We start from the raw sequence: 72,089 nt of genomic DNA, 5'->3' as shown, positions 1-72,089 counted from the left end.
TGTACCAGGTTGGGGCAAGGTTAACATTTGGCAATATTAACATTTGCCTATGTAGTATTATGTTGTGAAAGGACTCCCACTGCTAGAAAATGTAACTTGCCAATCAATATTTAATGCCAAGTCCATTCTTTTTATCGCCCCAGAAGAAACCAGAGGCTGAAAACAGGAAGGAAACACATTTTCTCCAAACCTCATTTAATAAGGTGTAATGACTTTTTAAAACGAGGATAATGTGCTTTAAGAAAAGGTAGAAGAAAACCAGGTGTACAGCCAAGTTGGAAAAACTGGAAACTGCAGCCTAAAGTAACTACAGGATGCCAGATTTTTCTAAACAGTTCAGTGAGATTTGCTTCACACCCAAAGCCTTTAAAAATGGGAGCGGTATATATCCAATCCCACTATCAATTTTGCCTGTTTATCTTTTCCTCTGGGAAGAACAAAACACTGAATATTTGTTAATCATAAAGTCATTTACTATGTGTTTCCCTGAACCTGGACTTCTTCTGGGACCCTGGGAATATCACACTGAATTTTCCCATTGTTTAGCACAAAGAAAGCCCATTCTTACTTAGACTGTACCATAATTATGCATAATGCATAATTATTATGCCCTTAAAGACTGTGTATTGCATGCATTTATATATAGTTCAGGTTTGGGAGGATAATTTATGATGTGTTCTTTTAAGATTGGCGTCTTTTTGTTTCAAAAAAATCCCAGCATTAACTGCATTTTGCCTCATATTGCAAACAGCAAAATATTGTCATTCAACTTGGCCCACTGCAGCAGAGGAAAAATATTATTTTTAAAAGGTATTTTAGTTTATCATTCCCAAAGGTTATAAAGCAAAACATTTGTTTTCAGGATTATTATACATTTTGTTTTTGACTCTGTTTCAATAATACCGTTAATGGATTCATGAAGAGGGAGGAAGTGACTACAGTCTTACTGTGTTGGGATCTCCAACACAATTGTCAATTGACCCTGACTAAACTCCCACAATAGACCCAGTCTTGCTTGGGTTAAGCTACATCCACTCAGTCCATCAATTGTAGAAAGATTTAAATCAAGTCACTTGACCAATTTAGTTTACTAGTCTTCCAAGAAAAAGAGCTGGGGAGAAAGAATGCCTGCTCAAGCAAACTCCTTCATCACAGAACTCACTGTCAAGATCTGGCACTACAGAACATATCTCCCCCAAACATTGGCTCAATGCAGTAACTAAACTATGCTTATTGTTTCTGTGTAGCCAGTAATATAATGAACCTTTGTCATATAGTCCTGGTTCAGTGTTCATGGGATACAAAACCCTTCCTGGAAAAAGTGGTGGGGATTTTCTCCAAATGGCAACTTTTAATCCCGTTAATATGGTTGTACTCTGCCAGAACGACCCAGGAGATGGGTTTGTGGCTAACTGAGTTTAGCCACTGTGGGTACAGGGTCATAAAGATGTAGTTGAGTTTCATGGAGGAACCTGCAACTCCTGAGAATTGTCCCAGGGTTTGTCTGAAACTGGCTGTGGCATAAAAACAATTCTTTTCCATAGTCAACAGAATAGAATAGAATTCTTTATTGGCCAAGGGTGGAAGGAATTTGTCTTGGTGCAAATACTCTTAGTATACATAAAAGAAAAGATACATTTGTCAAGAATCATAAGGTACAATACTTAATGATAGTCGTAGGGTACAATAAGCAATCAAATCATACTAGGAAACAGTCAATATAAATCGTAAGGATACAAGTGACAAAGTTACAGTCATACAGTCACAAGTGGGAGGGGAGGGATGATAAAGAGTGATGAGAAGATTAATAGTAATAGTAGTGCAGACTTCGTAAATAGTTGGACAGTGTTGTAAGAATTAGTTGTTTAGCAGAGTGATGGCATACGGGAAAAAACTGTCCTCGTGTCTAGTTGTTCTGCTGTGCAGTACTCTATAGCGTCGTTTTGAGGGAAGGAGTTGAAACAGTTTATGTCCGGGATGTGAGGGGTCTGTAAATATTTTCACAGCCCTCTTGACTCGTGCAGTATACAGGTCCTCAATGGAAGGCGGGTTGGTAGCAATTGTTTTTTTCTGCAGTCCTAATTATCCTCTGAAGTCTGTGTCTGCCCTGTTGGGTTGCAGAACCAAACCAAACAGTTATAGAGGTGCAGATGATAGACTCAATAATTCCTCTGTATTATCACAGCTGTCAAATCACAGCTCCCAGAGGATCTTGCTCAACAACCCATCAATGCTCAGGTTGGTTTTAACTGAGATAATGCTAGTTTGTATAAGGCCTATCCTTCTAGATAATAATTAAAGAATGTTCCTCCACTGTTAAAACTCAAGTGGATGAGGGATAATTTCCATTGGCTTTGGCTTTTAACTACATTCAGAAAGGAAAGGAATGGATGTGTTTAAATTCTATATGAGTGAGGTAGAATGGAAATCCTAGGAGTTGTAGACCCAATACACCCGAGGAATCTGTTTTATACAGATCCTTTGGAAACAGAAACTGTATTGCCATTCCCTTTTTCAGAAATAAAGAAACTTTTTCCTCAAAAACAATAGTTCCCAACCTTTGCAGCTTGGCGGCCCGGCTTGGGGGGGGAGAGGGGAACTGGGCTGCGTGAGTGGTGGGCCAACATGTATTCGCATGCAGCTCAAGTTGCCTGAGTGGTGGGCAGGCACACACGTGCATGTGCATGCAACTTGACTTGCACAGGTTGAGGGGTGCAGGCATGTGCATGCATGGTCGCCTGTCGTTCATGCAAGTTGAGCTGCACACACATTTACATGCATAACAGCTGCCATTCACACAGCCCAGTTCTGAATAGACCATGGTCTGATAGTGGGCCATGGGCCAGGGGGTGGGGACCCCTGTTCTAAAGCAGTTTCTTGATCTCCACAACTTTAAGAAGAGTGGGGTGGATAATTTCGGAAGTTGAAGTCTACAGATCTTAATGTTGTTGAGATTCAGGAACACTGCTCTAAAGCATATCTCAGCCAAACTTGCTGGGATCTTGCTTTAGCACTGGAACAGATTATAGAAGAAAATACTGATGTATTAGTTTTGTTCAAGACCCAGTTTGGTATAGTGGCTAAGGCAGTGGTGGCCAACCTTTTTGGCTCCTGTGCCAAAAATGCATGCACACCAGCGCACACACACTCACATGCCAGCACCCAGAATGCAATGCGCGCCCCTTCCTACCCTGTTTCTCCAACAATATGACCTCCCCAATAGGAAGTCCCAGCATGTTTTATAGGCATGAAATGAAATTAAGCCCCTCCCCCAAATTAAGGCCTATATTAAAACATGCGAAATGGGGGAATGGTGGGGGGCTTGCAGGAAGTACTTTTGTTGCACACCTGGATATGGTGCTGCCTGCATTGACCCCGATACAAAGTGCCCCACCAATGCCGAGGTCAACATCCAAGCTGTCGCCGCCTGCCCGCCCGAAGATGCAAGGGGGATTAAGTCACCCCCAAAAGATGGCCTAGCCATTTTGGGGGCTCAAAAAATAAGACCCGCCTTATTATATAAGAAACACGGTAGACGCCCTGCATATGTGCACGCAATCCCCACCCCCTTACCTGCACTGCACCTCACACCTGATTTTTCCGCCTCCCATTTTGTCGGGTCTATAATTCGGCCTGAAAAGCCTTGCAGATACTTTTTCCAAGCCTCTGGGAGGCCGAAAAACGCCTCAAACAAACCCCCCAAAAATCAGCTGTGAGGCATGCACATGCGCAGTGAGGTAAGTTTGCCTGTGGCTCGCATGCCAGCACAAATGGCTCTGCATGCCACTTGTGGCATGCGTGCCATAGCTTCACCATCACGGGGCTAAGGCATCTGGCTAGAAACTGGTGAGTTCTAGTTTAGGTTACAGATGAAGCCAACTGGATGACTTTGGGCCAGTCATTCTCTTTCAGTTCTCAGAAGGAGGCAGTGACACTTCTGAAAAACCTTGCCAAGAAAACTAAAGAGACTAGTCCAGACACTTGCCAAGGGTCAAAAACTGACTGAAAAACTCACCAACAAAATAATGCTTTGTTTAATATGCAATATGGAAATAGGTTGGTATTGAGGCATTATTTATCCTTAGGTTTGGCAAAACCCCTTTTGTTTGCTTTTTAGCTGGGGCCAGAGAAAAATAAAGTATGGAAAGCATGCATAATGTAACAATATTATAGGATTTTTTTCTTTTTTCTATATATAACTTTATAACTTTACAAAAAAAAAAATTAAACAATTTCATGGAAATAAGTGTTTAGCAGCTGTGAGTTTAACAACTGTATGGTACCTCTGGAATCCAAAGCTTTGAATTGACAGACAGCAACAATGGAGGAAGGCCTGTAAGAAAAATAGGGTACATCTGATACCTTTAGAGTGATCCAACAGAGCTCTTTTGATAGTAAAGTCAAAGGGGTAAGTCAAGAGGTTTTGCTTCCCTATAGTGCAAGATCACCTATATGTCTGGTTTTTCATTGCAAAGACATAGGTTCAGCAAAGGTGGAAACAAAGATTCAACATTCCAATACGAGTAGTCCTCAATTTATCACCATTCATTTAGCAACTGTTCTAGATTACTATGGCACTAGGAAAAGTGAGCTACAACCAGTCCTTGCGCTTACCACCATCGCAGCATCCCAAACAGTCATGTGATCAAAATTTAGGCAACTGGCCACTGGCATGTATTTACAATGGTTGCAGCATCTCAGGGTCATGTGATCTCCATTTGTGACTTCTGACATCAATGGGAAAGCTGGTGTGATGACCCAGGGTGGGATACAAAACAAACACAGTCACAGAAAACAGATGAAGCCCCTTTTATTCCTTCAGTTTGCTTTCAAGCTCCGAATATCTTTGATGGAGGACAAAAACACTCCCACACAAACAGTTACACGAAGAAGGAAAAAAGCAGCACAAACCAGGCAAGATAAGGGCTGGAGGATGCCCACAGATAACACGCACTGGGAAGGATGCCAAACTCAGAGAGGAACTATAAACCAGAGATATTTACACAATTTGTTTCCAGCATTTGCCAGTACGCAGGTCCAAACTCTTATTCAGTTGTCACACCTACAGCCCATGAAAAGGATCAAGGCCCTCTCCTCCCGAGGAGACCATGTCTCTTCCTTGTCCTTTCCTCTCTGCGTGCCCTAGGACGGATAGGGGATAAGCCTGGGTTCCTCCTCTGACTGATCAGCTGGCTTCTCCCCTTCCCTAGCCTCCTCCACAACCTCCAGTCACAGTTACACTCCCTGTCAGCTGTTCCTCCTCTCCCTCAGAGTCAGTCTCCACCAGGGGCATGACAGCTGGATTCACTTAATATAATTCACTTAACAAATGTACGGATTCATTTCACATTCATGGTAAAAGAGTCATAAAATCAGGAGTGATTCACTTAACAACTACTTTGCTTAGCAATGGAAATTGTGGCCCCAATTGTGATAATAAGTCGAGGACTACCTATGGTCCAAAATTAATTGTTGTCGTATCTGAACTCCAGGGAAATGTCTGGTACTCAAAAAAAAAATTAGCTTATTGGGTAAAATCCAGTTCTTTCTGTCTATGTGATGATGGGTAATTCCAAACTGGGACTCATTTGTTCCTTCCATCTAAAGATATATTACTCTTTCCCACTGTTGGGCTGGAGGAATCAGACTAATTCATCTCATCCAATCATCACTTAGATTTGTGGTTCACATGGCAACATATTGCTGCCATGTACCTAACAAATAGGTTTAAAACACTCCGTCTTGCTCATTAACCTTCCTCTATGAAAATCCAATGTTATAACAAGACATAACAGATTTCTCAACTAAGTGAAATGCTCGTGGTCCAGATCTGATATATGTACAAGCATTTTAATATATAACCATCCCTCTTGGGATATTCAAAGAATTCTTCCAAGCTAGTTTGTACATTATACTAGCCCATAACATGATTTGTCTGGATTTTTTTTTAGAATTTGTTTAGAATGCTATATGAACACAGCCATTATTGCATATAAACCATGGTTTATGGCTTAGTATGTTATGTCAGTTCAGCCAGCTGGTGCTCCTTCAACAAACTAAAGTCAGATAAACAATGACAATGAAATCCAGTCATTCAAAATAAAACATGTATACAGATTTCTCTTAACCAAATAAGAATGATAATAGCAAATCGATTCGTTGCTATTGGAATAAACTGAAGAAAGATAAGTATCTAAGAAAGGATTGCTGAATGATTTACGGTACTTTAATCATTTATAGTAGAGTGAGGTAACAAATTTCCTTATCTGATAGAAGTCAGACAAAGGTTTGAATTTATACATGCAAATTTTTCCAACATATGGTTCATTCATGGAGAGAGTAAATGGATTTATCCTTCCTAAAGCTCTCATTTGGCATCTAGTTCAGATTATTAAGCCTCAGGGTTCTAGTAGAAATGACAGTAGATCTTGCAAGCCTAACTTCTGCTTGCACCTGCCATGAAAACACACAAGCCTTGTCTTAAGGGATCTGATCCAATATCTTTTAAGTCCATACTTCTGTTATAACCAAAAGCTTGCTTTGAGCCCTTTCTTATGCACTCTATGGCTTTTTGGGGGTATTAGGTAAAAAAAAAGAGATGGCCAAGCACACTGACTCTCCATTTCCTCAGTTCCTGACCTTGCCAAGTTAAGCACTAAGGTATGAATGCCACTGTATGTAGAGTGAGCTGTGTGCATATTCAACATTTTGCAGCTAAATCCCTAACATGGGGCCTACGTACATCAGTAATCTGGTAACACTTCTCCTGATAGCTGCCAAGCTAAAACCCCATTTGATTTTACTTATTAAAAACTCTTTTAATTATAAAATAAGTATGAAGGTAGTATGTTGGAAAGAAAAACCACAGGTGTCACACATTATTTTAGTTGCATTGCCAACAATGCCTTCAGGCCAACATAGACATCAGAGGTCTTCTCAGCAAATTAAAAAGATAGAAGGCTACAGACAAGGACTTTGACTAGAAATGTGCCCACTTGCCCAGCAAAACCATAATGAGATGGTAGAGAACATCCTGAATTACCAGAGGGAGACAGGGAGCAATCGCATCAGATTGCCTTCCAGTAAATGGATGTTTTGTAAATGTCTATGATCACCAAGACACCCATATTTTCATAATGCTCATAATATGTTCTGAAAATTATCACTATGCCTTTTAGAAGGTGACAGATGGGATCCATGTTCTGTGTAATCAGGGCTGTTCTATATAATCAGGAATTCTAATGATGTTCAAGCAAATATTTGTAGAACCCCAGTCAGATGTTTTCATCATGATGGCAAAGTTAGGGAGTGTAGGAATGTCTTGCAAAAAAACATCAGAGTCAGGGTCAGTGTTTATGGCTCCATGTCTCTTATATGTAATTAAACGTTATATTCATGCCTGAACAGGACAATGTACATCTTCAGACAGTTCTCTAAATGCTTGCAATCATGGCAAAGAAATAAACATGAACTTTCATAAAAGAGCTGTAACCCCGTTGCCATGCACCAGTTTTGCTACTGTTACTAGAAAAACACTGCATTGCATTTCAAAGAAGCTTTTTTCTGTGGCAGGTATTTTTCAGTTTTAAATCCAGGAGAAGAAAGGAGTCACTAAACCAAAAGATGACAATGTATTATGGTGCTAAAAATCTACCAATAAGAGCAACTAATTGACGGACCGAAGCATTTTTTGCAAAACAAACAAACAAACAAACAAACAAAAACAACTAGATTATTCAGATACATTTTTGTCTGTAGCTCCCCACTAATGGGGACAAGGCAGCTTTATAAGATTATACCTGTTTGGGAGAAAATTTGATGGAAGCAAATGCTTTCATTTTTCACATCCTGCCACTACATTGAACTTCACAGCAATCAGGTTTCTACAAGATTATGGAATTGCCAGCATGATGTGTTAGTTCAGCTGTTGGGGATCAAATGAAGGCATGATCTTGAGGATCAGGGTTGTCTGATGGCGGCCATAACCATGCAACCAAATCCTCATCTTACATGTAAAAAATGGATTGAGCTTTGATTGTATGGTTGTGGTCGTCATCTTAACATTTTGGACCCCTGTAGACATCCCTGTTCAGGACACTGAGAAATAAAGGATGTTTGTTTATTTATTTATTTAAAATTTTTTATAGGCTGTCCATCTTATCTCAAGGTAACTCTGGGCCTATTTGTGCCACAGGGAGGTGAAATGAGATGAAGATTAGCTCAGAAACTGAACTGTATTGTGAAAGTCAACGGAAGGCACCATATTTTTGCCTGGTAGGTAAGGACAGAGGAAGAAAATGTTCCAAGGGGGAGAAAATTGGAAAGGGGGAAGGGTATCTTATCCCAAGTCTCCTTCAGCCATGATCTTTAAATATATGTATATTTCTCTACCAGAAATGCTTTTTGTAACACTGGTTACAAACTGGATACCCAATTTGTATTCTTAAACTTGAGAGGACTTCTCATTCATACCCAGAGATGAACAACGGAATGAACTTTATTTCAGGCAGGCAGGTAAATGCAGCAGATTTTTCTTCCCTTTAGGATGAACAAGTTTAGGGTGCTATTCAGGGGTGGGATTCTACCAGTTCGGACCAGTTCTATAGAACCAGTTGTTACGATTCTGTGCAGTTCGGAGAACCAGCAAATCATGCCACTGACTGTCCCCTCCCCCCTCTCCTGTGGGATTTCTGCTTTCTAACTAATCTAAATCACTGTTGTACTGCTTTGCCTTCACCCAGGAGGCTTCCCTGAGGACCAGTCAGGGGTGGTATTCAGGGGATTGGGGGGTGGGGAGAAGTGGCCTGAGAGCAGAGCCAAATCTTCCTTAGGACTGAAGCTTCTATTTTCAGTGCAGACTCAGGCAGTAGATTGTAGATCTGTGAGTGAATCGGTGATTCTGCAAGCAACTCAATCTGCTTTGCCTTATTTGGGTAAAAGTTGTATATATACAGACCAGAAGCCGCACTGCAGCTGCATCACTACCCACTTCAAACCCCTCTGAGCCATACATGAAGCTGAACTGACCCCACCATGAAGATGCAGCACGACCACGAACTCAAAGCCAAACAGCAAGATCACAGCTCACCAGCTCAAATCCCCAGTAACTAAGACCAACCTGAGCACAACCAAGCCCCCACCTGAACAGAACACACCTCCAGCCAATCAGAACATGGCCAACCCCCAACCAATCAGAACACAGCCAAACCCCCAACCAATGAGAACACACCCCCACCCAATCAGAACACAGCCAAGCCCCCACCCAATCAAGTCACACTCCCACTAGCAGTTAAAAGGAAGAAGCAGCTGCAAGCTCACATCACTCTGAGAAGCACAGAGCTGAAGGTGCAGTTCGAGAACCAGCAAATCATGCCACTGACTGTCCCCTCCCCCTCTCTTGTGGGATTTCTGTTTTCTAACTAATCTAAATCACTGTTGTACTGCTTTGCCTTCACCCAGGAGGCTTCCCTGAGGACCAGTCAGGGTTGGTATTCAGGGGATTGGGGGTGGGGAGAAGTGGCCTGAGAGCAGAGCCAAACCTTCCTTAGGACTGAAGCTTCTATTTTTCAGTGCAGACTCAGGCAGCAGATTGCAGAAAGGTAGATCTGTGGAGTGAATCAGTGATTCTGCAAGCAACTCAATCTGCTTTGCCTTATTTGGGTAAAAGTTGCATATATATATATATATATATATATATATATATATATATATATATATATAATATTAATTATATTATTATATTATATTATATTATATTATATTATATTATATTATATTATATTATTATATTATATTATATTATATTATATTATATTATATTATATTATTATATTATTATATTATATTATTATATTATATTATATTATATTATATTATATTATATTATATTATATTATATTATATATTATATTATATTATATTATATTATATTATATTATATTATATTATATTATATTATATTATATTATATTATATTATATTATATTATATTATATTATATTATATTATATTATATTATATTATTATTATATTATTAATTTTGAGGGAACCAAATTAATCTCCAATACTGAACACTTCAACACGAGAATAATCAGGGAAGCCACCGAAATAGAGAAATACCCCATAACATGAATAAACGGGACGATACCTTCCACCTACCAGACATCTGGAAACTAGCCCTTATCAACAAACGAGTCCCAGCCACGAAAACCAACACCAGACCCCAAACAACACATGATGCCACCACCAATCTCCCTCACCAGACTCAAACCTAAACCCATCCCATAGACGAAAGGCAACCACTGTCCAGAAACCAGACCATGGCTGCATCACCAGCTGCCACACACCCCGACCCCCAAACCAAGCAAACTGACACACGCCATGAACATATAGCCAGGCCTCAAACTTGGAGCCAAACCAAAACCCAGAACATTACATCACAGCCATCCACTCAGGATATCACATCACAGAACTCAGGAGGTTACACCACAAAACCTCAGAATGTTGCAACACAGCCAACAACCCAGAAGATTACAGCACAAGACCCAGGATGTCACAACAATAGAACTCAGAAGGTCATCACACAGCCCATTACCTAGGTCGTTACAACACAGGAGGCTGATAGACACACAGCCAGTACCTCAGCCACACAGGTCCTTACGAAAAAGCCAACCAATCTGCAAACATCAACTTCATCAACCAATCGAGAAATAACAACACAGCCAACCAGCCTGCTTACAACAGAGCCAGCACACCACACCTCCCCACCAGTATTTATAGAGAGACGGCAGCTCCGATCACACTTTGCTTGCACAAGCATGAAGCCGAAAGCAGCAGCCTGAAGATGGCGAGTGGGACCTCATTGAAACGTCGCCAAGATACTCTCAATCTTACACAGGAAAAGACCTGAACACACCAAAACCTGCATATATATATATGATGCATAACCTGCATATATACATACATGCATACATACATACATACATACAATACAATATTTACATAAATATTTACATATAAGCCACACCCACCCAGTCACATGACCACCAAGCCACACCCACAAATTAGGCCATGCCCACAAAAGCGGTTGTTAAGAAATTTGAATCCCACGCCTGGTGCTACTTCTGGTTCCAAATATCTTAGTTAATCAACGACTTGCTTTCCAGCTTTGCCAGGCTGCCTGCCAAGACAGTATACTCGGTGTTCATCTACAGGGAAAAAGGGAGGATCCTTTGCTCATTCATCGCATTTGGAAACTTGTTGAGATTTAATAGGGGAAAGAGAAATAAGCACAGGAAGTCGGTGAATGGCTGGCTTTGCAAGGTACCATTCTGGGACATATTTCAAATCTTAAGATTCTGAATCATTTTGTAATTTGCCAAATCATAACACAAAATGTGTTGAATGTGAACATAGAACTACTCATATTAGAATGTCATTGTACAAATGTATGACACATCCATGTGGGCAACGTTGTGAATGATTTTGGTACAGATACACCTCATTTGAAAAGTGATATTATACACCTGCAAAGGTGGATGGATTATGATTCCTTATCATTATAAACTGAAACTTGACCAAGGTGTATAAAATCACTCATGGGATGGAGAAAACGGACAGAGAAAAGGGATCATAGAAAGAAGCTGATTATAAAGAGATTTAGAACAAAGAAAGTGTTACTTTCCAAGGAGCGTAATAAATGGTGTATTTCATTAGTATGGATGCCAAATTGGGTTGCAGCGATCCAGATTAGTAGTTTGAGATTTCTGTATTTCTTTGTTGCCCTATATTGGCAGTCTGAATTTTTTTAGCCCAAATCTTGGTTTTCTCTATTTAAAATGACATAAAACAGATTTGCAATTTTCGGGGAAATGTTGTCACTGATGCAAATGTGCCATGTATTGGATGGCTTAAAACAGGGGTGTCAAACTTGCAATGACACATCATCATGTGACATATTGCAACTTTTTTCCCCCTTCTATAACCTGGGGGTGGGCATAGCTAGCGCTTGACACATCCACCCCCCCGGGGTCGCGAGTTTGACACCCCTGGTTTAAAAGGACTGGATGCATTCATGGAGGACAAGTCAATCAATGATCTCCAGTCTTAAAGGTCCAATGTTACCTTTGGGTTGGGAATTATTATAATTTAAACATGAATGCAAATACCAGCCAGCTTCTTTTTTTAGGAATAGCAGGACCATCATCCTGGTCAATGTATTTGGAGAAGTGGGAGGGTTGTTCATCTGTGCTGTCCTACTCTACTGTAAGAAAAGACACTAAGCAAGACAAATACTTCAGGCAGCTTGCTTGTATTCTTCCCTATGCAGCAACTGAATGTGATCTGGGACCACACCTAAGAGCAAGGAACAAAACAGAGATGGGGTAAAAGTAAAGAAATGATGGGCAAGGCAAGGTTAGCAACTTTAATCCATCAGTCTCCCGTACTGTAATCCAGGGGTCCCAGACTTTTTGGAGAACATATTGTATGTCTTCAAAGAGAATCAGAACCAGATACAAAGTCCTAGTACCCTCTCTAATCCCTCCTTCTGTAGGCTGCTCCATGATGCCCTTGTTTACCTTTGTTCTTTTTCTAGGCAGGTGACCATCCAAGCAAATCAAGTTGTTTAAGCTGCCCATCATTTTGAATCTCAAATTTACTAAGCATATTTGGGCCCCAGGGACATTTCTGGAAATAAAAGTAATTCTGAATACTGGTACTTTGCTTTGCATCTTTTATTTTTAAAAAGGAGGAGGAAGGAGGAAGGAGGAAGGAGGAAGGAGGAAGGAGGAAGGAGGAAGGAGGAAGGAGGAAGGAGGAGGAGGAGGAGGAGGAGGAGGAGGAGGAGGAGGAGGAGGAGGAGGAGGAGGAGGAGGAGGAGGAGGGAGGAGGAGGAGGAGGAGGAAGAGAAGAGGAAGAGGAAGAAGAAGAAGAGAAGAAGAAGAAGAAGAAGAAGAAGAAGAAGAAGAAGAAGAAGAAGAAGAAGAAGAAGAAGAAGAAGAAGAAGAAGAAGAAGAAGAAGAAGAAGAAGAAGAAGAAGAAGATCATCATCAGCTTGGTAGGACTTATAAGTATTTGAGGCACATTGGTGCTTCTGGATGCTGTATCAGAAACCCTGGTTCCTTCACACATCTCTTTGAACAGGCTGGGATTTCAATGAACAAGCTTGACCTGAATTATAGCTAATTTAAAAGCAGTTATTTGACAGCCCCTGGGGTTGTCAAAGGAACTGGCACAGATGAAGTCTGAGTGAAGGAAGAGAAATATCTCAACCCCTGCCAGGCTGCATTTGCTTGTAAAGCCTCTAGCAATTTCCATTTCATTCATGCAAGTGTTGTGAAATTATTTAAATATGAGAAGATGATTTATAGACGATCAAGCCCCAAATATGTTGTTAAATTCCAGGATCTTCCTTTTCTTTGTCTCAGGCAATAAGAAAACAGGAGCTCTTCGTGTAACTGATAAATGGTACATACCAAAGGAAAAGTATCACCTGTGCATTTTATTAGAATTTGAAGGCAATGTGCAGTTAAACTAACTTTCTTCTCTGTTAACAATTTTATGCCTCCCCCACACCAACTGCAAGTATGTAATTACTGAATGATCTGTAGAATTTTAATGAATTCTACCCTCACAATTGAATTATCATTGCACTGACTTAAAGCTCATCCCTATGTCCCCCTACCTGTGCCTCAAGGATGGCTGGTTGATCATGTCCTCATGATGCACCCTCATCTCAACCCCCAGCTCATAGCTGAGGCTACCTAGCTTCAATTTATCTGATCCAAGAGAGAAAAGCAAGTAAGAGTAAGAGTGGTAGATATTCTTTCTTCTGCAGGGTGAGTATGGGGTCCATACTTGATCCCAAGAGCAAGTAAGGGCTTCACAGAAAACCAGAGGGTGCAGAAAGCCCTTGCTCGCACAACACATTGAGTTCAGACAAAACTAAACCAAGATTTCCTAGGAGCATTTGCTTGCTATTGGTCCTAAACAACACTATTCAACTTGTCAACTTACCTGGCTGATAAGAGACAAAGAAAAATAACAATTATGGGCTGCTAACTTCTGTATTGATATTCTTAGTCATTGCCTTTTGGAAGATGTTTACCCGACCCAGATATCAACACACCTGCTGACTTCAAGCTAACCTAGCTTTGAAGCAGGAGAACTGTTGAAGAAGACACCCCTCCACTCTTCTCAATCTATTGCTTCCACTTACTCCAGGAGAGGCAAGCATCTTGATTTTCTTTGACAAAGCCATGGTGGAGAGCCGGATTAGGCTAATGGTGCAACACTTGTCCCTTCAGTGGCTGCAGAATGAGGAAAATCTGGTTTCTTTGGACCAGGAATGCTGATAGCAGAGTGGCTGGAAGAAGATAGGGTAGTAAAACCTATTTGCAAAGCAATAGAGGCACTTTTGTTGCTGAAGAAGAAAATATGAAGTGGCAATTGCAATAAAGTATTGCCTAGCTCTCTGTGTTGGGATATCTCCTTCCTGCAACTAACTTAGGGTTTTCATCCTCTCCTTTCTCCTTCTACCCTTTCCCTCCAAAACACCCAAATAAGACTTCAGGAAAACAATGGATTCAGAGAAGTAGTTGGTTAGAAGGACAGATTAGATGCAGATATTTTGGCAGAGGGTTACTGACCTAAAGAGCAGCAAGACAGAAAAAAAGAGTCCTTAAGAAAGATGGATGGAAGGGTAGGGCTACATGAACTCCAAGGTACTTTCCAACCTTTATATTCTATGAGTCATATTTCTGGGAGTCAAACTTCCACTTATGAGACCAATAGCACCATGGAGAGATTTAGTCCTTTCTTTTTTTAAGGTTGTAGCAAAAATCACTTCGTTCACAGGGCTTTTTGTATCTTGTTGAATCCCTCTCCCCTGTCACTTCCAAGTTTATATGAGCATTGTTATTTCTGGAAATAAGGACCTGGGCAATGATTATGCGATCAGGGACTACTATTTTCTTTGTTGGCCCTAAGGATTACAGGAACATGACAGTACCAATGATATATAACTACAGGCCCCTCACATCAGGCCTGGACATAAACTGTTTCAACTTCTTCCCTCAAGAGGATGCTACAGGGCATTGCAAGCCAAAACAACCTGACACAAGGACAGTTTTTCCCCATGCCATCACTCTGCTAAACAACTAATTCCCACAACACTGTCTTATGCCCTGGAATATCAAAACATCTAGTCGGGCTATATTACTATTATCCTTCTCCTCTTTCCTATTACCTATTTCTTTAGCATCTTATGACTAATACTTTGCTGTATGTATCTTGTGATTTATGTTGATTTCTTTTATTTAGTATCCTATGACTGTCACTGAGTATTGTATCTTATGATTTATGATGATGGTATTTTCTGATTATGATCATGATTATCACTTGTTGCTTGTATGTACACTGAGAATTTATACACCAGAGACAAATCCCTTGTGTGTCCAATCACACTTGGCCAATGAAGAATTCTATTCTATTCTATTCTATTCTATTCTATTCTATTCTATTCTATTCTATTCTATTCTATTCCATTCCATTCCATCCCATCCCATCCCATCCCATCCCATCCCATTCTACTCCACTCTACCCTACCCTACCCTAAAGTTAGTGTTTTAACCCATTTTGGGAAATTTGGAAAAGAGTCTGGGGGGCTTTTAAATACACAGTGGGCCTGTCAAATCTCGTGCAGGTTTAATGCACTTATTAAAGGAGATCGGTAGGAAAAAGATCAGCAAAATTCACACCACCAAAATCAATATTTTATCATCCAATTTCAATAAAACAATCTTATGCAGCTTGAGGGCTACAAAAATGCTATGAGAAACTCCATGCACCTGCAGAAAGTGGTTCGCTTCACTCTTCTAAACTTCATGAATCTATTTGGATTATTTTGTGGGCTGCTTCTGTTCTAGATCAGATTCTTGCTGCAAACTTTTTTCTAGAAGCGCTCTAGACACACAAGAGAGAATTTATTTCCCTGATTCTGAATGTGCATTTATGAAAACAAATAATTCCAAGGTTCCATGTGCACCAGTTTTGTAATCAGAACGATGTAGAAGATTCTCCAAGAAAAGGAAAACAATACTCTGCAATTGTGTTGGGGTTCAACTCTTATGAACACCCACCAGTAGCCATTATGAACGGTGGTAACTATAGCCCTATTGCTTATATCTGGTTTGACTGCAGAAAAGCAATTTCACAAATGACATTAAGCTACCGCAACCTGACAGTCCAATAAATATGCAAAGATATAGTGGGAGCAGACGCCCACAGCAAATGTGGGGGAGTGCATCCAATTACAGACTAGTGCCATGCATTCATGTATCAAAGGCATGCTGAAACCTGCCTTAAAACACAAGGCAACATTTAATTGACAAGAGGACAATCTGCTCTTTCTCTTCCCCCATATACATACATACCACCTGCCTTCATTGCGTTCACATGAACACAGCCTGCTTGAGACTTCACCCTCTCTAGTAGTTACAAAAGCATACAACCCATTTGTCTGCTATTGACTTTCAGAGTGGCCAAGAACAACATTAAGCTGAAGACTGACTTAGTTTCAAGACAACACTGTCTCTCTCTGCTGCAGTGGGAGCAAGCGTTGCTAAGCCTGGGGGTGTGGCGATCGAGATGCGTTATCTTGGACTCTGTGGAAACGATTGGAGAAAAAACAAGTGGTTTTAAAATGAATAAAATGCTGGCTGTATCTGCCAAATTTGAATGGCAAGATCAATGAGAAATGCTATGCTGACAGTGCAGAAACCTTGAAAGAGCAGATTGCTTTTATTGTCTTCACTAATGCCAGGATATCAGACAGCTTGGTTATTAACAGCTTGAATGGTAAAAAGACTGAATCTCAGAATCGAGATAAAACAAGGGAAGATGTCTCTGTGCTGCATCTGTCTAATGTAACCTTTGTAAGATACATCACTCCTGACAAACCCCATTGCTGTTACTGCACAGTGAACGATTTTCTAGCTCCACAGTGCCAGCAAACATTGCCAGTCTGACTTAGGCACAGTCCAACTCCACCAAAGTGATGACTTAGCAGAAAGATTCTATGGCACTAATCTCTCTCCATTAGAATAGCAACAGCTGCCATTTATGCTACATCAGAAAGACTAAAAAGATCCCAGATGATTTTTCTGACCCCGATAAAGGGTCTGACACCTCACCAATCCTTTAATAAAATATCAGATATCATGTCTTCTCTTTCTGCAACAGAGAGAGAGAAGGAGAGATCAAATTCATTTAGGATCCTAGGAAATTCCCACCAAATCCTAAGAAACTTTGGAGTGTGTCTTATTGCCAAAATCAATAACACAGGCACCCAAAGAAGCCATCTTCAAGTAAGTTACCCAAATTTCATTTTGCCATCTTTTATTTGCTCTTTTCTGCAATTAAAAGAAACTGGGTATCACACTGGTTAATGTGGAGAGCCACCCTCTGAAGAACCACTGTATGTGTTCTTCCGATAAATAACAATAAAGTCACATGAGATCCTTAGCCTGATCTCCAAAGCTGACTGCAAGCAAGCTTTTCAGATCTCTAAGAAAAGAAATCTGTCCCTTCTTTGCCTGTCTGTGGTATGGGAAAAATAAAAGAGTGTTGTAGAGAGGGTGAGAGAGAGAGAGAGAGGTGTCAAAAGGCAAAAATATAGACCGTCAGAAAGAAAGAAAACAGGCGACTCTCCCACATTTGCCTTCAGTTCCATTCACAGATTGCTTCTTCCCAACCACTATAGGCATGATTCTTCTTTTTCTTTCATGTCTAGATCAAACTTTAGACTGCCAGAATGAAGCCTTCTTGGCTTTTTCATTGTCCAAAAAATAGCATGATAAATCAGCCCAAAGGGAATGGGGGCTCTACAGGAAAAAAAAAAAGATTCTGCATAACTAGTTTAACTAGAACAGGTTTTTTTCCCTATCTGGCTACCATCTAGATGTGTGGACTTAAAATTCCTAGAACAATAGGCATGCTACCCAGGGAATTCTGAGAGCTGACGTTCATCTATATATGAGAGGGCCAAATGATGGAAGTGGAGCAACATAAAGCCATTGACCATACCTGTGATTTTAGATTTTGCTCAAACTGAGGTCTTCCAGACTAAATTTCTTGTTATTCCCACACAGTGATGGAAGATGCAATCCAAAACATCAGAAAAGGCCAGATTGGGAGAGCTGAATTTTAACAGTATGAGGCATCCTATGCGCTGACCAAAGAGACACCTCACATGGTAATAAGCATATGTACAATGTCACAACATATAAGATTTTGAAAACAAAAAAGAGCCGTTGAATGGCAATATACCTTTACTGCATTAATTGTATCTTTCTGTGGAATGACCTAAAATGACCTTGCACAAGTTCTCAACTTTCATGCTCTTTGGAGGTGAAATTATGGAAGTTGAAGCCCTATAGACCTGTAGGGTATCATATGGGCAAAGCTGCTTTAAAGATAATCAAGCACAAATGATTCACTTTTCCCATCTCTCTAGTAATGGCATTCAAATTTTGTCATACAAAAAATATATAAATTACATGATCAGAACTTCTAGATCATGCTCATGGGTGGCATAAAGGCACAATTAATTCACAAATGTATATGTTTCCATTATTATAGCTACCAATTAGTGTCCATATACATGCTAGAAATGCATGAGTTAGAAACAACTTGATTTTAATGAATTAAACTGTTTCTATTCACTTTATTTGTTTGTTTGTTTGTTTGGGTTCTGGTTACAGTATTTCTGCAGATGATTTTGGTCTATAGCATTTAAATAATCTATACAAAAGAGAATCATGCTGTTCTGTACAGTCATTTACATACTTGTAAACGCTGCGCGGTGATTGGTCAAGACGCACGGCGAGCGGATTGGCCGAGCGAGCCGCACTGATTGGCCCGCTGCGAATCTCCCGCGATTGGTGGAAACTAATCGCGGGAGATTCAAAGCGTGTCATTGGCAGCGCTGCCGCGGCCAAAGAATAAACCGCCGCTTTTCCTTTTCGAGCCGAGCCGATCTCGGAGCAAATAAAGAGCTGAAACTAAGTCACTGGCTCCGAGTCTCTTTCCGCGACGGACACAACATGCTATTCCTTGCACCAAGACAAACTCCTTGTGTGTCCAATCACACTTGGCCAATAAAAGAATTCTATTCTATTGATAGGGATGACATTGCTTTGTTGAGCACAAAGGCTCCTATCAGTTTTGGAAGCCATATTCCATGCTGCCACATAGCCCGAGAAGTTGGGAGGGGGGAAATTTCAATTGAGTAGTTCTAAATAGACAAAATAAAATTATTTTCTTAGTTCAAGGTTATTAAGTATGGCGCAGCAGAGAAAAAGGATCTTACACTGAGACAGATTATGATTGGTCCATGTAATGTGATGATGGGAAAAAAGAGAATGGATTGTACTTTGGGACATTGTGGGAAGTCCAGCAAACTTTAGTTTCGAGATTTCACAGATTTGCCAGGTGCTATTCTAATAAAGGTACTTTTGAGATTATGCTTGTCTCGGAGTTACTGATTGGAATGGAGGTTTGCTGGAACGCTGACATTAGTTTCAAGATAATGTCAATGTTCTAGCAAACCTCCATTCCAATCAGTAATTATTCATTGTGGTTTATACATTATGATTTACCACACAGGTGCATTTACCACCATTTCTAAGGAAATAAGGGATAGACTTTAAATGTCTTTTTGATGTCCAGGGGGGCCACTTTAAAACCAATGGATGGGACCAAAACAAAAACTACAGTATTTTGATATAATTTCATTTGTAACTGAATACTGTTGATGAGATTATTTGTCCATCAATAATATCCCTCTTATATCAAAATTAAAATTATGATTTAAAATAACTTTTAGAAGTTGGGGCCAATATGAAGCTCTGGGGCCTAGATTTGTGCATCTCTGGGATATTACTAAGTACAACATATTGATTCTTTTTGTAACTAATCTAATCAAGCATGGGTAAGTGTAATATGTGGACACGCCATTGCTAGTGCAATCTACTCAAAAAGGTGCTTTGAACAAAAACAATAAAACATCTCACGCAATAAGTAAGTGAGTATGTGAAGTACAGAGGGCATTAGGAAGTTGGGAACAAGAGAGAGAGAGAGAGAGAGAGAGAGAGAGATGAAAGGAGAGAGAGAGAGGTCACATAATGGTATTAATGAAATGTCTCCAAAAAATGACTCAAGTTCAGAGAGCACAAAGAACTCCATGGATGGATGAGTGGATGGAGGTGATAGGTAGTGTGGGAAGCCCCCCAATCCTAGAGAATGAATATTTTTGGGAATATTAAAAAAGGCAAAGGAAAAATGGAGAAAAATCTTAACAAAGGCAGAAAGCAGTCCCAGTCTTCCTGCCATAACCTCAAGCAGAAGCCTCAAGTCTTTAGAGATGGATATTTTGTACCTATTAAGAAAGACTGGGCCAATCTATTCATAAATAAAACGCCTTCAGCCAAGCTCCCACAGAAAGTTGGAGCTGATGAGATTAAGAATGTACATTCCCCCATCAAAATTCTAAGGACAGGACATGACCTTTAGGACATAATAGGATTTACCCACCAATAGCAAAAGACACAAGGCTCACTACATTGCACAACCCTCTGGAGCATCTCAATCACCAACTTCAGAACCCTATAAAAATCCATCCACTTATTCAGCCATTTTGTCACCTCCTCCAAATCACTTGGGCAACATGCTGAATGACAGATATAGTCAAGCCAGAAACAAACTACATAATGGCTGTAGTCACACCACATGGTAAACCATATTGTTTATTTAGTTTTGGCTATACTGTATGTGCTGTGCAAATATAGCCATTGTGATTTGTGATCCATGTTTATGGCTTGGTCTAATGTGTGAATCCAACTACTTCTGAATTATTCTCTAAATTATTACTAAATTGTGATTTGGTGTAACATGTGATCCCAGGTAAGGTTTTGATCAGCAAGTCTTACTTTATTTTCTAATATAACATCCTTTCATTCTCAAGAGGCTTAAAATAAATGTCCTAGAAACATCTGTTCTCCATTTTCTTTGGATTTCCTAATATCTTCTATGAGGAGGAAGTAAACTTCGGGTAGCAGAAAGTTACTACTTTTGATCAGGTCTTTGCTTAGCCTTTTCTGCCCATTTTCACTGGAATCACTTCAAAATAACCTGAACTGCATCCACAGCATCTAAGGAACTGAAAAATTACACTCTCGTTTTGAAAATTAACAACAAACAGAATTGATAATTACCCAGCTGTTCTGTCTAAAGGTTCTGAACAGCTTAAAGGTCACTCAGCCTAAAGGGGACTCGCTTGGAAAAATAAATCTGCAAGGGTTTCAAGGCAATCGGGTTGCTCAATTCTTCCTGATTTCTGAAAATCCCTAGCTAGCAAACCTACAGATGCTCCCAAGAGAGGCCAGCATTCAGTGACCCCCAAACTTTTGAGCACCAGGAATTGCTTCCATGGAGAAAGGTTTTTCCATGAATCAGAAGGGGGCATGGTTTTGTATGCTGCCTGCATCCCACGGAGGGGCTCCACTTGTTTGCGTGGACTAGTTACTGGCATGCCGTAGACTGGTACTGATCCACAGACCAGGGTTAAGGATCCCTGCTCTAATTGAAAACTCACTTGGTAAGGGCTGACATGTTGTAACCAAAGTGGCTTTCCTGGGAAAACACAGAATCAGAGAATTGGGTAGGGCCATTTAGGATGGCTCTGTCTGAACAGGAATCCAAATTAAAGTATTCATGAGAGGTGGGTGTCCATAGGGACACCTATAACAAAACACAATGACATAAAAATGGCACTGGGTACATCATGACGTCCTCATAGATTACTTACATACTTATAACACTTTGCATTGTGATGCTTGTTTGATGCAGCTGTATTAGTTTGGTAAAATGATCCACGAATTGTTATTTAACATACACATCTGGCTTCCTCTTATAGATGCTTACAGATCTTCAGGCTCTGCTTGAACACACCCAATGAAGGGGAGCTGCCACATCCCTCTAGTACTGAACTGATCTTGTTAGGAAGTTTCTCCTATCATTCAACCAAATCAGTTTCTGCGAAAGACACTATTCTCTGTCTTATCTGCTGCATTCATGTGGCACAGGCTCCCCTACATAATTTGTAGGGGAAGAGATCCTAAGGAATGGAGCAAGAGCCAGCCAGTCAATGAGGACTGAGTATTTAGTTGTCTCAAAATAAAGGGGTAAAACTATAAAAATGAAATAGGATGGAAGACCGTTTTGAGATCTTAGCTGATGGAATAGGAGCTTCTTTTGTTCTGGAGAAATGAGTTAAAGTTCCTTATTTTTTAGACCAAAACAGTACATAGCCTGAAAATATAAGAGCTAGCTGGGGAATGTAAGACCCTTGGAATATTACCGAACTACAAACTCCTAGCTGCCTCAGCCATCATGACCTAGATGAGAATGCTTTAGAATAGCAACAGCACTTAGACTTATATACCACTTCATAGTGCTTTACAGCCCTCTCTACGTGGTTTAAAGAGTCAGCATATTGCCCCCAACAATCTGAGTCCTCATTTTACCAACCTCGGAAGGATAGAAGGCTGAATCAAGCTTGAAATGGTCAGAATCAAACTGCTGGCAGTTGGCAGAATTAGCCTGCAATACTGCATTCTAACCATTGAGCCACCATAGCTCTCACTAAGGGAGGCTCAGCCAATCTCATTGTACACATGTTGTGCATTAACAATAAAGGTTTGAATTGAATTGAAAATGTTTGAAATTCTGCTTAGTTGTATTTTAATTCTATCTTTTGACAAACCAGACACCAGTGCCACTAACTCACTGCTACTCCTCAGGTTAAACTCCTGTGGCAGTTCTGAATCTTGAGAGTGAACGTTGTTAAAAGCGATTAAAAGATCCATAAATACAGTCTGAGACATAATTTGTTAACTAAATACTACAGATTCTTTGTGCTATTTGCTTTGTTACATCCTATCCTATCTTACCTTCTCCAAGAACTGAACTGGGACGACACATTGTTGGCAGCCCAATTTTGTTATCTCCATCCTCAGAACCCCTCAAGGTTTGCGACTGAAACCTTATGATAAATCGTTTATCTTGGGCAGCACTATACTTTGTACTGAGGGAAGGAATAGGTCTGGGACTCCATAGAGCACACAGTTAAGTTTTAGAATTAGTACATCATAAATTTAAGCTATTAAAATCCCACTGACTTCAAGGAACCAATAGCAATATGTAGCTTCATTAAAGCCTGGGCAACATCAATATATCCCATATTGAATGATAATTTCAAACATTTTAAAATGTCTTTCATCCCATTCTCTTTCACATAATAACTGACCCACAATATTTGGCTGGCTGCTAAGCCAAAATCTTATTTGTATAATTTTGGCTTTGCACTGTGTGCAGATATATTATGGCTGGTTAATGAGAGGTTTATAGCAAGCAGAGTACATGAAATTTGGTGAATTTCATGGCTGAATAAAAATTTGAATCTGAACTACCTGGGTTCTAGCCCAATTGCTTCCCACTGGTTCTTGCTGATTTATTTTTTCAAAGAAATTTTAAACCAGCTCACTAAGTTAGTCTGCTCTCCAAAGTAATGTTTCCCACCCAAACTTCCTAATGCAGCCACTTGTAACAATAACACATTGTTCTGAACTTTGCTATTGGTATTAACAAAGATTACCAGTGTGATTTGCCTTCGGGATAATTCTTGACTGCAGTCTGACTTGAGGAAGGAATGTTAATTGCCCAAGATATTAAAGTTATGCCCCTCAGTGAGAGCTAATTGTTAGGAGATTGCTCCTGGATAGAGGGCTATTCTGCAATGTTCTGCTTAGGAAAAGCTAAGAAGGGGGGTTGTGAACATACCTTCTCTTTTAGCAAAGGATGACCTAATCTTCTTTAGCTCTCTGTATGGAGTGAGGAAAAACAGCAGTTTTGATTCAGGAAATAAAAAAGCAGCAGAGAGAGGCGAATTCTTTAAGTCAAATCTGCTTTGGAATGCTGCCTTTTTTCCTGAATAAGGTCATGAATTGAATTGTCTTTTGGGGTCATAATCTCAGCTTGCAATTTGAAAATAAACACAAAGCCCCATTAAGCTAGTTTAGTGCAGTGGTTCAAGTGTGGGGCTAAGACTGAGAAAACTCAGATTCAAATCCATACTCTGCTTTGGAAGCCTGCTTGGTGACTTGGAGCTTAGTCACTTTATCTCAGCCCAGCCTATTTCTCAGGTAATCATTGCTGGGGGGGGAAATGGAGGAGAGTGCCTTATATGCCAGCTCCCAGGAGAAAAGTGGGATATAAATCAAAGAACTTCAGCCTCCATTGTATGTCTCTGGAACTACTTACTGAAGTTTGTGGCTGTAATTGTGAAATAAAGTAGACCCAGAATGCACATTCACACATTATATAATAATATGCTTGGTTTGGGTTTATGTTTTATGAATCTGGAAACTATAGTTCATAAAGCAAAGGCTGGAAACTAATCAAGGAGAGAAGCAATCTAGAAGGAAGGAGAAATTTTGTGACAGCGAGAACACTAAATCAGTGGAATGGCTTGCCTTTAAAAGTTGTGGATGCTCTATCACTGGAGGCTTTTAAGAAGAAATTGGACAACCCTTTGTCTGTGTAGGAAGTTAGCACTCAACCCTCTCCTAGAAAAATGAAATATCCTGGGAAATATTAAAAAGGCATAATATTTCCTCTAAAAAGAGTAGAAACTCAGCAGAAACTCACCCCAGAAGTAGAAGTTCACCCCCACCTTTGTTTTTTTTAAACAAACTTTACTGAATATACAACTAAAATAACGAACAAACACATACACAACATAGAAAAAAAAGTGGAAAAGAAAAAAATCCACAAAAATAAACAAACAAAAGCAAGCAATTCCACTATGAACAGTTTGTAGTTCCTTTATTTGTTATCATTATTGGTGTCATATTTACAAGTAAGTCTTAATGCGAATATGTAATTACTACATCCTTTACAGTTTAACAATATTTACTAATATATTTTCTATCTTTGTTCTGTCCAGTGATTCCCAGCTTTTGTATGTCTCTGGAACTACTTACTGAAGTTTGTGGCTGTAATTGTGAAATAAAGTAGACCCAGAATGCACATTCACACATTATATAATAATATGCTTGGTTTGGGTTTATGTTTTATGAATCTGGAAACTATAGTTCATAAAGCAAAGGCTGGAAACTAATCAAGGAGAGAAGCAATCTAGAAGGAAGGAGAAATTTTGTGACAGCGAGAACACTAAATCAGTGGAATGGCTTGCCTTTAAAAGTTGTGGATGCTCTATCACTGGAGGCTTTTAAGAAGAAATTGGACAACCCTTTGTCTGTGTAGGAAGTTAGCACTCAACCCTCTCCTAGAAAAATGAAATATCCTGGGAAATATTAAAAAGGCATAATATTTCCTCTAAAAAGAGTAGAAACTCAGCAGAAACTCACCCCAGAAGTAGAAGTTCACCCCCACCTTTGTTTTTTTTAAACAAACTTTACTGAATATACAACTAAAATAACGAACAAACACATACACAACATAGAAAAAAGTGGAAAAGAAAAAAAATCCACAAAAAATAAACAAACAAAAGCAAGCAATTCCACTATGAACAGTTTGTAGTTCCTTTATTTGTTATCATTATTGGTGTCATATTTACAAGTAAGTCTTAATGCGAATATGTAATTACTACATCCTTTACAGTTTAACAATATTTACTAATATATTTTCTATCTTTGTTCTGTCCAGTGATTCCCAGCTTTTGTAATATTCTGATGATTCTTTATCCTTAAGTGCTAGGGTCAATTTATCCATCTCTGCACAGGTTGCTATTTTCTGAATAATCATTTCCTCTGTTGGGATGTCAGCTTGTTTCCAACACTGTGCAAAGCCTAATCTAGCTCCAGTAAGTATGTGCAATATTATATATTTGGCTTTTTTAGGGAATTGTCTATTAAATATCCCTAATAGGAAGAATTCTGGTTTTAATTCAATTCAGTGGAATGGCTTGCCTTTAAAAGTTGTGGATGCTCCATCACTGGGGGCTTTTAAGAAGAGATTGGACAACCCTTTGTCTGTGTAGGAAGTTAGCACCCACCCCTCTCCTAGAAAAATGAAATATCCTGGGAAATATTAAAAAGGCATAATATTTCCTCTAAAAAGAGTAGAAACTCAGCAGAAACTCACCCCCACCTTTGTTAATGGGTGGGCCATTAAGGCCTGGGCTAGAATACTTTACATAACAAAGATCTCCAGGTAAAGCTATAGCAATTGCTCAAAAACCCTTTTCAGTGCATCATCGTCCAGCGAAGCTCAACCAAGTCTGGAACTCAGGACAGCCTACAGTGTTGCCCCTGCATGGCCCCATGGGAGTCTGACAACCAATTAGAAACAAGCTTCCATTCAAATCCCAACAAAGTTTATAAAACCAAGGCACTTTCAGCATATCATCCCTTCCTTCTTGATCTTTTCCTTCATCTTGAAGCATGTGGTCATCCTTCCTTTTCACTCTGGAGCTCCAGGCCATGTGGTCCTGTCCACCATTAAACCTTCCAAACAGCCTCCATGTTTCCAGTGTCTTTTTCCCCACTTGGAACTGAACCCAGAAGGATCATTCTTCCAACATCTGAAAAGTTGAAAGGTCTCCTGCTTGAGCAGAAGGTTGAACTACCGTGTTTCTCACAAAATAAGGCCGGGCCTTATTTTTTTATGAGCCCCGAAAAAACGTCTAGGACGTCTTTTCGGGGGTGAATTAATTTCTTTCCCCCCATGCACCAGCGCCATCTCTAACAACAGCATCTGAGTTGCTCCTGCTTTTCCCCCGTCCCCATAACAACAGGAAAAAAACCAACATTTTGAGGTATCTGGGAGCTCCGCGCGCTGCGTTTTGGTTTAATCCCGAGCGGCTGGGTGGGCGTGAGAAGAGCCGAGCGAGTGTCTCTGCTGCTGCTACCCTTGGTGCTCCAGCCTCGGGAGTCTGCAAGTTTGCAAAAGTCCCGGTGTGCAGACCGTTCCTGCATTCCAAGCGCCCAGGCCGAGCTGCAGCTGTCCCTCTTGCCAGTGCCGTCTCCAATAACAGCGGCAGCAGCAGCGGGAACCGTGGAAGTTACGGAGGTGGCTCCCCCACCCGAGAAGCAGCTGAAATGCTTCCACGGTTCCCGCTGCTGCTGCCGCTGTTATTGGAGACGGCACTGGCGAGAGAGGGACAGCTGCAGCTCGGCATGTTTTAAACTAGGCCTAAATTTGGGGGGAGGGGCTCAATTTCATTTTATGCCTAGAAAACATGCTGGGTCTTCCTATTGGGGGGGGGCGTATTGTTGGAGAAACACGGTAGAAGACCTTCGAAGTCCCTTCCAACTCTCTTATTCTGTTAAAGCATATATTATGGCAGCTGTCCAATTGTGGCTTATTCAGCAAACCATAGTTAAGCCATACCGTAGCCCTATGTGGTATAACATTTGAAACAAAAGTTTTGGCCCGCACTGTAGCCCTAAGTCTGCTTAAGCATAACCTTCCAATCTTCACAGCAGAAATGCAGCTGCTGCCACTATCCAGAGTCTTTTGGGTGTCCCAGAAGCCAAGTAGGGGCACGTGGCTGGCCAACATGTGCAAAGCCGACTCATAGTTTGAGTAGTTCCAGCTTAAGACAAGCTGCTGCAGGTTGTTTTGGCAGGCATCCTAGCTTGCTGGCCAGCTGATGTTTCTCAATACAGCAATTGAACAGCAGGTTTCCCTGGTTGAGTGGCTGGCAAGTTTTCCCACTAGATCAGAGCACTTCTTCCTCAAAGAGGCCCCTTGTCTGAAACATACAATGTAGCACACTGGTGATACAAAGATATAAATATGTGCACATTATCATCCCTTTCAGAAAGGACTTTCTTTTAGTGTCATTTCAGTGACCCAGAGAGCAGTAAACATTTCACTAAATACTATCTTGCCCATTTCATTCATAAATATTACAGAGGGATCGGTGCAAGAACAGATGGAAGGATCCCTTGGCACTTTCCAGGCTGCCTGCCTCACCTGGGCTTTTACACATTTTTAATTATTTCTTGTTAAATGGGAAGCTTGCCTTCTGCACAACAACCATCTCTAGCATCACCCGAGTTTTTATAAATGCTTCTGACTCCAAATGGCCATGATTTCTTCAAAAATAAAAACAATGGACCCTGTGCTTTCTATGGCAGTGTCTGCTTGCGTAGAAAAAAGCCAAAAGTTAAGTAGAATAGTGTCCTGAAAATTGGAGAAGGGTGTTTGGGGAAGGGAAGGGAAGGGAAAGGAAAGGAAAGAAGGAACTAGTGTACAGATCCTTTATGGCTGGCCCCTCCAATGGCAGCCATATAGTGAATGGGCAATTTTCTCCTCCAGCAATCATTAGGTGAGAGCACACACCTGATCTCAAAACTCCAAAAATGTCCCCCTCTCCAAAGGGCAGAGATGGAATAAAAATTGATGCAAGTGTGTCTGTGTCCCAGGATTAAGAATAGTTTTTCAAAACTACGTTCTCACAAGATTCATAATGTACTTTTAAGTTCACAAAATTTAAAACAAATAAAATCCTGCTTCCCTGTTCATTTGAAGTACAACATAATGCATTTTAGGTTATGGAATGTTGCTTCTTATGTGTTACCACAATTCACATCTTCATGAGTGAGATCCCTCAACATTTATTAGTTACTTTCCTGAAAAGCTCTGTTGTCTCTGAATATCTATGCTTTCACAGTGGAGATAATGAACAAGTTAGTGAAAGTCTCTTTCAAAATTTCAACCTTTAAAACATAGTTGATGTGTAGAAAGTTCAAGATTGCTCAATTTTATTTCCGGCATGACTCGTACTAAGTGTTGCTCTTAGGCATATAGGGAATGATTTATTTAACCAGTTTTTTATTAGCAAATATTTGATGTGCCATGACTATGTAATAGGTTTGTGAAATAATACAAAAGAACAGTTCCAATCCTCACAGCTTTGCATTTGTACTCTAGAAGAGACATAGATTCTAGAACATGGCACAAATGCAGTCTGCATTGAATTCAGTGAGAAGATTGGTCTCAAATAAGCAAGATTATAGACTTTCCTTAATAATAGCTTTCTTCAACTTTCCCAAGAATGGAGCACAGCTAAAAAGATTAGTGTGGATTTGTATTGTTAATGGGATGGGCAAGATGGCAACCTTTGTGCTATGCGATCAGCAAAGATAAGCATGAGCAAGCCAAAGAAACACTTTATCATATGATACTGCTATTCGCACTATAACTTATAGGTGTATCCTAAATATTTTGTTTGGGGAGGCAGCAAGATATACATGATACTGGTAGTAATCATAACAAAATTCACTGCTCAGGAATACGTATATGATTTTGGCCCTGTAATTAAATACCAGTATGTTGTCTAGAATAATTTTAAAGTATTAATTCTGAAGTATATCCCAGCTGAGTGTCTCAATTTCTTCTAAAATAAATGTACCTAAAATGCAGCATGTATCTGGAACAATCACTTCTCTAATAGTAATTAATTCTGAAAAAGAGATTATCATTAGGTTGTTTAACATTTGTTTAAACCTTGAGTGAACTTCACTAAGAACTTCAAACATTTACTGTCATTGTCAGTAAAATAATGTTACATTCAGTTATTGTCCTATAATATTTCTATTTTTTCTACCTGAACTTTCTACCTGTATTTTAGTTCCAATTCCAAATCTTAAGTAAATAATTTCCCCCCTAATATTTTTAGAAATATCAGTGAAATAAATTCTGTCATTTTTTTGTGCAAGAGATTTGAAAATGAGCAAGAAAACAGAATGCATGAAGCAAAGACAAAACAAAGGGGGCAGCCCAATTTTGGTCTGAGATGAATGCACTGATTTTCCATTTATTTGTTTCTGCTTTTAAGCCATATCACCCAATTAGAGAGTATTTTCTTAATTTCTGTATCAGTATTTATTCAGATATAAAATATATTCACATATAAATACCGTATTACATGTAGATTTAAAATAGCCCATGGATAGAATCTGCACAGATAAGGCTCAACAAAACTAAATGAAGAATCAAATGACTTTCAATCATTGGCAGGTTTATGACTGTGAAGTCATCTTTTCATGTTCTTTTTTCAGTTCTCACAAAAATCTGCCAATCACATCATTCCTTTCTGAAAATTTCTAGTGTCTGTATGTTAAATACTGACCACTATTTAAATTGCCGAAACACTGACATTGTAATACATTTCTCTGCAGAAATTAAAAGTATTTTCTGCCTTCTTAGTAGGTTTAGAAAAAAGTGTTAGTGTTCTCATTTGCTTACTATACAGAAAATATTTTTAAGCATCTGGATTTCTATTAATTCTATTATTCTGAGAATCCCATTAGTTTGGTATGTAACTTATCCATGGGCTGTTTCACATGTTAATTTGAAAACTTTTTGTAAACGATTATTTGATTATCTTACATGTATAAACAGCTATACTAGCTAAAATTCTAGTTTGTCCTCCATTTTCTTTTCATGTGGGATAATCAAATGTTTAAGAAAAATGGTAGCAATGATTGCAGTAACATCTGCCCAATTGTATTTCTCATCACATTTGACATGTTTGTGTAAAACTAACAAGATTCTTAGCTAAAGCTCATTAATGCCTTTCTCTCTCATTAATATCCTTCTCAGATATGTCAATACGATATTGAAAGTCTGTGTATTCTACATTCAGATTTTAGACTCATTCTTACACAGAAATATTTTATAAAGCAGGGGTATCAAACTGGTGGCCTGCGGGCAGGATGTGTCATGTGCTGGCCACGCCCACCCCAGCTCCACTGGGGAAAAACATCATGAAACATCATGTGACAGCGATGCCACGAGTTTGATACCCATGCTGTAGATGGCTGTGTGGTCCTCATGAAGCAAGCATGAGCTTACAAGAATTCAAAGCAATTACTGACAGATAGTCTTAGCAAGCTGATATTCATCGGGGCTTGAAGAATCAAAAATTATTGAACAACTATTCAGGCTGCTATCTTTAATGTTCAGGGCAAGATTTTAATGTCTTCATCTTTTTCAAGAAACATAAATGAAATAAATGTACTTGACTAACTTGTAAGAAGCAGGAAAAGTGCTCTTTGGTTAGGTGGGTCAAGACTATGGTAACTTGAAGCAAACACTGAGACTATTTGGTATAGAATGACCTCAATCCTGGGGCAGAAAATCCTGCAATTGTACACATGTCTATGAGATTGTTCCCATACAAATAGATGAAGAACTGAGCCAACAAAATTCTTATGCAATCTAACTTCCTGGAAGTGTAATTAAGAGAGTAATTTGCCTGGAGTTATTTCTAGTGAAATTACTGCCTGCATTAGTTCTTATCAATGCAAGAATACATATAGTTAATAAGCAGCTACTAAGAATTGTACAGAATAATAAAATGAAGTATAAGTCAGTGATAGTGTCCAAAGTAATAGACTAAGTTTAACCTTTGGTACATTAAAAAAAAAAACAGACAGGAACAACATTCACTCAACATATATTCCTGGTTAGTCCAATTACCAGGGAGTTTCCTGTATTCATAATTCAAATTTCAATTATGTGTATCTGATAATAGTAAGACAGTAGAAAGCAGAACTGCAAATAAATTGTCTAGGTAGCATTCCGTCTTTCCTGCATCCATTGACATTTAAGGGATCCTTATGGACACTGAGCTTGGGTTGTTTTCTTGCAGACATTTCATTACCCAAACTAGGTTACATAATCAGTGCTAGTGGTGAGTGAAGTTTGCTTTCATTTTATACTCTAGTGCAGGGGTGTCAAACTCAAGGCCCGGGGCCCGAATCCGGCCAGCAGGGTGTTTAGATCTGCCCTGTGGGCTGACCTGGAAATAGTTAAGGACTGGCCCACAGTACCTCTGCCAGTGAAAACAGAGCTCAGGAGGGCCATATGAGGCCCTCCCGAGATGTTTTTGCTGGCAGAGGGTTGCAGGAAGCCGTCCCAGCCAAAAATAGAGCTTATGACCACCATGCGTGGTCCTTCCAAGCTCCGTTTTCGCTGGCAGATGGTTGCAGGAGGCCATCCCAGCTGAAAACGGAGCTTGGAAGCCCGTTCTCACTGACAGAGCACTCAGGTCACCACAGGAACACACACCCCAACACAAGTGATGTCATGCTGACAAATGCCCCCAAGGTCAAACACAACCCTGATGTGGCCATCAATGAAATCGAGTTTGACACACCTGCTCTAGTGGCTTGCCTTATGAGTGTTGGTGGGAGTGTTCTTGTTGGCTCTTTGGTTGGGCTGTTTACTGTTAGCTTGTTTGGCATTTCCTTGATTGAGGTATAGTTTGATTCTTAATTCTTAGCCCAATGTTAATCTTGGTGTTAATCTCTGTTCATCTGGATATTGACTCTGAAAAGGATGTGTTCTGGTCTTTTTGTTCTCACTTTGGCTTGTTGATTGTTTCTTTTGAATGGTAAAAAGAAGTTGTTTATGTCTATGGGCCTGTTGATGGCTGACTTGTCAGAGTGTCAGGCTTCCAGGAATTCTCTAGTGTTTTGGGGACTTGGCTTGGTCAAGGATGGTCAGTTTCTCAGTTGAAACTATGCAGGGGTGGGCTTCAGCTGGTTCAAGTGAACTGGATGTTAATTTTACGTCCGGTTCAGCGAACCAGTAGTTCCGATGACCGGCTGGCCTCGCCCCTCCCTGCCCCTCCCAAGAGTCCCCATGTGGCCCATTTTTGATCCCAGGCACGTGTAAGGGGCACATGGAGCCTGGGGAGGTGGAAAACAGGCCTCCCAGAGCTCATGGAGGGAAAAAATGGGCCCATTTCTGACCTCCAGAGAGCCTCCAGAGCCTGGGAAGGTGGAAAACAAAACCCCCGGAGCCCGGGGAGGTGGAAAATGGGCCCTCCACAGACCGTTTTCGCTCCCAGTATGGTGCAGGCCGACTAGGCCATGCCCACCATGGCCATGCCCACCCAGCAACCAGCAGAGAACCAGTTGTTAAATTATGTGAAGCCCACCACCGAAACTATAGTTTCATCATTTCTTCTGACTGCTAGTTGGTGTTCATGGACACACTCTGCTAGTCTGCACTATGCTAGGCCAGAACATCTCCTCACCAGTAATCAAACACCCAGATGGGCAGAGATTAACACCAAGATTAACATTAGACTAATTATATGTAATGTAATTAGTTTGATTATATGTAATCAAACAGCAAATAATACCCCAACCAAGAAACTACCAAACAAGCTTAACAGTAAACAGCCCAACCAACGAACCACTGACCAGTCCCAGTCACTGACAGGGCCAAATACTACAATATGAAACAAGAACAAACCTCACTCTCTACTAGCACTGATGATGTTACATAGTTTGGGTAATGTCTCAAGAAAATAACCAAACTCAGAGAGCACCAAGTATTCTCCTCCTCCTCATTTAAGTAGGGTCACCACACCTAGATTCAGATAGCCACAAGATGGCAGTGCATTGAAGTTTCCTGCATACCTTTGTTTCCATCCAGTGGTCATCTAGATTCATGCAGCCCAGGTATGACAGCTATACATTAAAATAGAAAATGTAAAACCGTATGAGAAAAGATAATTTAAGGCAAATGTACATTTTCATAAGGAATGGATCATACATACAGGTGAAAAAAATAACATTTTCAGATAAAATTGTGCAGGTTGGTAATAATAATTGTCCAAAACATAATCAACATTATCCAATGGAGGTTAGTGACATTTACTCTAAATCAATAAATGGTATTGCTATTTGTAAGAAGAACTATATTCCTCAGTAATTTGCTAGCTGCTAAGGAAATGCAAGAAAAGGGAATTCCCTTTATATAAATGGCATTCACACATTCAGAGAAGCTAAGGAAAATGTTAGAAAGCCCAGATTTTAAAAATAATACAGTATTCCACATTTTTAAAATATCTTTGCTTAAAGAAAAGAGCTCTTTTTATGATTCTAGCATTTTCAATTCATCTTAATACATTCTTATTAAATTCCTTTTCAGGGGTCCAAAAATGGTAGATTTCTTATCTTTGATGAAGACATACAACTGAACCATTTCAGACACTCTTTATGAAATACATCATTTTGTTCTTTCCTTTTCTGTTAGTTTACTGTAACACCTGAAAGAAAATAGGTCTAAGAACACTACACTTCTTGGGCAAATGAACAGCAAATAAGAGTGCTTCTAAACACCTTTTAAGCAAATATCATTTTAATACTATCTTCATGGAATAAGAAACACAATGCCAGACTTGAAAGTCCCCAAATCCCTCTCCCAAATTTTTGGCAATTTATTAAATCAATATTTTCTACTTTAAACATTTATCCAGGATTGAAATGGAAACCAAATATTGACAAGTTTGAAAACTAAAATGGTCTTATTGTATTCAAAGTACCCGGGTGCCAGCTGAACCTAGAAATGAAATAAAATTACAAAATTTATTTCTACAAGACAGAGTTTTGACCAATCTTGGTCTTCAGGCATGTTGGTTGCATTGGCTAGTAATTCTGGGAACTGAATTTCAACAAATATGGACAGAGTCAGGTTGGAGTATTTGCTGTACACATTAAGAAGTATGAACACCTTCATAAATCCACATAATCAAGCTTAATGATAATTTCAAATGACTATCCTGATACCGTATTATATGTGGCAGCTTTTTCAATGAGGGCCCTTTAAATGTGATATTTTTAAATTCTTGGTTAACCCAGCTATGTCTTGCTTGCATACACTCTTTTGTCATCAAATGAATTAGGGGATAACAAATATCTGTTTTCAAAGGTTTATGACATTTTTAACAGATCTATCTCACAACTGATAACAAGTGTACAAGAATCCATTTGGAAAGCTGTAGCCCACTTCAGGTATTCTTTTCTTAAAATTAAGTTTAATTTGTACTTCTGTCCATTTTTTTTTCTTTTCCATTTTGTTACCATTTACATCACTTCAACATTTTTAAATCCTCTGAGGTAATTAACAAAAGATTAGTGCATTATACACATTTTTATCATTTATATGGCAGCATGAATTATAGTTTAGATTTGTGCAGTACAAATGTGGATTGCTTCTCAAATATAAAGTATTTTTACTTATGGAATTCAAAAGCATTATTTCCTTTAGTTTTCTACATATCAGAAAAATGACATAAAAAAGTGCATTTTAGTATATTTTAGTGATTTCTTCAAAACACTGCAGTTTAAACTGGAACTTTAATATTCAGACACACATCAACGAATACCAAACCCTTTGGGTCAACTTCATATAGACCACATAATAAAAGACTGAAAAAACAAGTGAAGGCGGCCAAGGTCACCTTTTGTATTTGGTCACTATACTATGCTGGGATCGGTACATTTCCCAAGATGGCTCCACAGCTTAATTTTAAAAAGTAAAGCGGATCGCAGCGTTGGGCCTGAACCTCCCGCTAAGGCCGCACGTTTTTTAACCCCTGTCCTTTCACACGTGTAGCAAACATAGCAAACCATTGAAAAGGGACCCGAGAGTACTTCCTCTGTGGCCTTGAATGACTGAGACTTGGCTCAAGGCCTCCAAGACTGGAAACCCGGAAAAAGAGTCGAGCGGTGGCCATGCGCGCGTCTGAGGGGAAAGGAGGCGTCGGGCGTTTCTGCCGCCTCCCGGCGCGAGGGCTCACTTTGCCTCCACTATCAAAATATAAGGCAAAGGCAAAGCCGGTAACGTAGCGATTACGAGCTCGGGAAAAAAAAGACAAGAGCGGAGCCCCGTCGCCCTTCTCTAACCCGCTCAGGAGCTGACCTGCCGGCTGCGCCGGGAAGAGGCGCGGCCCTGTCGCATGCGCGTGCGAACACGCTCTGCGGTAGACTGAGAGGTGGGGTGGGGGGGCGGGCGGTGGAATCTTGAGCGCGCATACGCGCGTCCCCCCGTGGTCGGGACAGCGTAACAGCAGGGTTAAGGCGTGGCCGATACGCCGCGCGAACGAGCGCGCGCCGCCGCCGGCGGTTAGATTAAGAGCAGCCATGGCATTGGCAGGGACGAGAAGCGAAGGGAGAGAAAACCGCGGGGTGGGTCGGAGGAGAGATGGAAAGTGTAGGCGCAGGCGCGTGCCCGCGCGCGGTTGCCATGGTGCCGTTTGACGTCATGGCTCTGTGTTGCCCGTGCGTTGCGACGCGGTGATTGGCGGAGACCCTGTGTGTGGCGCTGAGAGAGCGAGAGCGAGGCTGCAGCGGAGCGAGCTCCGGTATAGGCACAGTCGGCGCCGGTCCACCAGCCTAGAGACTCCGGTACCCCTCAACCTCGCAGGTAACGGCCTATACAGGACCCCTCTTCGGCGCCCTTCCCTTGCGATCTCCCGTCTTTCTTGCTGCGGAAACCGTAGGTGGGGCAGCAGCGGGAGCCGCTGAGTGGGCACAGGAGAAGACCGCAAGGGAGGAAAAGGGAAGGCGAGGGCAAGGCGGTGGCTCGCCGGCCCCATTCTTCCTGGGGCAGAAGGGCGGCGGCTCCCGGCCCTCCGCCGGGCTGACTCGTCCGAGCGGCCTTGCTGGGGAAAGAGCCATTCATTCTCTGGCGGCGGCGGCGGCGGGAGCCTCCTCTCCTTCAGCCCTCGCACAGGTGCGGCCGGCCCCACCTGCCTGGGCAGCCTCCCGCGCCTCCCCTTGTGCGGAGCGGGAGGAAGTAGCGCGGCTTTGGGAGGGAGCCCCTCTGCCCGGAGCTAGGCGGTGGCAGGTGAAGCCGTGGGGCGGTGCCCCTTTCTCCACGCATCCGGAGCGCTGGGGTGATTTATCGCGTTGGAGCGGGCGGGCGGGCGGGCGGGGGGTCGGCGTTGGGAAGGAGCCGCGGCCCTTCGCCCGCCCGGCTCCCCCTTTCTTCGCCCCGTGCCGGGCGATGGGGAAGGGAAGGGAATTGGGGGTGTCGAGCAACCTCTCCATGAGGGCGGCGGAAGGCGTAAAACGAGGAGTGCCCTGTGAGGGCGCCATGTTGGGGACTCGGGTGGCTTCTCTATTCCTCCCCGCATCTCTTCCCTCGGGAGGCGGGGGGCCTTCTCCTTCTTCCCGGCCCGGAGTTGACTGCAGGGTGGCTTCTAGGGTGTGGCCTCCCGCGGGGAAGAGGCGCATCCGACCGGCGCGAACCGCGGCTCGTCGCCGCATAAAAAGATCCGCGGGGCCGCCGTGAAAGGAACAGCCGCCTCCTCCTCCTCTCCGGGCGGGGGAGAAGGTGGTGGGCTGGAGCGGCGGCTCATCGCGGCCGTACCAGAGGCCCCCCTTGGGGCGGGATGGCGCCGCAGGGCAGAGAAGGAGCGAGGCAGGAAGGCAGGTGGGCGGGCGTGTCTCCTCGTCCTCCCGCTGTTTGGCGCCGCCTGGGCTTCCCCTTTTCTTCGGTTTTGCAGGGGCGGAGATGCTGCATCTCCCTCCCGGCGCGGGGCGGAGGTGAGGGGGAATTAACGTGCACAGAAGTGGGCTGGGCTCTGACACGAATCCGCCATGACAAAGAGCCCAGACAAGGCGCTTCACGTCTTGAGAGCCGGGCGGGCGGTTGCGGCGCAGGGAGGAGCGAGCGACCGAGCGACCAAAGTCTGGCCTGGCTTATCTTGTCCTCTTCCTCCTCGCCCACATCTCGGTCGGATTCGGGTGGCTTTTTTCTTGTTGGTTTTTTCTTTTTTTTTTTGTGCGCTTAAGCCTTCGCCGTTCGGTCTCCTTCCGAGCTGTGCCAATGCAGCAACCCACCCGTGGCCACATGAGCAGCCCCATTTTATACAGTCGGTTCGCGGCGGCGGCGTCTCCCCAACAGGGAATTGCTCCGTTTTGTACCCCCACCCCGCACACACACAACTTGTTCCCTTTCACTTAAAAAGCAGAAGTACGCGACCATCCCTTCCAAGTGAGCTACCGTGAGGCACCAAGCCGCTTGAATTTTAAATATTATTTTCCCGTTTTAGAATTCTCTGCCATTAAATATAAGAAAATACAGGAGTTATAATGATTCTTTGAAATACTAAGATTGTGATAGATTACAGTCACAAGTTTTTCGAACCTGAGCAGCACTGTTTGTTAATGTGGGTCAAAGATTGTAGCACTTCATCCTAGGATATTTAAATACATCCGAGTTTTGTCCAATGTAATAGCTTTGATCTGAACATCTAGTTTGAAATCTGTTTGATTTAGCTATATAATAGTTACATTTAATGCTTTTAAATTTAAGTATAAATAATCAAAAATGTCTTAATTGTGTATAAGGTGGTAAGAGTGTAAAGAAGCTGATACTGCCTGTAACTTGAGTTTCATTTGAAAAAGAATTGACTTTGTCCAGTGAAATTCCTAACATTGCAAACTTCCAAAATGGATGTCTCAAAATAGCAAAGCTGCTTGAAATAAAGAGTCAGGATCATCTAGGGATAGAAGGTTGAAGCTTTCAAGGGAATGCTTTGCATTCCATGTTTGGAGATCTTATAAAATTACAGAGATCCAAATTATTTCTAGATTTAATGAATAGAAAATGATTGTATTTTCTTCCTGTTCTGACAAAATTATAGTAACTCAGTTTGCAATCTTATTATACTCATTTTGGATTAATCAAATTCGGTTACATGTGTTTTTCATGCATACAAGATCGGAGCCTAAACAATCTGCTCATGCCCTTGCTAAGAGACAAAGTAAATGCCAAATGCTTTTGTTTGGTAGATATTTGATAATATGTTGATATTTTTCATTCTGTAGAGAAATCAGCATGGATAAAAACGAGCTGGTGCAGAAGGCCAAACTGGCCGAGCAGGCTGAGAGATATGATGATATGGCAGCCTGCATGAAGTCTGTGACTGAGCAAGGAGCAGAATTATCCAATGAGGAGAGGAATCTTCTCTCTGTCGCTTACAAAAATGTTGTAGGAGCAAGAAGGTCATCTTGGAGAGTTGTCTCAAGTATTGAACAAAAGACAGAAGGTGCTGAGAAAAAGCAGCAAATGGCTCGAGAATACAGAGAGAAAATTGAGACTGAACTAAGGGACATCTGTAATGATGTGTTGGTAAGAATTCATTTTCTTCTTAACATTTAACAGTGGCTAAACTCTCCTTTAGGCAAGCTCCCACATGTGTTCTTTTTTAATCTCTTATAAATCTGTTGTACTGTATAAATCTGTAGAAAATCAGACAGTAGAATAACTTTCCTTTTTCTTAAATCTTATACCTGAAAATTTACCTTGTTATTTAGATATTGCAGTAACATGTTAAGTCTTGCTGACAGTATCAGTGTTCAAATAATTTACAATTTACTCAAGGTAAATGGAAAATGTTTGATCAGTTAGTACTTTGGAAAAGTAAAATATTTCAATCTACTTTTATAAGGTTTCTTAATCTGTGTAGTCTAGAGGATATATGCTTTGTATGAGAAGTTGTAATTTTCACTACAGAAATCAGGCCCCTCCCTAAATAAGATGATGTAATGTTAGCAATGACTCACCCCTATAGAGCACTTTTAAAAAGGGGAAAGAGAAAGCAGGAACATTCAAAGTCTACTTTAGACTGTAAGATCCAACCAAGTTTTCTGTAACTGCAACATTGGATCCTAAATGTGATTGTACGGATTAAAAAATACCAGCAATACCAGATGTGTTTTTTTAAGTTTTATTTTTTGGTAAACCAACCATTTATTGTGTGTTAACATGAAAAAAATGAAATATTTGACACTGGGTATATTTCAGTAAGAAATTTCCTTTAATGCATTGAATCAATCATATTAGCATAATTAATATGCATCTTAATATATTGTTTAGGTGTGTCCAAAAGCCATATTTTAAGTATACTAATTTGAAGGTCATTCATTTACCTTGGATTTTCTCCATGTAAAAGCCTCAAGAAAATAAGAGTGATAATCACAGGAGAGGTAGAACATATATGAAATAGTATTTTAGCCAGTTAATCTCCAAGCGAATTTTATTTAACTATAGCAAAAATAAATTTTCCTTTTTTTAAAACACTGTTTAATGCAGTACAGCAGATGATGTTGTATTTGTTAGCTTATAAAACCCTCAATATTTAAATTACTTTTCCACTATAATACAAAGCTTTATTCTCATTTTTCATCAGATGTCATAAATTGGTTCACCCAGATTATTACAACACTTTCAACTGATGGCAAACCTTATGAATTTCTAGTTATAAATTAGGGAGGGAAACTGCTTATTTGGATAATTTGAATTGTAAACTAAATCAAGAATCCCGTTTTTGTAGAACAGTAAACCTAGAAAGTAGCTCATCAGCTAAGTATTAAATTTACTGGTCCTATAGCTTTCGGTAATCTCATTTTATAAAGGATATGACCCAGAAGACAGTTGATATGATTAATACATGTTCAGGGTCTTTCAGTGATTATTTATTCCTAGGAGGAACAATTTTTATGTGTATGTGCAATTGGGGCATTTTTATTGTTATATGATAGGCACTATTTAAGTAGAATTCTTATATCAAGAGGTTGAAAAGAAAGTTTTCGTTTCTTTTACATTGGCAGTATAGCATTTATTCATTTTTGGATGCTTGAAGGGGGAACAAGATATAGCACACAGGGAATATATGATGACAAATTCAGACCTTTTCTTTCCCATTCGTTGTCCCCTCTGCCACTTATCACCAAGATTATTTCCATGGATAAATTTAAAAAAAAATGCCAGTCCTTGTTTTAAACTCTTTTCACCTGAATTGAATGTAGCGTCTAGGTCTTTAGTAAAAAAAAAAAAAAAAGTCTCTCCATCAAGATTTTTTGTTTTTTATTTGCTAAAAGGAGTGTTGAAGATAATATTTTGCTTTTACTTTCTCTCTCAAAAGTGAATGACTTTATTCTGGAATGTGAGCTGTGGTTGAACTTAAAGAAGAATTACCTTCTCTGTACTATGTTTTGTCCTCTTTGTGTCCCAGGTTGTAAACTATATTTTTTAAAAGAATCACATATGCAAACATGAAATAGACGGGACAATATTTTATGGTTTATCCCTTATTTTATATAGAGATTCTTTTCAATGGGATCATTCTGGGAGGATGACATGGAGACTAACTCATGCAAACCAGGGAGATTAATTAAAATAATTAATGCATGAGTTGAACACAATTCCAGATTCCCCTTTTATCTCATAGGCTGTGAGGCTACACTTATGTCAGTTCCCACAATTACACTGGCATGGAATTATGGGGTTTAGCAATACATATTTGATGGTAGCTAATGTTGTAATGAAGAGCCCCAGCCACTACTTCATAGTCTCAGGAATAGAGGTTATCCTCAACCTTATGAAGAGTTAATATCCCTATTCCAGCCCTAAACAGCATTAGATTTATTGCTGAAATTTAATGTTGGAAAATACTCCATCCATTCGCCCCAACTCTGCCCCAAATTAAGGAATTACAAGGTCATAACAAGGTAGGGGTGGGTTTTTTTTTAGTGTTAGAATTAGAAAATACTGTATAGTACCTGTCAGGGATATAGCACAAACTGTTGGTAGACATCTGTAAACAATATTAGCATTGAATCTTGCTTAATTATTTGTAACTCAATTTGTCTTTCCCTGACTTTGTTTTACTACGATTTTGCATAACTGGAAGCCCTTTGCTTCAAGTAAAATACATAGGTCTATGCTGAAAGGAAGGTTAAGATCCTGGTGATCACAAATTTTGCCTTGGCTAAGTTTAGGTAAAACTATTTAGCTCCCAATCAATAGTTCCATACAATTCCAAACTAGCTGTTCCAAACTACTTCCTGGCATAGAGAAGAATAATTAAGACTGAATGATTTGCCTCTCTTGTCAGTGATGTAATTGATCTTAAAATTGATTTAAGTAACATATTTGTGATTTCAGAGCAAATTTTGTGGATTTCTGGTCATACTTTTATAAAATGCTAAGCAATACTGTGAAGGGTTTTGTCTTGCTTGAATATATCTAATTCCACTTGGCACATTTGGTTTTGGGAATGGCTAGAAACCAGGGATTAGTCTGAAGCCTTCTAAGTGCTTTGACTTCAATTTCCATCATCCTGGCAGCACAATCAATGATAAATATAGTACAGAAAAGTTTCTGAAAAAAACTTACTTTTCTAAAGCCTGTATCTATTAAAAATAGAAAACAAGACTTATCCTAAAACATTGATCACTGAATTATTTGGTTGAATATTGTCAAACTTTTGTGTTTTATACATTGTGAACCTTCCAGAATCGTTGAGTTAGTGCATGTGTGCGCATGTGTGGATTCGTGTACATATGTTTGTATATTGAAATTTGAGGTACCTTGTTTTTAAACCTGAAATTATTAGGCAATTTCATTGAAATGGCTTCATTTACATTTTTTCCAAGCATTTAGATCCAGATTTCAAAATGAAAACCTAGCTCTGCTAATTAAACTATATCAGATAACATTTAAACAAAAAGATAAATTGTAGGAACCATCTCTGCTCACACTACCATTGGTTACTTTTCTTTATTCAGAGAGCAAAAATTCTAAAGTTTTGCAAATAAGCTTGTGAGGTAATTGTCACAAATCAACTACGTTTTTCAATCCAGTATCTTATTTTATTAAATTATAGTTTCCACACACTATTCATAATGTCACCAAAAAGTCTGCATGGTTTGTTTGAAGTGAATTCCAGATGAAAAACTCCTAACTAATAAACAAAAAGGATGTTTCTGCTATAGGCTTTTATTACATGTAGTGATAATTTCATTTTTAGAAATGCAAATAAATGAAAAGTTGAAAAAATATTCCAATGAAATCACTATATAGAAGTTTCTAATTCATAAGTGTGTTTTTCATGTAGTTATCAATGGAGAAGCATTGCTATGACGTAGAAAATAATATTCTTAATCGGTAATAAATTCAGGAAGTCAAGGTGGCAGTTGAGATCTATTGTAAGTAAGGTTAATTTTACCATCATAAAAAACTGAATCCTTACACTGGAATGAATTTCCTCCCAAATGTAAAAAAACAGCCTTAAAAATATATATTTTTAGCAGGATTAGGGATAAGCTTTGACTTCAAGAACTGGTTCTGTGAAGAAAACATTTCAAAATTCTAGAAACCTCAGTAACCTGCAAATGCATATGAAGAGTCATCCCTCATTCCAGTTTCATTGAGTTGGAAATCAGTAGCGCTAAGGCTTAGGAAGTTGCAAGATGTCAGACTTTTAAAACAAATGAATTTGTCAGAATGAACACATTTCAGAACACTTAAGATTTCCAAGTTCTTCACTAAAGTTATCATATTCTTTCATCTGTAATTTTCTATGAGAAACCAGTAATGCTAATTGATTAAATGTAAGTCCTTCAGAATATTCTAATGGAATAAAATTGAAGAATTCATCTAAGTAATATACAGTTTACAGTTGGCTTGATGTATTTAGAAAGAGCAGTATAGGGGGGATTGTTCACTATTACTTATGGCTACATTGCTCTTAGTGAGTCACTTTGGAACAAGTGATTTCATCAAAAGGGAAGTAGAACATTAGTGCAATTCATCAGTAGTATAATTACTGAAATCCCAGTTGATTTTAATGCTCATTATAAGCATCTGCATATGAGAAACTGAATATTAAAAATTAGTTTCTTCCTTCATCATAATAGGCCAACAAAGAATCTTAAATAGAAAGTGAATTTATTGGAACCAAGTTCTTCATCTACAATTTATTTGTCTGAGGGGGAAATAATCTAAACTTGCAATATAATTATATAATGGGTCAACTTAGTAGTGGTAGGACTAGGAACTAAGTTCTGAATAAAATCTCTAAAATCAAACTATGTATAATATAAATATATATCACACATTTAACTTATAATTGTATTTAAAAACTAAATTATCTAATTTATGTTACTCTGTTTTTGTTTTTAATTTATATAAATAAGAAACTATCAATATTGTAACCATAGAAAATAAATTTCTGGCTACCACATGTGATTCTGAAGTGTTATGCATCTCTGTCTACATATTCTGCCTTCTATGGCTCAGATTCGTTTTTGAGGAAATAGTGTGATTTCAGGGGGGGAAACATGAGTAGTGACAGCAAGCATTTCAGCCAGAGTTGTTGCATTTTGGGATTTGGTGAATACATGGACAAAGCTGCAAGCTTAAACTAGCCTTAACACTTTTTACTATAGTAAAAAGTACTACTCTATCATCGAGAACATAGAATTATTGAAAGAAGAGCATATTAATAAGTATACAGTGATAGGAAAGAAAGTCTTCACTTCATGAAAATATAGTATATGTTAAAATGCCATTGTTGGCATTAGAAAGTATAAAATTCCAAAACATGTTAATGTTGCCAGCATCAAAGAGAATGGTAGAGAGAAGATTCTTGAACTATAGTCACAAATTTCATGGCTTATTTGTCATTATGAATTACATCCTCTCCCTATCTTTCATATTATTTGTAAGAAAATGGCCTATCAATTGAAGCTCTCTTAGTACCATAAGCATCTCATCCAATTTATGTGAATGTGCCATAGTGAACAAATGAACTTTTGGTGGCAAAAGAGATTTCAAACATGCACATGGAAGAGAGATTAGGGATAAAATGTTATATATCACTTTGATTTATTCCTTGGCAGTTTTGCCATAGCTAGGTTCCAAGTATATATTTTCCCATAAAAATGGGAAGGAGGGAAAGAGGTTTGGTGAAAAATATGTTATAAAGGGAAGATTACTGGCAGTGGAAAAGTTAGATGACCATACAGCTGCAATACCATCACCTGTTTTTTTTCATACCAGTCGCATGTTATTTGATAATTTTACTGCCAGGGATAATTTTTCCTAGTGTAGTTTCTTATGATTGGATAATGTTGGGCAACAGAGGCATATTTTTTTTACAGTGGCATCCGCAAGAAGTGCTGCTCTCTAATAGTTAGTGCTGATATATTTATGTATGAGTTCATTATATATGATCAATGTTCATGATAATTTCAGTGGTTTTGATTCTGCAGATAGAAAGTGCATAGAGTTGTTTTTACAGATACAGGCAACAGATATTGGTGTCCAGAAGAAAGCTGAACTTATCCCCTTTGTTCCAGTTTCGCTCTGTCAGTATCCATGCTAGCTGCTCCTTTTCTTTCTGCTACATAGACCAGATTCCAGTAACCCTTTTTTACATGTGCTTCCTTTTTTAAACAGGTAACAGAATTGACTGCTTGTTAAGCAGCTGAATAACACTTTTTCTCTGCTGGAGTCAGATAATATAAAGTTTAAAACTTAATAGAATTAATAAATCCTATAATATTCAGTCTTTATAATGTGAGATTGCCTTTAAATTATTCTCTCCCCTCTAATAAAAGCTAGTCAGTTTAACTTCTTAAATAACATTCTTAATATTAAAGTTATTGGGCTATTTTTAAAAAAATTGCTAGCCTATTGGGGCTGCAAGATGATTTGCAGAATGGAGATTTCTCTTCTCTGCCACTATCTTTATTTTTGTACTGAAGATGAATAGAAAGCAACAGCTATTCTTTACCAGTCTTATTCTTTGTATGAAATTTCTGGTCGTTTATCTTTAAATTTGCAGCCTCCAGAATTTTTATTTACTCTATAAAGATCTGTTTGATTTTTTCTACTTATTATTTTGAACTAAGATGCCAAAATGATCTCGTGTGCTTATGAAAGTAACTGTTATCATCTGCCATCAGATTATTGTTGATTCTGTTTACCCCATAACAATCTGGCCTAACCTGGTCTTTCAAGAGTAACTACCTTGCTCTTAGTCAACTTTCCTTTCCTTTCCTTTCTTTTCTCCTTTCCCAGAACTTTTTCCAGAGAGCTAGGTCTTTACATACTTTGTCCAAAGTAGGGAAATTTGAGCCTAGTCATTTGTGGCTTGAGTGAGAACTCTGGGTTGATTTGTTCAGTGATCCATTTGTTTATTTTCTTGGCTGTTCACAGTATTTTCAGAAGTCTTTTCCAATACCAAAATTCATAAACATCAATATTCTTCCTAATCTGCTTATTCAAAGTCCAATTTCTGCTTCCACAAAATGTCACAAAGTATACCTTTGCTTGCATTCACCTGCTATTTCCAAGTATAGAAATATCATGGCCGTTGAATATATTTTCCAAGACTTGTTGCTTTGTGAAGTGCTACTCTGGTGTATTTCTTGTTTGTTTGGGTTTTTTTTGTTCATTTTGTTTTGTTTTAGTGTTTATGGTTGATCCTGAAAGGCAGAAGCTATCCACCACTTCTGTATCTTTATTGCCAATTCTGAGGCTTGGTGTACCTGATGTTATTATTTGGTCTTTATATTTCATTTTAGCCCCATGTTTTTAACTGCACTACTTCACTTTTCTTACTAGATCCTTCTGCAATCCTTTGCATTTTTAGCTTTCAAAAGAGGCATCATCTGTATAGTGCAGACTCTTGATGTTTCTTCCTCCAGTTTCAAAACACATTCAGGTTTTTCCAATTTACCTTCCCTTAATATATATTCAGCAGGTAGGTTAACTAAACAAGGGGAGACAATGAGCTTTGCCTTATTCCTTTGACAACCTGTAGTCATCCTATTTCTCCATGTTCTGGCTAGGTTTCAGAAGAAAACAATAGGATACCCCGGGTTCCCATTTTTCTGAGCAGTTTGACGTGGTTCACAGAATCAAATACCTTTGTAATCAATAAAAGCACAAAATGACAATACAGTACCAATTTTTTGTATTCTTTGCTTTTCTCAATTATCCAGTGTACATCAGCAATAATGTGTTGTGCTCCTTGGCCTTTGCTAAAACCAGGTTGAACATCTGGCATCTCTTTTTCCACTTTGGACTCTAATCTACAGTGGATGATCGTAAGCATTATTTGGCTAGTATATAATATTAAGTACATTGTGCAATAGTTCACATACTATTAAGACTCTTTTTTTTTTGTATTGGAATGCAGATTGACCTCTTCCTATTCGTTGGTCATTGTATTTTTTTTTCTATTTTGCTAGTACAATTTGGGTAGAATATTTACTGAGGCTCCTTCTGTTGCAATATTTTTGTGGGCATAACCTCCAAACGGTTTGGAACCTTTTGCAATAGCTACTAAGAGTAACTTCCCAATTTCAGTGGACATCCAGTATATCAATTAAAATTATATTTAATTATACATATTTTTTTGCAATCTGTAGTTCAGTAATAGTTTTTTGGAAGTACAGTATGATATTCTGTCATTGGTATTGAAACATGTTTTTTTTTAATTCATTACTTTATTGCTGACCAGGATTAGTGTAAAATGTCTTCTGTTTTAATGCTAAACATCTGAAAGAATACGTAGTAGCTTGTTTATTATTGTTTAACGCAAAATCTATATAGTTTTGATATATGTTGATTTGATCCAGTTTGGTCTAGTGGTTAAGGTACCAAGCTACAAAGTGAGAGACTGAGTTTAAATCTTACTTTAGCCATGAAAGGCAGCTGGGTGACCTGGCCTCTCTTTTTCAGCCCATCGCACCTCACTCAGTTGTTGTGGGGAAAATAGGAAGTTGTGTTGGATATGTTCATGACCTTGACTTACATGTTAACAATAAGGCAAAAATAAATAGTTGGTCTATTATTATTGTGACATGGATTTATATTAACTATTAAGTTGGGAGATTTTTCGTCAATATATTTGTTACTATTGAATGTTTTGACCTTAATTTATTGATATGTAATCTTACAGTGGTCACACGGGAGCTGTTTTTCTGTTAGAATCTCATCCGTATATGCGGTAATGATTAAATGATTTGCTCATATAGGCAGACAAAATTAATTTCACGTTTAGCAGCCAGATATCTGCTTCTCTAGTTGAATTGAGCATTAGCATTAGATTGAAGCCTTACTAGAAAAGCTGAGCAGGTTCATTTTCTGATAGTTTCTTTAACTAATGGAATCGGTAAGTGGGTAGTTTGTTTATTTGCTTATTTATTTGATCTTTTTTTATCTCACAGTTATTATTTCATAAGTTTCTTAAGGTAGGAAACAGAATGAGGTATCCAGACATGCATGCATGTGTGCATACAGCTTGATGCATTTTTTCTAAGTTGTTTTTATTAGTATTATAAGCTATCCTGAAATCTCTGAATGAATGTATATAAAGTTTCTAAAGTAAGAGTACTAATTAGGTTATTTGGGTGTTTTAAAAGTTATGAAAATCCATCTAAATATGGAGAATAGTAAATGAAATCACTAAAAGTATTTATTCATTTTGACAATATCTTTATGTACTAAAAGACTAGCAACAAACGCTTTATATAAATTTAAATGCTATGTACTTAAATGCTTTGTATAAACATCAGTCACTTTATATTAAAGATTATGCCTTATTAGAACAGTGAGATGCGACACACAAAGCTATTGAATCTTCTAGTAGCTATTTACTTTCTGTAACTTTCAAAAGCAAATGGAGCCAAATGAGTTTGATTCTATTTTATTTGGGGCCACATATGCTAAATATCAGTATGCATATTCAGATGAGCTAGTTTTTAAAAGAGTAGACCTTTTATGTTTATTTCTAACATTAGTACATTATATAAGTGCAGTAGTTTGATTTTCTATAGCACTAATAAAAAAAAACTTTTATAAGAGTTTAGCCAATTTTAATAGTTTATAATATACTAAAAGTTCCCTGTATGTAAACCCTTCTGACTATTTTTTTTTCTTAATTGCAGTCTCTGTTGGAAAAGTTTTTGATTCCTAATGCTTCCCAAGCAGAAAGCAAAGTTTTCTATTTGAAAATGAAAGGGGACTACTACCGTTACTTGGCTGAGGTTGCTGCTGGTGATGACAAGAAAGGTACAGCGTGTTACATTTTTAGTGTGTATTTTTGTAGATTCATATTTAGTAGAATAATAACTGTTGGTAAGGCTGTTGATATATCAGTAAAGGAAATATTTTAAATGTTTTCAGCAATGGCAACATATACATGAATTTTGCAGCAGTGGAATGTTGCTTTATGGTAATATTCCCCAAACTGGTTTCCTGGAAACATATTGGAATACAATTCCCAGCACATGTAAGTGAGGGTACCAGTTGCTTCAAGGATACAGATTTAAACATGTTCTTGTTGATAATATTAATACATACAGTTAATTGTTGCAAGGTGATATATTTAGGCAATATCTTCATGGTTCTCTCTCACTGTTGTCTAGCTGTATTGTTTATACATATAGAAAAGATATATATTGTTTTCCAATATGTGTTTTTTAAGGTAGATAATCAGGTACATTTCATAAGGTGATATAATAGCAGGACTTTGGCACCTGGATGAAAATGGATACCATTTTAATTTTTAAGGTTATCAAATATCTTATTAAAATTATAACAGCTGCTGATTATATCTGAAATTCAGATGTGAAGCATGAATGTAGTTTAAGCTGGAATGCCTACAGATATGGTTGTTTCTTTCTTATGACTTGAGATGCGTTCACTAAGAACATGAGAAGATCTATCAAATGTCATCAGGACAATTTATGGTTGATTTCTAATCCAGAACTTTTGAATTGGTGGGGTAGCAAGATAAGGGAAAAATGAAAACATACTGATCAGAAGAGGGGGAAAGGAGAGATGACAGATGGAAGCCAGAGCAAACTGAGTCAGTTCAGAGGCATTGTGATGGAAGCCAGTTGCAAATAGAGCTGGTGAACAGAGAAAAGATTGAGATTAAATTCTTTTGAATTCAGAGATGCAAAATTCTTTCTTGCTTTCCTCTTCAATTACTTGAGAAGGCAAAATTTTCAGACCTTATACTTGCTTAAAATTGGGATGAAGTGGTAGACGTTGGAAGGCATTTGGAAGAAATATACTGCCAAGACACCATTTCTTCTAAACAAGAGCTTAAAGGTATAAATATAGGAAAACAATGTTGAAAAGAAGGATTTGTTTTGCAAATAGAGCTGAAACTAAAGTGCACTAGTAAGGGGGAATTGAAAATGGGACAACCACTTCTTCAGTAGTTTTTCTAGAAAGAGAACGAAAGTGATAAGTCAGGCATTCAGAGCTGGAGAATTGATACTTTTTCAAAGCTCTACTCCGGGGTGTTTCCGATGATCTTGCTTAGCTGCTTGAGGGTATTCTTTTTGCTAAAATCAAGTACAAGTACAAGGTGGTACCTTCATTGTGATAATTAATTATCACATATAATGATTAAAGGTTTCTGAATGTTTGGGGGCATACTTTTACTAACTACATGATATTCCTTAAACAAAATATTCCCTTTTCCAGGATTACATGGCTATTTTACAAGAGAAGATATCTTTGGTTTAAATGGTGGAAGCTAGCCCTTTTTGCCTTCAAATACAAAGTGTTGCACAGTCCTAAGAAACACTATGCCATTTGTTTCTGGGACATTATTCCCTCCTTGTCCTCCCCCCCTCCCCTCCCGGATGTTCCATTTCTTCTGCAGAACAGGCCAATCCAAGCATTCTGGTATGGTTCATGCATTTAAATTTTATCTTGCAGGGTCAGACTGTCCAAAATACTATAATTACTTCCCATTCCAAAATATATATCTACAAATGTTATGAATAACTCCCATATGCTTGGATCAAGGGAGAAAATGGAACATTTGGGAAATGAATTTCTCCATTTTACATATTGCTAATAAATAAAAAATGCATAAGCAAAGCCTCCCCAAGGATTTGCCTCTTTTTGCTCATCTTTTTGAACAAAAGGCTGAGAAGCTGCTAGCTTAAGGTGGACTTTGGAAATATGATTATCTGTATCATAGCTAGACAAATTGTTGGTGATTCATAACATTATCTCTCCCTTATGCATGTGAGGATGGGTACAAGTCCCAGCTGAGTGAATAAAATTGTTTAAAAGAAAAAAAATCTGGATCTTTGGGGGAGGCAGGGCAGAAATCTATGAAGTACTGCCTCTGCTTTCATTTTCTATTCATACTGGGCAATAAAAACATTTATTTATTGTTCTTCCCACTGCAAAGTATTATTGACTTCATGTGCTGCCAGTTAGACAGGATGGAATGTATATCTGTATGTAGCTCTGTGTATCTCTCCATCTCAAAAAGAGATAGAAATTATAGGCAGATCTGATTCTTCTCTTGTCACAATAAATAATTATCTAAATTTTATACCATCGTTTCTAGTCAAACTTATTCTATTCATTTTGTTCAATTGCTGAATTACTATATCTACTAATATCGTATACATGTGTATGTGTCCTTTCATAACTTTAAACATTGATTTGGGATATTTAATAGATGGCCTATTTCTATATCAGAAAACTTTACAGGTAGTCCTCGACTTACAACCGTTCATTTAGTCATGGTTTGAAGTTACAGCGTCACTGAAGAAAAGTGACTTACGGCCCATTTTTCACACTTACAATAATTGCAGCATCCCCCTCGGTCATGCAACAAACCAAAGAAAATATAGGTCATAGGTGACTTTTTCCAAAGCCATTGTTACATGGATGATCATAGTCCTTGCTTACGTATAGTAATTGAAACCATAATTTCCAAGGCTAAGCAATGCAGTCATAAAGAACAACATCATGTGGCTGCATCACTTAGCAACAGCAATTCCGGCAGTCCCATTGCCGCTGTTAAGCAAGGACCTCATGTGACTGTGACTTGCTACCAACTTCCAACAAGCAAAGTCAATGGGGTAGCCAGCACGAAGTTATAAATCCTGGGCAGCTTTCAAGCAGGCCAATGGTTGGGCAGGCAGTGGTTACCATGGCACAAGCATGGCCAGCAGGGGGTGGCTGTGACGTGTGAGAGGGTTCACAAGGGGTCTCATGCTCCAGAGCAGGGTTCCTCAACAGAAAAATGGATGAGAGTGGTTTGTGACCTTCCCTGCCAGCTTCCTGATTGCTTTTGCTTGTGAAAAGCCAGCAAATGGCAGTCATATGACTGACTGCATGATGCTGCAAATGTCGTAAGTGTTCACCAGCTGCTACGCACCCTGACCACAGAGGTACTGCTACGCACCCTGACCACAGAGGTACTGCTACGCACCTACGTGACCACAGAGGTACTGGGATGAATGGAACTTTGAAGACCAGCCATAATTATTTAGGCCTCTATCACAGGGGTCTTCAAACTTGACACCTTTAAGATTTGTGGACTTCAACTCCCAGAATTCCTCCTCCAGTCATGTTAGCTCAGGAGTTCTGGGAGTTGAAGTCCACAAATCTTAAACTTGCCAAGTTTGAAGGCCCTTGGTCTAGCATATGATTGGATTTTAGTGTGCATCTAGTGTATGTTTACCAAACCTTTTGTAATAATTTTGCAAGTGAGTAATCTTTATTGATAAATACGTAGACAATTGAGATAATTGCCTCATAAATGTATAGGAGGATAGACCAAAATCTGTTCCCCAGGGATGGAAATACAAGTTTTCAGTGAGATTTCTTTTTCAGATTATTGAGCAAGAATAACTAATGGTTGTTGGACACTGCTGTATCTCTTTATCACTTTCCAGTTGTGTCTTAAATGCTGGTAGAGTGAATAACAGTATAGGGAGATAAATCTCCTTAGTAAAACTATTGGCCAAAAATCATCAGCTTTTACTGAATTGCATCATTGGAGATTTTGAGAGCTACATGACAAATGGCAAGGTGACAGGTTCTGCTTCCCACTGTGTGGTGCCTTGCTGTGATGAATGAGGCCTATCTGTCTTACATATTGGTAAAAAAAATCAGAAAATAAAATACAAACTGAATAGTCAAGATCTTGTTGATGACCCAAGCTCTGTAAAGGATCTGGGAATACTCACCTCTAATGATCTAAGTGCTAGAGCTCACTGCAACTACATAGCCAAAAAGGCATTAAGAGTTGTTAACCTAATCCTACGTTGCTTTTTCTCTGGTAATATCTCACTACTAACCAGAGCATACAAAACATTTGCTAGACCAATACTCGAATACAGTTCATCAGTCTGGAATCCTTATCACGTATGTGATATTAACACAATTGAGAAAGTCCAGAAGTATTTCACAAGAAGAGTTCTCCACTCTTCTACCCGTTATAGAATACCTTACGCCACCAGACTCGAAATTCTAAAACTAGAAAACCTCGAATTACGCCGTCTTCGGTCCGACTTAAGCATGGTATATAAAATCATACATTGCAATGTCCTACCTGTCAATGAATACTTCAGCTTTAACCATAACAACACAAGAGCACACAACAGATACAAACTCAAAGTAAACCGCACCAAACTTGATTGCAGGAAATACGACTTCAGCAACAGAGTGGTCAATGTCTGGAATACCCTACCCGACTCTGTAGTCTCTTCCCCAAACCCCAAAAACTTTAACCTTAGACTGTCTACTATTGACCTCACCCCTTTCCTAAGAGGTCTGTAGGGGGGCGTGCATAAGCGCACCAACGTGCCTACCGTCCCTGTCCTATTGTTTCTCTTATTCTTTTATTTTTCTTATATGTACCCATTTCATATATTCACAACTATGTATACACTTGTACTTATTATCTTGTAAACAATTGACAAATCAAATAAATAAATAAAAATAAATAAATCTTGTTGTGTCAGATAGGTTTCAGAGGCTGCAGGATCTTACAGATGCAGAAGAAGGCAAGCCCAAGTAAGAGTGGTATCTAACCTAGGGCTCTGTGTGAGATTTGCATATAGAGAGCAGAGGTCTCTAATTCTTCTGGAGCAGCGATCGCATTTAGAATGTTGAGGGCCCTATCAAAAAGGTTGCCACGTAGAAACCAATCACTATAACCTACACTTAACTTTTGTTTGTTATCTGGGCAGATGGGTGAAACAAAGCATGTCTATTTTAAAATAATATTTCTGATAAAATTTCTGATTCTTCATGTTTCTGCGGCTATCCAAGAAAGCAAGTAACTGCTGTGTTTACAAAAATGCTAGGAGCTGTAAAGCAGATGGCTCCTTTGTCCTAGAAAAGCCCCAGCCCAATTACAGGTAGTCTCTGACTTACGACCACAATTGAGTCCAATTTGCCCCCATTTTATGACTTACCTTGCCACAGTTATTAAGTGAATCAGTGCAGTTGGTAAGTTAGTAATCTGGTTGTCTGTGGAGATTCTCAGTCATCCAGGTCCTGGTTGTCCCAAAGGTGCTTTTTCAAGAGGCAACTGGACTTTCTGCTTTTTCTTTGAAGATGCTTTGCTTCTCATCCAAGAAGCTTCTTCAGCGAGAAACGAAACATCTTCAAAGAAAACGTTTGAAGGTAACCTGTTTGTTAAGTGAATCTGGCTTCCCCGTTGGTTTTGCTGGTCAAAAGATTGAAAAAGGAAATCACATGACCTTGGGACACAGCAACGGTCATAAGTATGAACCAGTTGCCAAGCATCTGAATTTTGATCACATGACCATGGGGATGCTTCAAAGGTTGTAACTCTGAAAAAACAGTCATAAGTCACTTTTTTCAGTGCCATTGTAACTTTGAACAGTCACTAAATGAACTCTTGGAAGTCGAGGACTACCTGTATACACACATTATAGTCCAGATGTGCATAATGGGCAGAAAAGTGGTTTTCCTGTTGAAAATCTACCAGAAGGATCCAAGTGCTGATGGTGACTGTATTGAAACAATACAGATAGTACTTGACTTACAGTCGATCACTTAATGACCGTTTAGAGTTATGGCAGCTTGGAAAAGGTGCTGGATGATCCATAAAGCACTCCTGGGCATCATAAAACACTGTGGTTTCTCCCCTCCCCCCTCTCCTGTGGCCAAGTGATCTTGATCTGAGTGCTTGATGACCTGTTCCCATTTATAATCGGTTGCCGATTGCCCTAAGGTCCCGTGATTGTCATTTCTCTGCCAGCTTCCCCAGAAAGTCAATGAGGAAGCTGGCAAGGAAAGTTGCCCACTGCTGCTTGCCAAAGGATTTCCCCTCTGCATGGAGCGAGGAGGGGAATCTTCATCAGGCTGCAGAAATGCAGCTTGTGTCGCCGTGATCCCCACTCCTCTTTCCAGCCCAGTGCATGAATTCCCTTCCACATGGAGGGGAGAGGAAATTGTATGCTGGGCAGGAGAAATGAAGTGGGGATCTTCACAATAACCACCTTGTTTCTCCAGTGCACAGAGGGGAAACTGCCTGCCCTCCATCACACAGCATTTTTTCGTGCTTTCCACAGTTGGGAGAAATGAGGTTGCAGTATGGAGCGAAGTAATCCTGTGATATCTTGCTTAGTAATTGCTTTGCTCAGTGACCAAACTTCCATTCCCAATTGTGGTTGTAAGTTGAGATCTACCTGATTTGATGATCTCAGTTCATTGAGGAGTATTCAGATTAATAGCACAGGTAGAACTGTACCCCTCACACAGGGTACTGCATAATAAATAATGTGCGGATAATACATGGTTTCCTCATGTTGCACAGGAAGCATGGAAGGAATTAAGGCCGTTTGAATTCCTTCCTACCAATTTCTCTTGTTTCTGGAGATGGAGAGCTAACAAATGTTATAATTTGGGCAATCAGCTACAACAGGTTTGGAAAGTCATGAAGTTTCAGTTTGTGCAAAATGTGCCAGTTAACAGTACTGTAATGCAGTCATATGGTGCCTTGAACCCAATTCAAATGGTTGGTGTTTTTTTTTTTCAATTTTAAACATTTAGGATCTGATTGTATGATCAGGTATTGATTTCTGTATAAACATGACTAAGCCCTGAAGTCCATGATGCCTCTTTATCTTCTATTCAGGAAAAGGCCTTTTTCTACCCTGCTCTCGGACTATAGAATGCAAGGCAATTTTTCCTTGTATGCAACTTGAAGCAATAATAAAATGAAAATGTAATTTCTCCTTGTTGTGACTAGAAAACCATTTATTCTGGGTATTAGTAAGGCAGTCACTCCAAATATGCTTCACACTACATATGTTTGACTGTGGAAATTTACCAGCCTAAAATACAGTTCTTAACCATTTGCTAACTATTTAGGCCTTTATTGTTGTATTTTTTGTTGGCTGGGGATTGTAATCCAACAGTCTGAAGGGCATCAAGCTCAGGAAGGCTGAAGTAAGTTGTGCCTGTCATTGTTTTAAAAATAGATGCTCTGATCTAGATCATTCATTCCATACTGGTTGTGCCACAAGGTCATTTTTTAAAATTAGTATAATTAGCCTCTATAGCATTTGCCTCTTCTGCACTAGAATGCTTCTTTTATCGCTCTTCCTCAGCTCCTCAAAGTGTTGTTGTTGGGGGAAGAAGGCAGAGCCTCCTCGCAGACGGACCATAGATCGCAACTCTCTGCGGCTATCGTCCGTGCTCTTTCGTTGGAGAGCCCCGATTATTACGATTAGGGGCTGAAGCTGCCTTGGAGGGGCAGCGGAGTAAGGGGAAGCCGCAAGCCGGGTTGAGGGGAGCCGCATCTCCCCCTCCGGGGGGGCTTGGTCTTTCCCCCCCCCCCCCGAAGACGACTGCAGCGGTGGTTTAAAATGGCCACCCCGAAAAGGAGGACTCAGCTGGATTAAGATTTGTGCAGGAGGGAAGAAAGAGGTGGATAACATCTGAACCGGGACAACTGGGCAATACAACTAAACAAAAGTACCCCGGGATTAAGGTAACGTGGAATTTTTAAGAAAAGAAAAGTGAGCGGCGAAATTACAAAGGGACAAGGGAAAAAAAAGAAAATATTTTTGACAGCTAAGCAGGGCTTCGAACCGGGAAAGGAAGAAGCTGGAACTAAAGATTTAACTAAATTGGACTAAAATATTTTGGGAATAAACAGGCATAAAATAAAGCTGGATTTAAGATTGTCAAAAAATAATAATAATAAAGTTTACAGATTGGAGACTGGACTGTGCTGGAATATTGAGGTTCGAAAAACCCTAAATAAAAAAATAGGGGGAAAAGGTGAAGACTTTGTATAATGGAGAGTGCCACCTTTTGACAAAAACTTGAGCTCAAACAAAAGGGAAAGCATCCTGTTTCTGAATGAACTTGTGTGGATATAACATTAAAGAAATATTGAAACAAAGTAAGAATCTTAGAAAGTGAAAGCAGAACCAGAATAAAGGAAAAAGCAAGGAAAGACTGACTGTGGGATTGATTGATGTTTTTGGTATAGACCCTGGGCTGGAATAACTGAGAACTTTAGAAAATTGAAAGAAGAAAGAAGGAAAGTAAAAGTGGTTTTTTTGTGGACTTTAACGATCATAAAATATAAGAGTGTGTAATGATGATATCTTTTCGGGAATTACAAATGAAACTTTAAAAAATAGGAGAGAATTACTACAGGAAAGAGGCGAATCACTTTGCTCTGTGTTAGAAAAAATGGAAATGGCGATTGAAGAACAAGAAGAAAGAGCTTCAGAGGAGGAGGAGTCGACTCAAGGAGAAGACATTTTAAATAGACAATTAACACAAAGAACGCTACAAAGAAGGGAAAGAAGGAAGGTTAAAAAGTTGAGATTTAAGGCAATCAAAAGGGGGAATACCTGTGAAGTCAGGAAAGGCAGAAAGACCCAGCAGAAAAGGGGAAAGGAAGATACTAAGAAAGAGGGATATAAACTGGAATGAGAAAAGATATGGGGAAAAGAGGGGGAAGGAGAGGCAGTAAGAAACAGGTGCACGAAATAAAGAAATATGGAAATCTTAAAATGTTGAAAAGAAATTGTTTTTTTCAGAGATAATGGTTGATGAATTAAAGAGGGAATTCTACAGGGTGACAAGGGGTAATAATATTTCTGCAATTAAAAATATTTAGAAAATAGGGTAATATAGACACTGCTGCGGAATCCAAATGAAAAGATGTAATGATTATTATTATAACTTCTTAAAAATAATGGTTTATTGGGAATCAAGATGAGGGAATAAAGGTATATTTTAATCATTGGGGTGTCACGCTCAAAGCAGTAAACGGGGGGAAACCTATACTTGGTTGTTATTGTTTTTTTAGTGTTAAAATTTGTATTAATCTAGAATTTATAAAAAGAATGTGTAATGGAAAGGGAATATGACAGACTAAAGAACCAACTAAATTAATAAGTTAATATAGACTATTAAAAGCAAAGAGAGACATTGGTAACTTTTTTTATTATCATTATTATTATTAGGCAAACATTGTTTATCTTTATTTTTAAAATAAATATTAAAGGATTATATTTGAAATGTTTCGATTAAGATTAATGAAAGAGGCAAGAATTAATGTGTTTCTCTCCTTACTGAAAATTTGGAATGAAAAAGGTAATAATAGAATTAAGTATGCATATATGAATGTATAATTGCTGTCATATTTGTATGTAAAGGTGATGACCTGGAAATATGTTGTCCACTAAAAAGAGATTTTTGTTTTTAATGTGAAAAACTGAATAAAATTTGTTTTAAAAAAAGTGTTGTTGTTCTGGGGAAAAATAGGAAGAAGGATGGATTATAGGGTACGTTCACCAGTTTGAGTGGAGAAAAAAGGCAGGATAAAAATTAAAACAAATTGTTTGATCCCAAAATATTACATTTTTTTTTAAAAAAAGCTCTTCTAGCCCCCTGCCTACATATGATGTGATGTATTCCATCCAGGTGCCTGTCCTTCAGGGGTGGGATGCTACCGGTTCTGCCTGGCTCTATAGAACCGGTAGCTCTGAAGAGCAGCAGACACTGAACCAGTTCTGTATTTGCTGCTGTTTGGCCCACCTGCCTGCCCAGGCTCTTACCTGTCCTTTGCAGCTGAGGTTGAAAAAGCAGGAAAAAAGTGGCTTTTCAGCTGTCCGGTGGCATGGCCTAAGGTTTTTTACACGCATGCAAAACATTATCACTGAACCAGCAGTAACACAGGTTGAATCCCACTCCTGCTGTCCTTAGATTTCAAAAGACTGCCCAAGCATAAACAGGCCAGTAAGTAAAATTAAGTACCAGTAATTAAACTATTTGCTGACCAGTTTTATTTACCCTTTTTTAAACTTGGACTTTTTTTTCTTTATATGTTGTTTTAACATATTTCATTTTTAAATTACCATATTTCCTAGAACAATGGAACCAAGGTTTCTGTATTTAAATGTAATTTATAATTTGAAAGGTACTATTGCTGTGATGGTAAAAACCAAGAAATTGCTGGAACAAGATTCTTCGTATTCTGTAAGATTTTCTGGCACACAAAAAAACCCTATACAAGTAACAAACTTGCGAAAGTCACATTTTTCATGTTCTCTTTTTAAATATTTTAATCTGAAAACATAAGTATATTAATTGTGTCTAGATTACATAAATTTAACAATATAAAAAGTTGCATGGGATAGCATGCATCTGTAAATATTGCATATATTTTAAAAATAATCACTTTCTGAAACTAAACTATCTTGTATGTGTGTGTGTGATGAATAAATTTAATCTATACTTGTGCTTTTGAACTCCAAATAAAATTGCTTAGTGTGATGTTTACTCTGTTTTTTTTCAGGGATAGTGGAGCAGTCACAACAAGCATACCAAGAAGCTTTTGAAATCAGCAAAAAAGAGATGCAACCAACACATCCTATCAGATTAGGACTGGCTTTAAATTTCTCTGTGTTCTATTATGAGATCCTGAACTCACCGGAGAAAGCTTGTTCCCTTGCGAAGACTGTGAGTTGATAATCTAACTATTATATTGCATTTAGTATTTTAACAGGTTTTGCATGTACAAATGTACTTTTTTTTAACCATAGGCTTTTGATGAAGCCATTGCTGAACTTGATACGTTAAGTGAAGAGTCATACAAAGACAGCACACTAATAATGCAGTTACTGAGAGACAATTTGACAGTAAGTACTTGGACATTTTAAATACAAGTAAGGATAAATACCTTAATGCTAAGTTATCAAGTAGCTATTGTTAATAAAAACTGAAGTCTAATTAGTAAAAATTTGTGGCATGAATTTATTTTACTCAGTTGTTTTAACTCTTGAAAGAGTCTTTTTTTTCTTAAAGCATAGCTTTCTAGGAGATAAACATGCTGAACACTTTATATGACTAAAACATTAAAGAGTAACACATGTCTGCATTTTTTTAAACAGTTGTGGACATCAGATACCCAAGGAGATGAAGCTGAAGCAGGAGAAGGAGGGGAGAATTAACCAGCCTTCCAATTTTTGTCTGCCTCATTCTAAAATTTACACAGTAGACCATTTGTCATCCATGCTGTCCCACAAATAGTTTTTGTTTACGATTTATGACAGGTTTATGTTACTTCTATTTGGATTTCTATATTTCCCATGTGGTTTATGTTTAATATTAGGGGAATAGAGCCAGTTAACATTTGGGGAACTTTTGTTTCATCCAAGGTGGCCAATATAGGGATGTGGAATTTTTATAAAAGTTTTACATGTTTGGCATAGTACTCTTGGTACTTTGTGGCTTCCCACAAAAGCCAATGTTAAACAACTTCCTATGTTGAGCGATGAAAAACTGCTTGCATATTGGTCTGTCACAGTGGTTAAAAAAAGGGATGATGGTTGCAACCACATAGGTGTAGTGAATGTGGGTACTTCAATGTTGGAACGCACAGCAAAGAAAAATTAATGTGCCATGGATATTACATGTCAATCATGTGAATCTGTGGAATCTACAATCCAAGAATACATCTTCGATTAAAGCTGAAAGATGTTCCTTAAAGTGGCTTGCTAACCAAATGAACTTTCTCTAGAGAAGGGCAGAAACGGTTCACATTCCATTACTTGTAAAGTTACCTGCTGTTGCTTTCATTATTTTTGCTACACAATTTATTTGTATTTAAATGGTTTAGGCAACCTAAGAACAAATGTACAAGTAAAGATGCAGTAAAAAATGAAATGCTTGATATCATAATTACACTGTATATCGAGCACAGCAGTAAAACAAACCCATGTATTTAACTTTTTTAGGGTTTTGCTTTTGTGATTTTTTTTGATACTTTGCCTAACATGCATGTGCTGTAAAAATAGTTAACAGGGAAATAACTTGAGATGATGGCTAGCTTTGTTTAATGTCTCCTGAAAATTTTCATGAACAATCTAAACATAACTGTTAAGAACATGTGTATTAAGTTGATGTAAGTGGAATAAAAGTTTTATGAATGGACTTTTCAACTATTTTCTCAGTAGCTTTCCTGTACATCTCAACTCCTGTTGAAGATATCTTCCGTTGTACTGTCTGCAGTGCCAGATTAAGCGAATTCTGAAGTTGTCTGTATTCAGAATCTGAAAAATTGTAACATAATCTTCCATAGTTTTGTGAGACTGCTCTGCCTGGGAGCTACCAAAGAAACTTGAGAGTGAAATATTAGGTAGTGGTTAATGTATGTAAACCCTACAAATTGCAGCTACTGAATTCAGCCCCTAATTGTTAAAATATTTTTAATTATTACATTTTTAAAGATCATTTTTGTAATGATCTTAAAAATATATTTAGTAAATCATGTGTCAAGCCAGTGCTTATAGAAAATTGATAGATGTTGTATTTTGTGCCCTTTTTTATTCTCTGCTAGATTTGCAAAATTATGAATTGTTTCAAAAAAGACACTCGTTCCCTCATTAAGGCTGGCTTGAACCTGAGGTAGCTTTCTCAATCAGTGCGGCCAAAAAGAGTTGTTTTTTTTTTCTTCTGTCATTATTTGCTGTATTTATGAGAGCAAGTTCATAATCACGCGTAGGCTGAGGGAATGGATGGTTCTCCTTTTATTCCAATCCCTCTCCTTATCTGACTATAAAATATAGCATATTATTTCTCAGCTGCCATTATCTCATAAGCAAACTGCTTGGGAGATGTCACTAATGAAGGCCAATGCAAGGCATTATTTATCATCAGATATGCTTCCCAATGGATTGCTGTCTACCAGGATATTTCAGTTCTTACTGGGAGGCATTGTTGCCATGGTAGAGAGCATGTGCAAATTTTTCTGTTTGTCAGATTAGTAGTTGCAATGAATTGTGAAGTCCCAAATATATAATTCACCATGGTAAAAATTGAAGTAAGACAATTACAGTTGTGTATGGATTATAAATACCAAAAAGAATTTGTATGTAATGTTAGCATTTTTAACATCTAAATATACCTCTGGTAGTAGTTGCATGTAGGGTTGTTAAATATTTTATGTCTTCTGATCCCTCAATTACAAGTTTTTTATTCTACGGTCTGAGTTCTTTCTCGTTACCATTTTAGAAAGCAGGCAGCAAAGATTAATTGCTCTTCATGAAATAGCCAAAATTGGGGTTTTGTCAATTCAGAGAAAATTTCCTTCTATGGAAATCACCGTGTGCATTTCACATGCACACATGGATCTGGAAACAGCAAAGAAGATCTGAAGAATAGAAATGCAGGGCAAACATGGAGAATATCTCACTATCTCAGGTACAAAGTCATATGATACCTTTTCTGATGAAGCATAAGGTGATGTTCTGTATATAACAAGTTTCCTTCCTCTTAACTAAAAGACTCCCTGTAGCCTGTCTCCTTATCTTCTAAAAATTCATCTTGAGGGTGGAGGGATGATATTGAAGGTCTTTTGAAGATTTCAAACTGATAGAATGAAAAGCATGCTGAGGCAACCCTTGTGGTTTTTCATACATGACATCTTTGCTTATTTACTTAAAATCAACACAATTTGACTATTTTACAAAACTAAGTTTGTAATGTTTCTCCATAGGCAAAATTCAAGATCAAGAGATTGCTTATCAATCTGAGCAATATTTTACTCCCTGCTAAGAGACAGTCAGCAGCCTGAATTTTCTCTGGTTAATGCCTATTGTTGGCACCTATTCAAGTTGGAAATATTGAAAATGCATGAGGAGGCTTCTTAAGCAGGATGAACTGCAAGCATGAGATGATACACTGTAGACAACCTGAATCTGTCCTATGTTTTCTGGTTGTCTTATGGCTAGGATGGAGTTCAATTTTGGGGAGGAGAGGGGGGAGGAAGGACAGAGGGAGTTACAGTTCTCACAGATGCCAAGAATATCCAACAAGGGAGATCAGGAAGATTTTTCTTTGCACTTGTTTTTCTTCATAAATAAGAAATGATTCAGACGGATTTTGGAAGCAATGTGGAGTGGTATCCTTTGGGATTCATAATCTTAGTCCTAATAGTTCTTTTATAGCAAGCATTATAAGTTTACAGTAGCAGTCGTCCTCTTCTAAATGTAGATATTAGAAAAGTCTTGCCTTCAGAAATGTTCTTGATTTTTTTTCCTTTGTGTTCTTCATTGTGGCGAAGAAAAATACAGAATGCTATTGTAGGCCTCAAATTCTTAAAATTGTTTTCTCTGGATTAGTTGCTCAGAAGCATTTTCAATGTATTGCTACTTTCCCAGTTTGTGCTTAAGGTAAAGCAATTCCGGTCGAAGCCTATACCCTAACCTCTACTTCAAGAATCTCTTACCATGTTTGAATGTTTATTAGATTGCCAATGGAACACTACGACTAAACTATGTTATATTTCTGTGTCACACTTTACCCAGTTCTTTCATACTTATCGATTGACCTGCTGCTTCAGAAGATAGCACTGTCAAAGGACCAATAGCAACTTCATTCTATTACTTGATGAATTTCCTTCCACTGTTACTCAGTATCAGGCAACAGATTATGTGATTGACATTAACTCCCTTGAATGGGGCTGGTTTAATCTTAATTAAAGAAATACTGTTATATGTCAGTATTAGATCACTCACTCTGCACCTGGAAGTACCATAGAAAGTCCAAGATTGGTGGTTAAAACTCACTTATTGGATGTATATCCTGGGGCAAAGTTACTCAGCTAGTTTTCATGACTAGGGTGGAACTTGACATTTGTGGGCCAGTTTCTAAATCATTTTACACCAAAGTAGTTCTACATTATAAACTGTAAGGAGCTGGTAGCTCTATATGCAAAGGAGAAGCAAGGCCTAGAGCAGGGGTGTCCAACCTTGGCAGCTTTGCTGGCTGAGGAATTCTGGGAGTTGAAGTCCACAAGTCTTAAAGTTGCCAAGGTTGGACACCCCTGGCCTAAAGCATTTGTTGAAAGTTACCTCCAAATCTTTTCTTTCTGGGAGTGTTTCCAATACTGTATGTGTATGAAACTAAGCCATTCACACCTGTCTCCATGCATATCAGTTCTTTTTTAAATACAGTACATTCTTTCAACTGAGGGCAATGGAGGAAAACCTTCCTATTGCATTAAGGCATATTCAGAGGATTCCGGGTAATGATTTTTCCACCAAGAAGCGTACAGTGCAAAATATTTAGAAGTAAAAGAATGATTTATCAGTTCAGTAATCAAATCCATTTCTATCTCACCATGTTTTTTAAACTCTTACTTCATTTCTAAAGTTCTGTAGAAGATAAGAACTTTTTGAAAGAGGGAGGTAATTCTAATGGCTTCACATAGCTCTTATGTGAGTTCTGAGCCTTTACTTTTAAAAATTGCCTTCCTCCTAATCAGGCTGGATCTCATTTGTTTTTGTTACATGCTTCAAGACTGAGTAACAGCTTCTGGGAAGAAGGTGGTTACTCCCCTGTAGTGATCCAGACCTTGTGCCAGCTCTACAAATACGATATATGATCCTCACAAAATACTAGCAAGATTAGAACAAAAGAAAATGTAGCCATTTCATGCACTGAAGTTACTGTGAAATGACTTTTATGCAGTCTGACTTGGCTCAAAGCTTCTGAACCAGAAGCAGCCTCTTTTAGGGAAACAATGATATATTGAAGTTGGTGTTCAATTCTAAAAAGGTTATGAATATTTTGGTTCTGATTCAAAACTTTAGCCAGGGCTTAGATAATATTAAAATTAAGTTCGCTCCTTAGCCCAGAGGAGCATAAATCTGTAGCAGTTAGCTGAGCGCTGGAAGATACGTAACTAGACTAGAAAAGTGATGGTAGCACAGGATCTTTTGGGCCTCTTTTTCTAAATATTAAGTTGTAAGGCAGTGTTTGTTAACCTTGGTAGTCTTAAAAACACGTGGACTTCAATTCCCAGCATTCCCCAACCAGCATACAGGCTGGGGAATTCTGGAATTTGAAGTCCAATTTAATATCTAAGAGCAGAGAGAATTCCTTTCCCTCTTGGTAATGGAAAGAATCTTTTGGAAGCCCTGAAACATCTAGAACACAGGTGTCAAACTGGATTGCGTCTCATGGCATATTGCGATGGTTTTTGCCTTTGTGGAGCCGGGGTGGGCGTGGCCTGTGTTGGCGCATCCAGCCCGTGGGCTGCCAATTTGACACCCCTGCTCTAGAACATCGAGGTGCAGACTTCAACTCCCAGGATTACCCATGCTTGTGGACTTGAAGGCCACACGGTTTAAAAGTTGAGAGACGCTGTTGTAAGAATGAGAACAAGAAGTCTCCAAGGAAGCAAACCGTTCATTTCCTACCTTAAAAACCTCCCTAATTCCCCTACCACGGTCTAAAACTACATAGGCAAAACAAATAGACCAATTGAAAAGGCAGAAAAGCAATAATGAATTTAAGAGGCTTCTGGGATGCAGACAGTCTCCTTGCAGTAATTTTAAGTAGGAAAGGGTTGGTTATGAGGACAGAGGCCCTTATTTCTGTTCCTAATCTGTTCTACATCAGACAATTACCAAGTTATTAAAACACTTTTCCTGGAAACATTTTCCTTACAAGAGGCAATGGGGAGAAGAGGTTGGAAGATCAGGGACTCTATATGGAGTTCTGAATGTTGCCTATTCCAAATCTGCTAAGTTTCAGCTGTTGGAAAGGAATCTGACTGTTATCCAACCCTTGGTCCACATACTATGTCTGAACTATCAGCATTTCCATTTCTGTGCACTGCAGCAGCTTCCCCACTCCCAAATTTTCAAAGCCTGGCACATTTTTAGTCACGTGGATCTCGTTAAAGAAAATAAGTCTGAAAAATAAGATTCTAACCACCTCCACCCTTCTTGCTTAAGGGAAATCCAGAAGGAGAAAACAGGAAATTGTCCATGCTACACCAATATATATACATCCAGCAATATATAATAAATGCACACACACATATACACACAGAGAGACAAACAGCCTCAGTTTTGCTACAAATCCAAGATGCTATTTCTAGAACAGCACAGATATAGCCAGCTATATAATTGCTTCCGGACTTGACATCCAACAATTTTTGAGTCTAATAGATCACCCTTATCCATTGCCCTCCTTGTCTTCCATCTCTGCCTAATCAACTTAACAGCTCTGGTGCAAGGAGTAACCCCCTGATGGTGAACCTATGGCACACATGCTGGAAGTGGCACACAGAGCCACTTCTGGCACGCCAGAGGTTGCCCGGAAGAACCCCATGGCGCGTGCGCCCCCACCAGCCAGCTGATTGTTGGGTATCTGCCGCGTATGCGCAGGAGAGACGTGTATACATGTGCAGAGGCATGCGGTGCAGGGGGTTGCGTGTGCATGCACAGAAGCATGGGGGGGTCGCGCGCGTATTGCATCAGGTGCATACATGCATGCACTTTTGGCACGCAACGTGGAAAAGGTTCGCCATCACGGGACTAACCTAAACATCCAGCAAACTAAAGGACATGGTCCAAAGCAGTCAAGCATACTGCACATTTCAGTGGGACAGTGGCAAAAAATGATATTTGAATTCTCATTTAAAAATGTTTCTCAATACTTTAAGATGATGCGTACTTTAATTCCATGCTGGCTGGGGAATTCTAGGAATTGAAATCCACACATCTTAAAAGTTGCCACGGTTGAGAAACACTGGTATAAGCAATGCGTCCCTTCCTCTCCCAACTAGACATGCATTCAGGAATTTGTCATATTTCAGGATGGTTGAAGTCGAGTTGAGGCACAGACCCAACTCGTGACACGTCCAATTTTATGACTTTTTTTTTTTTTGCAGCAGTCATTAAGCAAATACAATCGTTAGCAAATGGTGTGATTGTTAAGTGAAACTTGTCTGCACTGAGTGTTTTTGGGTGAAAACTGGAAGGAAGTAAACACTGATTTCTGGCAAAAAAGAAAAAAGAAATGTTATAAATTGTGGTCATGTGACAGTGGGATGCTGCAAATGGGCATAAATGAGCACCCAAAATGTAATCCTGTGACTGATTGTCAGAACTTTGAATCCAGGTCATGAGTCCCTTTTGGGGTGAGTCCATCATAACTTCTAAAGGTTACTAGGTGACTGGTCATAAGTTGAGGGCTATGTGTACTTTGTCCAACATAGTTAAAGGTTAATAAGTAGGCTGTGGAACATTGGCATACAATTAGCAAGGATGCCCTAGCACTGTGATGCCAAACCTATGGCACACGTGCCACAGGTGGCACACAGAGCCATTTGTGCCAGCACACAAGCTGCAGGCAAACTTACCTCACTGCGCATACACACGCCTCACAGCTGATTTTTGGCTGATTTGGGGCCTTTTTCGGCCTCCCAGAGGCTTGAAAAAAGCCTGGCCTGCAGAGGCTTTTTTTCAAGCCTATGGGAGGCCGAAAAAGGCCTCAAACCAGCCAAAAATCAGCTGTGAGGTGCAGTGCAAATAAGGGGGTGGGGGTGGGGGGCTGTGGGGATTGCACGCGCATGCACAGGGGGCATGGGGAATGCGCATTGCCTTTTCGGTGCTGGCATGTGAGAGAGAGAGCGCCAGCACGTCCACCATTTTTGGCACAGGAGCCCAAAAAGGTTAGCCACCACTGCCTTAGCATATGCTTTAATATCAACCATTTGAAATTGAATATCAGCAGTTCAATTTCTTTTCAATATCATTCTATGAAGTGGGAAAATGGGAACAGCAGTGTTAATAAATATTTAGAAAGCCACCTCTAAAGTTTGTATGGAAATCTTCCTCGGAACTGCATGTTTGTTTAAGCTGCAGTTCCTCGGTGATAAAATTAAAGTGCCCTGCATACACTGGTTGAGGTTCTTTTTCTATTCAGAAGCCACAAGTCCATCCCTTCCAGGCTGAGCATAGCACTGCAGGAAAAGATGTGGTTACTGATAATAATAATAGCTTGGCAGCTGCATAGCTCTGCCTTCACATCAAAAATACATTTCTCCTCTCATCCATTTTGGAAAGCAGCAACGGTAAATGTCATCCTAATAGCATTTGTGATGTAGTTAATACAGTGTGAGCTAAAGCACTGGACGGGAGGGGGAGACATCCCAAGCAGAGTTGAGGACTCAAGTACAGCAACCAAGGAAGTATCTTCTATCTGCCTGAGAATGCAAAATTGCAGATTGCAGTAGGCCATCATACTCAGCCATGAGGCTGCCTCCAGCTTGGTGAGTCATCACTTGGGTTGGCATGGCTCACATCTCTAGAATTCTTGGAAGGGTTTTCTCTCATACCGCTGCAGAACTCAAACACTGTTCTAAAAGTCTCCTAACTACTTCTGTGAATGGATTTCTAAAGTATGGTAAGCTGTGATTTACATGTTTATGGCTTAACATGCTGCGGGAATCCAGACATTGGGTGGTTTAGTTAATAAACCATAGTTAAGCAACCTAAACTAAATACAGCTATTATATTTGTCTTTTTAAAGCAGGGGTATCAAACTGGCGGACTGCAGGCCAGATGCATCACGCACAGGCCATGCCCAACCCATCTCCGCAAAGGGGAAAAACGGGGGATGGGATTCTACCGGTTCTGTAGAACCCCTTGTTAACTTTTTAAGCAGTTTGGAGAACCCAAAGTTGGAAGCAATCTCCTTTTGTTTTTTTCCACCCTTATTACATTCTTGCCAGTACGCCTTGACTTCCTGTCTCCGGAGCTTCTGGGGCTTGACTTTCTTAAAGGGGAAGGGTTGTTTTAAGATTTTTACACTGCTGTTGGGAGGCAATACTTCCCTGGACAATCAGCACTTTGAAGAAATAATTGAATAATGAAGCAGAGCTGTCAGAAAGAAGCTTTTAATGACAGGGAACCAATATGAGTGACATTCAGCAAGACTTCTTGGCTAGCTAGAAAGATTGACATTCAAACTTGAGTTTACATACCCTTTCTGAGTTTTGGTCTAAAACTGGTTTTCGATGGTTAATTATGTGCTTGGTGACATTTAATCCTGTGTTTATTGATGGGATAATTTTCCCTATTCGGCTTCAAAAAGCAACAGCTACTGTTGTGATTTAATTATTTGTATTGTGTTTGAATTTTTTCCTGCCTCATGATTTCTTTTTCTATCTGGGGAGGGGATCTTCCTTCACTGCTTTAGTGGTATCTGGCACTGTCCTTTTGGGATGTACTTCCAAGAGGCAGGATGCAAGCTTGGCACTGATTTTTTTACTACCTTTCTGGGGGGGGCATGTGACCTTTCCTTAAATCTGGATGATTTCCTTAGGATATCTTGTGACGTGAGTGAGACCAGCTGGTGTCTTTAAGTGGTGCAAATGGATCTAAGGATTGCTTTTCCTGGTTGTGCTTTTTCTAGAGAGCTTAAATGACCTCTCTGCTAAAGGGTTTTGCTTTATGAGCAAGAATTGGCTTTTTGATATTTATCACTGCATTTTAACTACTTTCATTCCTCAAGGTGCTCTGGCACCCTGCCTGATTCGTAACTCCGGCTTGCAGGTATTTTTAATCTAATGATTGGTATTTAGGGCAGCTTTTTGCAAGCAAAGAAGCTTTTTGTATTTTTGTACAAGTAATCCTTGACTTACAACAGTTCATTTAGTGACCATTCAAAGTTACAATGGCACTGAAAAAAGTGACTTATGACCATTTTTCACGCTTATGACCCTTGCAGCATCCCCACTGTCATGAGAGGCCAGGCGAGGAGAAGCACTCCTTAACATGAGTGATGTCAAGTTGGCCATGCCCACCCAGTCACATGACTACTAAGCCACACCCACAGAACAGGTTGTTAAAAAGATTGAATCCCACCCCTGGAAAAACGTCACGTGACAGCAATGTGATGACGCGAGTTTGACACCCGTGTTTTAAGGAAATTTTATACTATAACAGGTGAGAGACCTCCGACATCTACCACATTCATGGTAAAAGATAAAACTGGTAAAAAAAACAAATCAAAAGCATGCCAATATACTATCCAAAACCAGAACAAAACAAAGAAAAAAATTCACAAGACAACATTAACACTGGAGGCTTTTAAGAAGAGGTTGGACTATCATTTGGCAGAAATGATAGAGGGTCTCCTGCTTGAGCAGGGGGTTGGACTAGAAGACCTCCAAGGTCCCTTCCAACTCTGTTGGTCTGCTCTAATGCCTTCATTAAATTTAAAAAGTCCACCGTTTCTCTGCAGGTGTTAATGCCACTTGGGTCTTTAGGGTTCACAACCAGCACTTTCTATTGTAGCTAGGAAATCCATAGATAAGCAGTGTAGAGTTTGCCTGTCATGCACTCAGCATTTGGTGCCAGATATCAAGCAGTCTATTGTATTTCACAACAGCATCACTTTTCTAGTAGTTTTTCAGGGTAGCCCCCAGATGGGAGGATGAGGCTTTTTTAAAAAAAATTCTGTTCTTCAAAAAGAGATGGATGGGATTAGCCCAATTATGCTCCATAAGCAATCAGTAAGTTCATTTGGTCAGTGACCAGCACAATTAAAAAGAATGTAAAAAACAGTATGAAGCAAAACTACCTCGTAAGAGTATTGTCAAGTCAGCTGTGAGACAGTGATGTGACCAAAATTTTCAAGTCAATTACATGGTGTTTAGGAATTTACACATCTTTTCTTTTTAGACAGAAGCATAGCATTCTATCCACTATGTGGGGTGAGAAGGCAAAGGGGGAGGGGTTTCCACAAGTGGGAGAGGGGGGTTAAATAAAAGGGGGCATCTACAGCCATAACGATAAAAAAAGCCCCAGCTTTTCTGTGTGTGTCACAAGGCGTTGATCATCTGGTCAGGGATGCTATTTTGACCCTTGATCCATGGGCAACCTTAACAGAAGGGTTCAACAGTCTGCACTGTTTGTCTCTTCATATTATTTCACTCGGAGCCTTCATTCACAAACATTCTTCCCTATGGAGACTCACACAATTTCGAAGTAGGTCTTGTCTATGTGCATGGCCAGGATGAAGCACCGCAGGCAGCTTTTCAGAATATAAACGTTGGCCTTGCATATTTGCCTGCAACAAACCCTCAGTTGCTGTGAAGCAAAGGGGTTTGTGTGTGTGTGTGTGTGTGTCTGTATGCGAAACTCCTACGATTATTTGCAGCTCCACTGGAGGCGAGATGAAGCACAGAACCGAGCTTGAAGTGTGACAGCTACGAAATTGCTGGAAACGACTTGGAGCCTTTGGGAAGAAACAAGGTGCTCTCTGAATCGGCTTTTGATCTACCCACTAGCGTGTCTTTTTCAGAGGCAGAGAGAAAGGCATGCATAGCTTTTGAAGTAATTGAGAGACAGTTGCAATGCAGCTAAGTGGGGGGGTGTTTGTAGAGGAGAGAGAGAAAGAGAGAGAACAATAGCTTTGCACAGTTGAACAGTGATGCTATTATCTCATCAGCACAATGCAGGCCGAAGCAAAATTATAAATAGTAGCAGTGTAATGCTGGGAGTTGCTATTTGGCGGCGTTGCCAGCAGCCACTTCTCTCTGGCTCCAGAAGCTGTGGAAAGGGTTGGGATCGTCTGAGAGATGGAAAATGTGGATCAGCCACTTGATTCTCAACTCAAGAGTGATGCCCTGGAATCCAATGTATTATATCTAAAAGAACACACCTGATACTTATTATGTAATAATAACAGCATTTGAAGCTATTGCTTTTCAAGAAAACGCACACAAAACAAGGCCAGCAGAAATCCTGAGAAGAATTAGCAACACAGATGTTTTGAGTTTGCCTTACCAAACTGGTGCCCCTCCTATTATAATAGCAATAGCACTTAGACTTATATACTGCTCCATCACAGCTCCCATAATTCGCAGCCTGCAAGAGTGGAAAGCACCCATTTGGAGAAGGCAATGTTTTTCTGGAGTTTAATCCACTAGGAAGCATCAATCGGATGCCGTCCTCCACAGCAGATTTGGCAGAAAGAAAGAATTCATTCTGCCAAAAATTTCTTTTTCACTGGTGGACCAAATACTCTGGAGAAGAATCTGCCCTCACCCATTGTCAGCCACCCCAGGTGAACCAGACAGGAAACAACTAGATGAGCTAATTCCACTTGATTGTAAAGTCACATTTAACAGAATCTGATATGCCTGAAGATACAGGCCTCCTACCATCACTTTTAACAGCCTGACCAACTAGGGCAGGTCCTTCCTAAGTTTCTTTTTGTCTTTTTTGCATAATTTTGTTAAATTTTAAAATAGAAAA

At 39.3% G+C, this 72,089-nt stretch overlaps 1 protein-coding gene across 2 annotated transcripts; it reads left to right on the top strand.

Annotated features, from left to right (window-relative positions):
• The first annotated feature begins 36,194 nt into the window (after nucleotides 1-36,194).
• YWHAZ (tyrosine 3-monooxygenase/tryptophan 5-monooxygenase activation protein zeta) lies at nucleotides 36,195-60,960 on the top strand. Of its 2 annotated transcripts, none has more exons than XM_026690260.2 (6): nucleotides 36,195-36,315; nucleotides 38,727-39,030; nucleotides 48,645-48,768; nucleotides 59,324-59,487; nucleotides 59,571-59,666; nucleotides 59,919-60,960. In XM_026690260.2, exons 2-6 carry the CDS (start codon nucleotides 38,737-38,739, stop codon nucleotides 59,976-59,978), a joined length of 738 nt encoding a protein of 245 aa, XP_026546045.1. In that variant the 5' UTR covers nucleotides 36,195-36,315; nucleotides 38,727-38,736; the 3' UTR covers nucleotides 59,979-60,960. The 2 variants fall into 2 exon arrangements, with proteins under 2 accessions (XP_026546045.1, XP_087818188.1); XM_087962062.1 differs by lacking the exon at nucleotides 36,195-36,315 and adding an exon at nucleotides 36,447-36,787.
• Nucleotides 60,961-72,089: the final 11,129 nt, after the last annotated feature.

This window comes from Notechis scutatus, chromosome 3 (genome assembly GCF_049901735.1).
Source record: "Notechis scutatus isolate UNSWTSFEM ecotype Mainland chromosome 3, rNotScu1.2, whole genome shotgun sequence".
Taxonomy (NCBI): domain Eukaryota; kingdom Metazoa; phylum Chordata; class Lepidosauria; order Squamata; family Elapidae; genus Notechis; species Notechis scutatus.
This window is presented reverse-complemented; position numbering and strand designations above follow the sequence as displayed.

What these genes read in the sequence shown, in the direction of transcription:
- YWHAZ (XM_026690260.2), top strand. Translation starts at nt 38,737, where the DNA reads ATGGATAAAAACGAGCTGGTGCAGAAGGCCAAACTGGCCGAGCAGGCT. An exon ending in TGCTGGTGATGACAAGAAAG is followed by an intron (nt 48,769 to 59,323) that starts GTACAGCGTGTT and finishes GTTTTTTTTCAG; the next exon opens with GGATAGTGGAGCAGTCACAA. An exon ending in CTTGTTCCCTTGCGAAGACT is followed by an intron (nt 59,488 to 59,570) that starts GTGAGTTGATAA and finishes TTTTAACCATAG; the next exon opens with GCTTTTGATGAAGCCATTGC.